General features: G+C 42.1%; 2 protein-coding genes across 6 annotated transcripts; both read right to left on the bottom strand.

Moving 5' to 3' along the window:
• Positions 1 to 6,126: 6,126 nt before the first annotated feature.
• Positions 6,127 to 36,164, bottom strand: slc16a13 (solute carrier family 16 member 13). 4 transcript variants are annotated; one of them, XM_038975997.1, is made up of 11 exons: positions 36,011 to 36,073; positions 35,243 to 35,294; positions 24,206 to 24,399; positions 24,059 to 24,129; positions 22,775 to 23,875; positions 16,615 to 16,842; positions 16,303 to 16,446; positions 15,915 to 16,171; positions 15,330 to 15,524; positions 14,835 to 15,174; positions 6,127 to 8,541 (listed from the first exon to the last, which is right to left on the bottom strand). In XM_038975997.1, the coding sequence occupies exons 6-11, from the start codon at positions 16,838 to 16,840 to the stop codon at positions 8,201 to 8,203; spliced, it is 1,503 nt and encodes a 500-aa protein (XP_038831925.1). In that variant the 5' UTR covers positions 16,841 to 16,842; positions 22,775 to 23,875; positions 24,059 to 24,129; positions 24,206 to 24,399; positions 35,243 to 35,294; positions 36,011 to 36,073; the 3' UTR covers positions 6,127 to 8,200. The 4 variants fall into 4 exon arrangements, with proteins under 4 accessions (XP_038831925.1, XP_038831927.1, XP_038831928.1 ...); XM_038975999.1 differs by having other exon boundaries at positions 24,206 to 24,955; positions 36,011 to 36,045; XM_038976000.1 differs by lacking the exons at positions 35,243 to 35,294; positions 36,011 to 36,073 and adding an exon at positions 24,822 to 26,196.
• A 5,262-nt stretch (positions 36,165 to 41,426) lies between these two features.
• Positions 41,427 to 52,607, bottom strand: bcl6b (BCL6B transcription repressor). 2 transcript variants are annotated; one of them, XM_038975678.1, is made up of 11 exons: positions 52,464 to 52,607; positions 52,053 to 52,139; positions 51,671 to 51,897; positions 51,271 to 51,516; positions 50,743 to 50,934; positions 50,227 to 50,637; positions 49,958 to 50,040; positions 49,606 to 49,743; positions 49,237 to 49,379; positions 48,917 to 49,054; positions 41,427 to 43,543 (listed from the first exon to the last, which is right to left on the bottom strand). In XM_038975678.1, the coding sequence occupies exons 2-11, from the start codon at positions 52,083 to 52,085 to the stop codon at positions 43,403 to 43,405; spliced, it is 1,752 nt and encodes a 583-aa protein (XP_038831606.1). In that variant the 5' UTR covers positions 52,086 to 52,139; positions 52,464 to 52,607; the 3' UTR covers positions 41,427 to 43,402. The 2 variants fall into 2 exon arrangements, with proteins under 2 accessions (XP_038831606.1, XP_038831609.1); XM_038975681.1 differs by having other exon boundaries at positions 50,227 to 50,634.
• Positions 52,608 to 66,839: the final 14,232 nt, after the last annotated feature.

The following is a 66,839-nucleotide window of genomic DNA, read 5'->3' as shown; positions in this document are numbered from 1 at the left end:
TTCTGGGCAGCTTCCATGTGGTGCTCTTATTCTTCTCACTTTGCTTGGTGAGGTAGATTGCTGCTATAACTTGATGACCCTTCACATACCTAACCATTTCCTTGGCTCTCTTGTAGAGTGTATCCATTGTTTTCAGTGCCATGATGTCCTTGAGGAGCAGATTCAATGCATGAATGGTTAGGTAATGTCACAGCCAATGGGTGTGACATGAGGGTAGGACTCCTCCACTTTAGACCAAGCAGCCTTCATGTTCGCAACATTGTCTGTCACCAGTGCAAATAACTTCTGTGATCCAAGGTCATTGATGACTGCCTTCAGCTCATCTGCAGTGCAGAGATCGGTGTGTATGTTGTCCCTTGTGTCTGTGCTCTTGTAGAATACTGGTTGAGGGGTGTCGATGATGTAGTTAATTATTCCTTGCCCACAAACAATCGACCACCCATCAGAGATGATTGCAATACAGCCTGCTTTCTCTATGATTTGTTTGACCTTCACTTGAACTCTGTTGAACTCTGCATCCAGCAAATTAGTAGATAAAGCATGTCTGGTTGGAGGGGTGTATGCTGGGCGAAGAACATTCAGAAATCTCTTCCAATACACATTGCCTGTGAGCATCAGAGGTGCACCAGTTGCATACACAGCTCAAGCAAGACATTCATCAGCATTTCTCTGACTACGTTCCTCCATTGAATCAAAAAAACTTCAGATTCCAGGAGGACTGTGAGCTGCTGCTATCGATAAGGTGTCTGATTCATAATTTTCACCTCAAATAGAAGTAGGGACTTTCGTCAGAGGTTGCTTGTTGTGAGCACTGAGGGAACTTTATGCACTTGGCCAGATGATTCTGCATCTTTGTTGCATTCTTCACATATGATTTGGACACAGTATTTGCAAATGTATGCAGCTTTTCCTTCTACATTAGCTGCAGTGAAATGTATCCACACATCAGATAGTGCCCGTTGCATTTTCCTATAAAGATTAGGAAAACAATTGTAAAAAAATAAAAATAAAATACAATTCCATGTACAGATAAATAGTTAACTTCTACTTGCACACAATCCCGGATCCGGGAGCACCCCCATCAGTAAAAAAGCTGACTAGCATAGCCTAGCATAGCGTCACAAGTAAATACTAGCATCTAAATATCATTAAATCACAAGTCCAAGACACCAGATGAAAGATACACATCTTGTGAATCCAGCCATCATTTCTGATTTTTAAAATGTTTTACAGGGAAGACACAATATGTATTTCTATTAGCTAACCACGATAGCAAAAGACACAACTTTTTTTTCCCACCATTTTTTTCCTGCATAGGTAGCTATCACAATTTCGACCAAATAAAGATATAAATAGTCACTAACCAAGAAACAACTTCATCAGATGACAGTCTGATAACATATTTATTGTATAGCATATGTTTTGTTAGAAAAATGTGCATATTTCAGGTATAAATCATAGTTTTACATTGCAGCCACCATCACAACTCTCACCAAAGCAACTAGAATAATTACAGAGACCAACGTGAATTACCTAAATACTCATCATAAAACATTTATGAAAAATACACAGCGTACAGCAAATGAAAGACAAAGATCTTGTGAATCCAGCCAATATTTCAGATTTTCTAAGTGTTTTACAGCGAAAACACAATATAGCATTATATTAACTTACTACAATAGCCAACCACACAACAGCATTGATTCAAGCCAACAATAGCGATAACGAATAAACCAGCAAAAGATATTAATTTCTTCACTAACCTTCTCAAACTTCTTCAGATGACAGTCCTATAACATCATATTACACAATACATATAGAGTTTGTTCGAAAATGTGCATATTTAGCGGCACAAATCGTGGTTATACAATGAGAATAGTAGCCAAGCTGCCAACAAAATGTCGGGAGAAATCTTGGGAGAGGCACCTAATCTAATCATTAACTAATCATAAACTTGACTAAAAAATACAGGTTGGACAGCAAATGAAAGATACATTAGTTCTTAATGCAACCGCTGTGTTAGATTTTTAAAATTAACGTTACTACGACATACAGCGTGCGTTAAAGCGAGACCGCACCGAAATTAATGGCGGAATAGGAGTTTTACATTTTTCAACAGAACAACGAATTAACATCATAAATAGTTCTTACTTTTTGATGAGCTTTAATCAGAATCTTGGGCAAGTTGTCCTTTGTCCAGAAGAATCGTTGCTCGGTTGTAGATTGTCGCCTTCAACTTTGGAATTAGCAGTAAACATTAGCCATGTGGCGAAGACGTGCCCAACTCACTATAACGTAGCACAAAGAAAATTCAGAAAATCGCAATATACTGATATAAAATGATATAACTCGGTTTAAAATAACTACATTATGACGTTCTTAACACCTATATCGCATAAAATCAGAGCCGGATATATCTAAGGCCTATAACGGGAGCTTTCCAGAACGCCATCCTGAGGTCTGTCTTGCGTTATGGCGAATGTTGAAAAGAGTGCACCCCCGGTTCCAAGAGCCCTTATATGGCCTCAGATCTGCCTAGCAACTCCATTCCAATTCTCACTATTTGCTGACATCTAGGGGAAGGCGTATGCAGTGCATGTCGACCAATAGAAGACATGCAAATTAATAAACTGACCCTAGAACAGCCTGCCTGATTTCAGATTTCTCACTTCCTCACAGGAAGTTTGCTCCAACTTGAGTTCTGTTTTACTCACAGATATAATTCAAACGGTTTTAGAAACTAGAGAGTGTTTTCTATCCAATAGTAATAATAATATGCATATTGTACGAGCAAGAATTGAGTACGAGGCAGTTTAATTTGGGAACGAAATTTTTACAAAGTGAAAACAGCACCCCCTATTGAGAAAAGGTTTTAAGCTGTTAGATTAAACAATTCATTTGGAAGATTTTTTTTATTTTTATGATTTAAACACACTTTGCTGTAGACTACTATTTAGTGCTAGTTTAATGCTAGTTAGTTTTTTTTAATGCTAGTTAGTTTTTGCTACCATGTGGGTTTTAGCTAGTTAACAAAAAATGATGTAGGTCATATAAAATATATATTTGCAACTCTAGTCTCAACTAACCCCACGGCCATTGGCTCAACTTAGCCCAAGGCAAACATTTTGACTATATTTGCCAACACAGCTACAAGGATGCACTTTTATGCTAGGTTTAGGACCTCATATTGAAGCTTATAGAGACCCCCAACTGATGTATAGCACAATCTTAAAATGGTCTACATTGGTTTAGATACAAGCATTATGAAATTCGTTTGACATGGTGAAAATCAGAGAATATATTAGGTGACTTGCAGAATGTCAAGAGGTCTACCTTTGACCTATTGGCAGGTCACCAATGCAACTGTCTGGGAGGTACCCAACTGTCTGTGAAGCATTACTGAGACAGCAGCTGTGGAGCAATACCGTAGAGTACAAACTAACGCTGGGCTCCTTATCCATTTACCAAACATACCTGTCGAACTGTGTCAGAAAATGACACATTTCAACTCAAATTCTGAGACTGTACAGCCCTATAAGCATATTAAATTTATCCAGAGGTATAGGTAGGTTTAGTTTGTGTGTACAATAATTCTGATACAACAGCTCTGAATTATACACACTATATTGTGCATACTTTTTAACCTATTATGTAATTTGGGGTCCTTGCTCTTTGGAGAATGTATATGGAACAAGACATTTGTATGTTGATTTTGTTTTGTTGTGCTTTGTTAGTTCCAGCCTTAGAGATGCATTGGAAGTATATGCCTCTGTCTCTAGGGGAGAGGGCTTGGTTTTAACCTCTCAGACGTGGAGAATTAAGGCACACATGCAAAGGTTTACGTTCATACTGTTTTCTAACCACCATACTACATTTAATACCAAGTTCCCACAAAATATTTAGCAATTTAGGCTCACATGCCAAAGTGTACAGTCTGTCCTGAGGTTGTGGTCAGGGTGATTCCGGTTAGCCTTTCAGCCCTGCTCCAGTACTAACGAGCTAGAAACGTAATGCTAGCCCCGGGAACCATTACCCTTTCGCCCCTGTGAAAGGTCAAGGGAAAGACACTTGTGGTAGTTTAGCTTTAGTTCAATGGCTAACTGGTTTCTTTATGATGTCCTTATTTTGGTGATAGCAGCTCATAAAGTCTTTGTGAAGAAGGTTCAGGATGTTCTGTTTTCTGACTTTGTTAGACCATGTTCTCAGCAAGTTTTTGATTTCTAGAAAGTTCCCACCAGGTGGTTTGGGTTTAACAGAATTTTTCAGACTGGTAAGGCTTCACGCGTGTTCACAATCAGCGGACCCCTGGTTCGAGCCCAGTATGGGGACAGAGACAGTGGAGGAAGCAAAGCAGCTCAGTGACACAGGTTACATATATACACATTTCTCTAGAAAATAAGGAGAGTAATAATTATATGATGATTATGCATCCACCTTTCGTGGAAAGCTGTGGTTACTGATAGGCTACTCCTATTCTAGGTGAAATTAGTTGATCTATCTATCGGTAACTGGCAAAATAAAGAAAACACTTGAGTAAATGAGGGATACAGGGTATATTGAAAGCAGGTGCTTCCACACAGGTGTGGTTCCTGAGTTAATTAATCAATTAACATCCCATCATGCTTAGGGTCATATATACAAATTCCCAGTTGCCCGTTGTTTTGGCTACCATGGCTAGAAGAGATTGCAATGAACTGCTTTGCCAATTTTTTTGCAGTATTACAAACATGATGCATGTTTGTTGCAAACAGGATGTCACGACTTCTGCCGAAGTCGGTTCCTCTCCTTGTTCAGGCGATCGACGTCACCGGTCCATTTTTCATTTTCCATTTGTTTTGTCACACACCTGGTTTTCATTCCCTTATTACGTGTTGTGTATTTAATGACATTTTTTTTTTTTTTTACCTTTATTTAGCAAGTCAGCAAAGAACAAATTCTTATTTTCAATGACTGCCTAGGAACAGGGGCAGAACGACAGATTTGTACCTTGTCAGCTCAGGGATTTGTACTTGCAACCTTTTGGTTACTAGTCCAACACTTTTGGTTACTAGTCCACTAGGCTACGCTGCCACCCCGACCTTCTGGTGTCGAAGGCTTAATTTAGTATTCTAGAGCACCAACACCAAGTAATGACAGAAGATAAGCTGCATGTATCTAGTTATAGACAAGTTGACTAACAAAAAGCCTAGTTAATGTCGGAAATTATAACCCGAAAAATATCAAAATAGTCCCCCTCATCCCGTCAAAAATATTATCCTGCCATCCCTGGTGAAATTAGGAATATTTTGTTTATTCATGGATACAGAAATACTTATAAGCGGGATAGCAAAAGTGCATGTAAACAGCATATCCTGAACAAGACCTTAAATGGAATATGAGCTATTATCCGGAATACTGTGTGCATCAGTGGTGGCTGGTGGAAGGAGCTATAGGAGAACGACTCATTGTAATGGCTGGAATGGTATAAATGGAATGGAGTCAAGCGTGGTTTCCATGTTTGATACCATTCCATTCCAGCCATTACAACGAGCCCATGCTCCTATAGCTCTTCCCACCAGCCTCCTCTGGTGTGCATGTAAACATAGTTACTGACAAAAGTATCAACTGACCAATTAGATTACCTAGAAGTGCTCTGCCAACCAAATCCAGATCATGATTATCTTAGCCTGGTCCCAGATCAATCAAATTGTTCGGCGGGACAATGACCAGAGGAGTTGCAAGACAGCACGAACAGATTTGGGTCAGGGGCAAAATTGTCTAGCCCTCACCTTGCAAAAAAGAATGAAAAAACATGGAAATAAATTATGAACAAGAGAAATTTACATGAGTAACTACATACAATTTAAACAGCACTTGATAATCAGTAAACAGAAGATTGCGTTGATTGACTGAACTGAGAAAGTTCAGGAAACTAGGAGAGCACACTGCCAGTGAGTGACTACATGTCAGTAGGTAGCCTATTCCATACGTGCTTTGGGAAAACACCTTGTCTTTTGATGATCTTTTCAAAAATTTGGAAGTCTAGATATACACTGAGTATATAAAACGTTAAGAACACCTGCTCTTTTCAAGATGTAGACTGAAAGCTATGATCCCTTGTCCACCACCCAAAGGACATCCAGCCAACTTGACACAACTGTGGGAAGCATTGGAGTCAACAATGGCCAGCATCCCTGTGGAATGCTTTCGACACCTTGTAGAGTCCACGCCCCAACGAATTGAGGCTGTGCTTCTATCTACACTAAGCTCAATCTTTTGGAGTTCATTTGGTGTTTAGTCCAAAATATGATATGATTGTTTAATATTATTGTACATGAGGAATAGACAGTCTATATGAAGAGTTTTGTTCCAAAAATGCTATATCCACCCATTTTCCCACGTTTTTTCATCAGAAATGATTTCTTATGGGTATCTTCATGTGTGTAAAATATGACTGTTTTCTGACTTTTAATTAATAGATTTTAGATGTGTTTAATTATTTTATTTATTTGCAAAACTCTATATATCCATTGTTTAGCTGGAATTGTGTATATTTGACTGTGATATGTGATTGTCTCAACTAACTATCTTAAGATGAACGCACGAACTGTAAGTCGCTCTGGATAAGAGCATCTGCTAAATGACTGAAATGTCAAATGTACATATTTTACAGCTTACAGATCTCATATTACTATATTGATTTAAAAAAATTATATTGATGTAACAAATGTATAATTTGTGCAGTTCTTTATGAAAAAATGTCGTTATTTATTACATTTGACCGTGTTAAACCTAGAAGTACTAGTTATTCCTCTGAGAGTGAGGCGGATATATAGCGTTTTGCAACAAAACATGATTATTTATCTCTCTGAAATGAAACCATCAAGTAATAGATTCCAAACAATGACATGTCTGTCATTGAACAACCCCGTGCCATGATTAGACAGTGAAAAAACACACCAATCTCTTTAACAAGTTCCTTAAACTACAAAAGCTAATTTACAAACATTTCTGAAAATTGATATATAGCGTTTTAGAATGAAACTCTTCATATCCTCATAGCAGCCTGACTGTGGGACTGTGGCCTGGAGTTAGTTGAATAATACCAGGGGTCAGACAAGTAAACACATAAAACAATCATCTATTTTTTGACATAGAACACCAAATGACTGTCATGTGAATATATCATTCCAGAGAATGATTCAAAGAAAACAGATTAGTGTTACTTGATCTTACTCACGCATAGCCTACTAGATTAGACAAGTCAGAGAGTTGGGTGGGGGAAACAACTCAAACCAGATTCTCCTCTCCCTATTTAGTATGGGTAGAGATAGAGCCCGACTGATGTGTTTAAAATAACAAATCAGATGGCTTTCTCATTGAAGACATTGTGTGAACGGTCACTTGTTCAGCTTTTAGAAGTTCCTTACAAAATAAACATTCTGCCATCCAGCTGTGGTTGATCTTGTGAGTACACCTACATTGATCCTGCAGTGATATGCTAGCCTACTGTGGGCTACCCCTAGGCCCTGTTTGGATGGAGAGAGAGAAGGGTAAAAAATGTTGGACATATGCCATGAACTAGTCTGTCACATGATATGGTCTGTGATGTATAGCTAGCTGAGTTGCCTGAGGACTTCTTATACTGAATGCCACCCACCATGTTGACCTTTTCTCTGCAGCTAGAAAACTAAATAAGACTTCACATGAGCAAATTCTGAAAGTCATGATGACATATGGAGCAGTGGAGGAGCTATCGGAGGAAGGGCTCGTTGTAATGACTGGAATGGAATCAATGGAACGGAGTTTCCATATGGTTGCTGTGTTTGATACCGTTCCATTGATTCCATTCCAGCCATTACAATGAGCCTGTCCTCCTGTAGGTCCTCCCACCAGCCTCCTCTGGTTAGAAGCTATGCGTGTGAAATGCCATGGTCATAACACTGCCAAGTCATATGTAACACGATATACTGTGTCTGATGAACCCACTGACTGGGTTGGATGTGTACGGTAGACATCCCACACTACCCATTTGTATTTTTGCCTTGCTGTCTGTGTCTTCCTCCTCCACAAATGTACACGACTTCGGAATATAAACCTGTAGCACTTGTGCACCTTAACCATGTAGTCCCCAGACCAATGGGGAAACTCCACTGAGAAACTAGGCATTCAGCCGCCCTATTGGCTAAGTAAGGTTTGGTTGCTAACGTCGCGCAACCAATCAGCATTTAGTAGTGGCATCATCGGTCCTGCTTCGGTTTAAAGGCATGTACAACTCTGGTTCCGGCTGGAGGCTGTTGCGGTCCAGTTGCGGTTGAGAGTACGGTATGGTATCTATGTGGTTGAGTTTCTCTGATATGGAGTTGGTCATGAGGCCAGACTCGGGGCTCTGCTGGTTCTGCTGCTTGTTGTTATGGTTGCGGGCGTGTCTCTGGAGAGGGCGCTGGTCGGTGCAGGAGAAGAAGTGAGGCAAAGTGGTCGTTACCATGGTACCCAGCAGGAGGAAACCACCAGCGACCAGGAAGGAGGCCGTGTAACTGCCTGTCAGGTCCTTCAGCAAACCTGCAGAGCGAGAGAAAATGTATTAGAGAAAACCTGAAGAGTGAGAGAAAATGTATTAGAGAAAACCAGAAGAGTAAGAAAGAGGGGGGGGGGGGGGTGGAGAGGGAGAGAGAGAGAGAGAGAGGCAGGCATTAGACAACCATTGGAAGAGAGAAAAGGAGCGGCATATGGGAAAGGGAAGGAAAGAGGGGGTGAGAGAGTGTTAGGAGACTACAGATGGTCACAGATAGGGAAAAGGAGAAAGGGAATGCGAAAAGTGTGAGAGAAAATACAGAGTCAATGGTAGGCTTTGAGGAGACTCCTACGGTACATACACCTATAGCTCATCTCTTGGCAGTAGTACTGCGGACTACTTTATCACTGACCTCAACCCAGAGTCTCTCAGAGCGTTCACAGTCAGCCCACTGACACCCCTATCAGATCACAACAAAATCAGTCTACTTGAACAGAGGCAATCATGAGGCATCAAAGCCAAAAGAACTGAATAATATTAAGAAATGTAATAGATGGAATGAAAATAGTGTGGAAACCTACCAAAAAACAATTAGGCAACAACAAATTCAATCCCTTTTAGACAACTTCCTAGAAAAAAATGTTTCACTGTAAAAGTGAAGGTGTAAACTTGGCAGTAGAAAACCTAAACAGAGTATTTGACCGCTCAGCTTCCCTATCAAGTATAAACAATTAAAGCAGACAACCTAAGAAAATGAACAACAATGACAAATAGTTTGATGAAGAATGCAAAAACCTAAGAATGAAATTGAGAAACCTATCCAACCAAAAACATAGAGACCCAGAAAACCTGAGCCTACGCCTTCACTATGATGAATCACTAAAACAATACAGAAATACACCACGGAAAAAGAAGAGACAGCACGTCAGATATCAGCTCAATGTAATTGAAGAATCGATAGACTCTAACCATTGGAAAACACTAAACAAACAACAAGAAGAGTTATCTATCCAAAACAGAGATGTATCAATAAACCACTTCTCCAATCTTTTTGGCTCTATAACAAAGAACAGCAAAAAACTATACATGATCAAATGGAAATCTTAGAATCAACTTTTAAAAACTACCAGAACCCACTGGATTCTTAAATGACATTTAATGAACTGTAGGAAAAATTACAAACCCTCCAACCCAAAAAGGCCTGTGGTGTTAAGGGTATCCTCAATGAAATGATCAAATATACAGACCACACATCCAACTGGCTATACTTAAACTCTTTAACATCCTCCTCAGCTCTGGCATCTTCCCCAATATTTGGAACCAAGGACTGTTCACCCCAATCCACAAAAGTGAAGAGAAATTTGACCCCAAAAAGTACCGTGGGATATGCATCAACAGCAACCTTGGGAAAATCCTCTGCATTATCATCAACAGCAGACTCGTACATTTTGCTCAGTACATTGTTTTCACTGAGGAATGTCAAATTGTCTTTTTACCAAGTTACCGTATGACAGACAACGTATTCACCCTGCACACCCCAATTGACAAACAAACAAACCAAAAGAAAGTCAAAATCTTCTCATGCTTTGTTGATTTCAAATAAGCTTTTGACTCAATTTGGCAGAGGGTCTGCTATACAAATTGATATTAGGGGAAAAACATACAATATTATAAAATCTATGTACACAAACAACAAGGGTGTTGTTAAAATTGGCAAAAAACACACACATTTCTTTCCACAGGGCCATGGGGTGAGACAGGGACGCAGCTTGAGCCCCATCCACTTCAACATATATATCAATGGAATTTGTGAGGGCACAAGAACAGTCTGCAGCACCCAGCCTCGCCTTACTAGGATCTGAAGTCAAATGTCTACTGTTTGCTGTCCCCAACCAAGGAGGCCCCACAGCAGCACCTAGATCTTCTGCACAGATATTGTCAGACCTGGGCCCTGACAGTAAATCCCAGTAAGACAAAAATAATGGTGTTCCAAAAAAGGTCCAGTTGCCAGGACCACAAATTCAAATTACATCTAGACACCGTTGCCCTAGCGCACAAAAAAACGGCCTAAACATCAGCGCCACAGGTAACTTTCACAAAGCTGTGACCGATCTGAGAGACAAGGCAAGAAGGGCCTTCTACGCCATCAAAAGGAACATAAAATTCAACATACCAACTAGGATCTGGCTAAAAATACTTGAATCAGTTATAGAACACATTGTCCTTTATGGTTGTGAGGTCTGGGGTCCACTCACCAACCAAGAACTCACAAAATGGGACAAACACCAAATTGAGACTCTGCATGCAAAAATATAATCTGTGTACAACGTAAAACACCAAATAATACATGCAGGGTACCCGCTAATTATCACAATCCAGAAAAGAGCTGTTAAATTCTACAACTACCTAAAAGGAAGCGATTCCCAAACATTCCATAACAAAGCCATCACCTAGAGAAAGATGAACCTGGAGAAGAGTCGGTCCTGGGGCTCTGTTCACAAACACAGGCCCCACAGAGCTCCAGGACAGCAACACAATTAGACCCAGCCAAATCATGAGAAAACAAAAAGATAATTACTGAGCAAACTAGAATGCTATTTGGCCCTAAACAGAGAGTACACAGTGGCAGAATACCTGACCACTGTGACTGACCCAAAATGTTAAAAAGCTTTGACTATGTACAGTCTCAGTGAGCATACCCTTGCTATTGAGAAAGGCCGCCATAGGCAGAACTGACTCAAGAGAAGACAGGCTATATGCACAATGCCCACAAAATGAGGTGGAAACTGAGCTGCACTTTCTAACCTCCTGCCAAATGTATGACCATATTAGAGACACATATTTCCCTCAGATTACACAGACCCACAAAGAATTCGAAAACAATTTGGATAAACTCCCATATCTATTTGGTGAAATAACACAGTGTGCCATCACAGCAGCACGATTTGTGACCAGTTGCCACAAGAAAATGGCAACCAGTGAAGAACAAACACCATTATAAATACAACCAATATTTATGTTTATTTATTTTCCCTTTAGTACTTTAACTATTTTACACATCATTAAAACACTGTATATAGCCATAATATGACATTTGATATGTCTCTATTCCTTTGGAACTAGTTTATTTCACTTTGGTTAATTATCTATTTCACTTGCTTTGGCAACGTAAGTATATGTTTCCCATGCCAATAAAACCCTTTAAATTGAGTTGAGAGAGAGAGAGTGAGAGACCAAGACAGACAGAGAGCATAAGAACATAACCGAACGTAACCTAGAGGGGAGGTGGGGGATGGAGAAAGTGTGTGGGAGGTCAAATGGCCAGAGAGTGAGAGCAATAAAGCACTTGGACTGTATGGATATCCAACAGGTAGGCTAAAGGTTTAACATGGTTAGCTAATCATCAACTGATTTGACCCGCTGTTGACTAGTTGACATTTTTAAGTGTCAAGAGTACACCAAACATTAAGAACACCTTCCTAATATTGAGTTGCGCCCCCTTTTGCCCTCAGAACAGCCTCAATTCGTAAGGCCTGGGACTCTACAAGGTGTCGAAAGCGTTCCACAGGGATGTTGGCCCATGTTGACGCCAATGCTTCCCAAAGTTGTGTCAAGTTGTCTGGTAATGGATCTTAACTCTGAATTAGAGGTCGACCGATTAATCGGAAAGGCCGATTAATTAGGGCCGATTTCAAGTTTTCATAACAATCGGATATCGGTATTTTTGGACACCGATTTTGCAGATTTTTTTTTTTTTACACCTTTATTTAATCTTTATTTAACTAGGAAAGTCAGTTAAGAACACATTCTTATTTTCAATGACGGCCTAGGAACGGTGGGTTAACTGCCTCATTCAGGGGCAGAATGACAGATTTTCACCTTGTCAGCTCGGGGGAATCCAATCTTGCAACCTTACAGTTAACTAGTCCAACGCAATAACGACCTGCACTCCACAAGGAGACTGACTGCCTGTTACGCAAATGCAGTAAGGCAAGGTAAGTTGCTAGCTAGCATTAAACTTATCTTATAAAAAACAATCAATCAATCATAATCACTAGTTAACTACACATGGTTGCGTGTCCTGCGTTGCATATAATCTGACTGAGCATACAAGCATACAAGTATGTAAGTATCTGACTGAGCGGTGGTAGGCAGAAGCAGGCGCGTATCCATTCATTCAACCAGCACTTTCGTGCGTTTTGCCAGCAGCTCTTTGTTGTGCGTCAAGCATTGCGCTGTTTATGACTTCAAGCCTATCAACTCCCGAGATGAGGCTGGTGTAACCGAAGTGAAATGGCTAGCTAGTTAGCGCGCGCTAATAGCGTTTCAAACGTCGCTCGCACTGAGCCTTGGAGTAGTTGTTCTCCTTGCTCTGCATGGGTAACGCTGCTTCGAGGGTGGCTGTTGTCGTTGTGTTCCTGGTTCGAGCCCAGGGAGGAGCGAGGAGAGGGACGGAAGCTATACTGTTACACTGGCAATACTAAAGTGCCTATAAGAACATCCAAGAGTCAAAGGTTAATGAAATACAAATGGTATAGAGGGAAATAGTCCTATAATTCCTATAATAACTACAACCTAAAACGTCTTACCTGGGAATATTGAAGACTCATGTTAAAAGGAACCACCAGCTTTCATAAGTTCTCATGTTCTGAGCAAGGAACTTAAACGTTAGCTTTCTTACATGGCACATATTGCACTTTTACTTTCTTCTCCAGCACTTTGATTTTGCATTATTTAAACCAAATTGAACATGTTTCATTATTTATTTGAGGCTAAATTGATTTTATTGATGTATTATATTAAGTTAAAATAAGTGTTCATTCAGTATTGTTGTAATTGTCATTATTACAAATAAATAAATAAATATATATATATATATAATGTATTTTTTTTATTATTATTTTTATTTATTTATTTAAATTGGCCCGATTAATCGGTATCGGCTTTTTTGGTCCTCCAATAATCGGTATCGGTGTTGAAAAATCATAATCGGTCGACCTCTACTGAATAGCTCGTTCCATCTCATCCAACAGATGCTCAATTAGATTGAGATCTGGTGACTTGGCAGGTCACTGCAGTAAGCTGAACACACTGTCATGTTCGTGGAACCATTCCAGGACAATCCTAGCCTTGCGGCATGGGACATCATCTTACTGACAAAAATCTATTTGCGGACGGATACAGTTGCCATGAAGAGATGCACCTGATTGGCAGTGATGTTCAGATATCCTGTGGCATTGAAACGTTGCTCCACTTTAATCAAGGGGCCAAGTGTGTGCCAGGAAAACACAATCCACACCATCACCACCAGCCTGCAATGTTGACAGGCGGCATGATCGACGCTTGTGCTCATGTGGTTTTCTCCATACCACTGTGGTTTTCTACATACCACTGCAACAGCAGTTTCTTGTTTTTTTGCTGAAAGAAGTGGAACGCTGTATGGTCGTCGGTACCCCATTCGTGTGAAGGTACGACGAGTTGTGCATTCTTTTATAGGTCTTTGGGCACCAATGTTGTATTGCACAATTCGTGTCAGCTTTGTCAGCCTCCTTTGTCTTATTTCATAAATGACCTGGCCTGCCGTTGGCTGGATGTTCTTAGGGTGTCTGACTATTCTTGATGGTGAAAAACCCAGCAGCGTTGCAGTTCTTGACACACCCAAACCAGTGCACCTGGCACCTACTACCATACCCTGTTCAAAGGCACTTAAATATTTTATCTTGCCCATTCACGCTCTGAATGGCACCATACACAATCCATGTCTCAATTGTCTCAAGGTTTAAAAATCCTTCATTAACCTGTCTCCTCCCCTTCATCTACACTGATTGAAGAGGATTTACCAAGTGACATCAATAAGGGATCATAGCTGTCATCTGGATTCACCTGGTCATGTCATGGAAAGAGCAGGTGTTCTTATTGTTTCGTACACTCAATGTATATGGAGCCTCTATTAGGTTACATATGGCCTCTTCTCCCCTTACATGGTACCTCAAGGTCAAGAGAGGTCACCCATAAAGACTTGAAACACATGGGGCTAACCTGGGTAAAAGGGGTCATCTTGCTAAAACGTGTTTCTGTGTGAGGGAGCTACGTAAAACTATACGTAGAGGGATGGATGAGCTAGCATGCAGGTGAGGGGGGGGGGCAGAATGCAGAAAAGTTCCCAATCTTGACCTCAACCATTACAGGGTCAACAGAACAAAAATGTCCTTAGAGCAACACTTAGGGCAAAGGTGGCCAAACTTGGGGAATAGGAGTGCACTCTGCAATCTATCCCCAATTCCTTCAACATCCAACAGCAGTCAACGGCTGCTCCACTCTTCTCCAGTATCTCTCGTACCTGACAGCGGTGCCCCCAGCAGCCCCCCGACGCTCTCGATCATCTGTAGCAGCCCCAGTGCGCCCAGCATCCGCTCCATGCCCACGATCTCCGGCACCACCGCGAACACCAGGGGAGTCATGGCGCCGGCGCAGAACCCGTAGGCTAGGCTGATGATGAGCAGGCCCGGGTAGGACCCCCCCAGGGAGCCCAGGGGCAGCAAGAGGAGGGAGAGGCCCAACAGGCCCGTCCAGAGGACCAGCATGTGGGGCAGACGGAGACGGCCTAGGTCCGAGGCCCAGCCGGACACCACACGGCCCACGATGTCCGTCACACCGGTGGCTGAGATGACAAAGGCAGCCTGGATAAGATTGAAACAGTTGACATGAATCTATGCATCTACCAATCAGAGCAACAAAAACTGAACAAAACAATTGGTAATCGATAATCATTTTGGATACTCTAAAATCCCATTGTTTACACAGTGATGTAATTGTGAAATAGGCTCATTCAAACCTGATACTGGGAGAAGCCCTCGTGGCGGCTGTGGGCCACCAGGTGGACGTAAGGCACAAAGTAGCCACAGTTGAAGAAGGTGATGGCCAGGCTGTACGTGAGGAAGGGCCGGTGGAAGAGGAGGGAAAGCTCCAGGTAGGAGTAGGCCCGGTGGAAGATGGAGGCGCAGGACCAGGCACTCTCACCTGGGGCCAGCTGGAAAGAGCGAGGAGAGGGGTGAAGAAGAGCATGAGAGAAAGAGACTGATACTGAAACAAATTACTTAAAACCTAGAAAGCAGGTCCATCAAACACTGCTGGCACCCAAACAAGACAGCACACGCAAGATTACACAACACAGATACTGTTCCTGTAGTATAAAGGTTGAACCCACATGAGTCCTATTATGAAATGTCAAAACCCAGTTATCAAACATTAGATGTGTTAAGTCAGCCAGAAAGAGAGAGCGAGAGAGAGAGAGCGAGAGAGAGAGAGAGAAGAGGACGTTACAGGAGGTCGATTGTTACTTTGATCAAGGTAATTACCCCAAATTGCTCTGGATAAGAGCATCTGCTAAAATGACAAAAATGTAAATGGATGTTCCTACCGCAGCTACAGCCTTGTGAGTCCCCAGGGGCCTGATGAGGGCCCCGCAGGCCACCATGTTGAGGCTGAGGCCCCCCAGGATGAGAAGGGCCCCCCGCCAGGTGTACATCTCCACCAAGAGCTGGAAGAGGGGTGAGAAGGCGAAGGACGAGAGGCCCACGCCCGTAAAGCCCAGCGCCATGGCCAGGGAGCGCTTCCGGGTGAAGTACTGCATCACTGACGCCACCATAGGAGTGAAGATTAATGCCCAGCCCGAACCTGGAGGGTAGGCCGGAGGGGATAAAGAGGGAGTTATATACTAGATGTTCAGAGTTTTGGACATAAAAGAGAGACAGAAAGTAGCATGTGAGTGTTTTTAGGTCCAAGTGTGTGTGTGTGTGTGTGTGTACCTGAGATGACGCCCAAGGTGAGGTAGAGGTGTGTGACGCATGTGGCCTGTGAGGCCAGGATGAAGCCCAGTGCAGAGAGACAACCTCCTGCCATCACTACAGGTCTGGCACCGTATCCATTACACAACGCTGTGCCAAATGGACCTGGGGAACACACACACACACACACACACACACAGGTTTAACTACCAGTCATTACACTGTGTACAACGGACCAAGGATCATTTATGATCACATGGGGCATTACCCTCCTCTCCTATATATATACACATATATATATTTATATACACACACACACACACACACACTCACTGACACACTGCTGCATGGCCAACCCTATGGATGTGATCCAGGAGACAGCCTGGGCGCTCTCCTCAAAGTACTGCACAAACTCCACAAAGAAGACCCCCATGCTCCGGATTATCCCAAACACCAGGGCAGAGGTCACAAACAGGGCCCCCACCACCACCCAGCCCCACCCACCATCTGGGGCTGCTGGCTGGCTCTGGTGCGACTGGGGGGCCTGCAGCTTGGCCATGACTGGGAGGGAGGGAGAGAGATGGAGAGAGAGGAAAGGAGATGTTATTTGTGATACTTCAGAAATACCCTGTTTAAACCATGTATTAGAAACACTACATTCTACTACAGCCTTTGCTGTTGAGCCTTTGCTGTATTGCATTGCATCGAAAACCTGCGTTACTTTCAGGTGCAGGCTTCAAAGAAACGACATGTCAATCATGCAAGAATGTATCAAACGTGCTTGAATTTGCCTGCTGCTGTGTGGGTTTTCACTGGGTTTCCATAAATGTGCCTTCAAATAAATAGACAATGAATGACATTTAGAGGAAATCGCTTGTGGGTTAAATGGGTAGTCGACCCGAAACAGGTGCTCTGTGATGCTGTGGAGCTAGACTGTTGAATAGCAAGGTATCAAACATATGGAAACCACGTTTGACTCCGTTCCATTAATTCCATTCCAGACATTACAATGAGCCAGTCCTCCAATAGCTCCTCCCACCAGCCTCTGGTAGAACACCAGCATATTTCAGATTCCTAACACTGATTCCCTATTATTCATGCAAAGCCTATTTCAAAGCCTATTGCACTTAAAGCATGTTTCAGAAACAACCTAAGATTTTGGAAATATACATTTTCAGATGTACATTTCTATTTTTATTACGCGATCACCTCATATTTACTAGAGATGCACAATATATCTGTGAAGATACCAGAATCAGACGATATTAGCTAAAAATGTCAAAATCGACATCGGCCCAATGTCTAGTTTAACGCCGATGTGCAAAATCAATGTCAAAGCTGACGTGCAAACCTACAGTTGAAGTAGGAAGTTTACACACACCTTAGCAAAATACATTTAAACTCAGTTTTCCACAATTCCTGACATTTAATCCAAGTAAAAATTCCCTGTTTTAGGTCAGTTAGGATCACCACTTTATTTTAATAATGTGAAATGTCAGAATAATCAGAGAGAATGATTTAGTTCAGCTTTTATTTATTTCATCACATTCCCAGTGGGTCAGAAGTTTACATGCAATTAGTATTTGGTAGCATTGCCTTTAAATTGTTTAACTTGGGTCAATCATTTCGAGTAGCCTTCCATAAGCTTCCCACAATAAGTTGGGTGAATTTTGTCCCATTCCTACAGAAAGAGCTGGTGTAACTGAGTCAGGTTTGTAGGCATCCTTGCTTGCACACACTTTTTCAGTTCTGCCCACAAATTTTCTATAGGATTGAGGTCAGGGCTTTGTGATGGCCACTCCAATACCTTGACTTTGTTGTCCTTAAGCCATTTCGCCACAACTTTGGAAGTATGCTTGGAGTCATTGTCCATCTGGAAGACCCATTTGCGACCAAGCTTTAACTTCCTGACTGATGTCTTGAGATGTTGCTTCAATATATCCACATCATTTTCTTTCCTCATAATGCCATCTATTTTGTGAAGTGCACCAGTCTCTCCTGTAACAAAGCACCCTCACAACATGATGCTGCCGTGCTTCATGTTTGGCATGGTGTTCTTCGGCTTGCAAGCCTCCCCCTTTTTCCTCCAAACATAACGATGGTCATTATGGCCAAACAGTTCTATTTTTATTTTTCATCAGACCAGAGGACATTTCTCCAAAAAGTACAATCTCTGTCCCCATGTGCAGTTGCAAACCGTAGTCTGGCTTTTTTGTGGCGGTTTTGGAGCAGTGGCTTCTTCCTTGCTGAGCGGCCTTTCAGGTTATGTCGATATAGAACTCGTTTTACTGTGGATATAGATACTTTTGTACCTGTTTCCTCCAGCATCTTCACATGGTCCTTTTCTGTTGTTCTGGGATTGACTAGCACTTTTAGCACCAAAGTACGTTAATCTCTAGGAGACAGAACGTGTCTCCTTCCTGAGTGGTATGATGGCTGCGTGGTCCCATGGTGTTTATACTTGCGTACTATTGTTTGTACAGATGAACGTGGTACCTTCAGGCGTTTGGAAATTGCTCCCAAGGATGAACCAGACTTGTGGAGGTCTACAATTATTTTTCTGATTTCTTTTGATTTTCCCATGATGTCAAGCAAAGAGGCACTGAGTTTGAAGGTAGGCCTTGAAATACATCCACAGGTACACCTCCAATTGACTCAAATTATGTCAATTAGCCTATCAGAAGCTTCTAAAGCCATGACATCATTTTCTGGAATTTTCCAAGCTGTTTAAAGGCACAGTCAAATTAGTGTATGTAAACATCTGACCTACTGGAATTGTGATTCAGAAATAATCTGTCTGTAAACAATTGTTGGGAAAATTACTTTTGTCATGCACAAAGTAGATGTCCAAACCGACTTGCCAAAACTATAGTTTGTTAACAAGAAATTTGTGGAGTGGTTGAAAAACAAGTTTTAATGACTCCAACCTAAGTGTATGTAAACTTCCGACTTCAACTGTATATAACGTAATGGCGTAATGACGCCATGTAGAATTTTGCCCTACACGTGCAACACAGCATTCCTAACCTAGCCCACAATGTCTGCTGTGTGGATTGAGCAGTCAACAAGTCGAGACAGTAATTTGAAAGAGTAAGAAAATTTCAGCAAGACAACTCAAAGGCAAAATGCATTAACGCCAAGAGAATGGAATTCATTGACCTTGACAATCAACCGTTCTCTGTCGTGGGTGATGTTGGCTTTCGCTGACTGGTCGGGTATCAGTACACACTAAGTTACCAAGTGCGCTATTTTTCAGGTGTTGCACTACCGGAGTTTCACAGTAACAGCATCACTGCTATTAGCTTCAAGACTGACATTTGGACCAGCGATATCAGCCCCATGAGCATGCTGAGTCTGACAGCACAGTGGGTCGTCGAGGATTTCATACTGAGGAAAGTCGTATTGCATGCTCATGAATGTGCTGGTTGTCATACCGCTGCTGCCATTTCAATGGCATTTGAGAACATGTTTGAAACTTGGAAACATGAACACACGAGCTAGCTCCATTCAAACAACTGACTCGAGAAATAAGCTCATCAACTGCACAGGCAGAGGACGTGATACCCTCTGTCATGGCATTGAAACGCCTGCTCAACAAAACTGGTGGCAGTCTGTGACCCAGCGATTCGGTGGCATTCTCTCTTTACTGTGTCGCCACCATGATCGATGCTAGGTACAAGGACCGCTACTTCAATGCAGACAAGAAACAGGGTTTACGTGAAATGTTACATACACAGCTGGACAAGATGGAAACGGACACAGTGACAGTGCGCACCGAGGAAGAGAGGCCACGGACAGACAGAGCTGAAACTTCACTGCTTGACATGTATAATGAAATCCTGGTTGAGAATGAAACGACTGAACTGAATGGAAGGTGACCAAAAACCGGATGGTCACTCTGACAGAGTTCCAGAGTTCCTCTGTGGAGCTGGGAGAAACTTCCAGAAGGACAACCATCTCTGCAGCACTCCAACAATCAGGCCTTTTTGCTAGAGTAGCGGAAGCCACTCCTCAGTAAAAGGCACATTACAGACCGCTTGGAGTTTGCCAAAGGCCACCTACAGACTCTCAGACCACGAGAAACAAGATTCTCTGGTCTGATGAAACCAAGATGAAACTCTTTGGCCTGAATGCCAAGCGTCACATCAGGAGGAAACCTGACACCATCCCTACGGTGAAGCATGGTGGTGGCAATATCATGCTGGGGGGATGTTTTTTCAGCGGCAGGGACTGGGAGACTAGTCAGGATAGAGGAAAAGATGAACAGAGCAAAGTAGAGAGATCCTAGAAGAAAACCTGCTCCAGAGCGCTCAGGACATCAGACTGGGGCAAAGGTTCACCTTCCAACAGGACAACGACCCTTAGCACACAGCCAAGACAACGCAGGAGTGGCTTCGGGACAAGTCTCTGAATGTACTTGAGTGGACCAGCCAGAGCCCGGACTTGAACCCGATCGAACATCTCTGGAAATAACTGAAATTAGCTGTGCAGCGACGCTCCCCATCCAACCTGACAGATCTTGAGAGAATCTGGAGAGAAGAATGGGAGAAACTCCCCAAATACAGGTGTGCCAAGCTTGTAGCGTCATACCCTAGAAGTCTCAAGACTGTAATTACTGCCAAAGGTACTGAGTAAAAGGCCTGAATACTCATGTAAATGTGATATTTCTGTAGTTTTTAAAATAAATTTGCAAACATTTCTAAAAACCTGTTTTTGATTTGTCATTATGGGGTATTGTGTGTAGATTGATGAGGAAAAAAACCAGTGTAATCAATTTTAGAATAAGGCTGTAACGTAACAAAATGTGGAAAAAGTCAAGGGGTCTGAATACTTTCCGAATGCACTGTACATAACTTTAACACACTGTAAAAGAGATTCTCCAAAATTAAAATATTATATAATATTTCAAATATTATTTAAATATACATTCTTGTCATACTTTATCAAAAGCCTTTTCAAAGTCAGCTATGAATACCAGGCCTGGTTTCCCAGATGTTTCGTGGTGTTCTATTGCTTCCAGTTCTTGTCTTATATTATCTGTACTGTATCGTCCATATGTCCGATTAGGATGAATAATACCTTTTAATTCTATGCGCTATGCATTTTGCTATAATCTTTGCATCACAACACTTAAAGTGTAAGGGGCCTCCAATTTTTTTATGGACTGGATCTTTATATTTACCACTTGGGTCCTGTTTCAGTAATAATGAAATCAGACCTTCCTGTTGAGTATCTGATAATCTACCATTTTTATAGGAGTGGGTAAAACATGCTAATAACGGTCTTTGGAGTACATCAAAAAAGGTTCGCTATACCTCAACTGGTATGCCATCCAGCACTGGAGTTTTCCCGGACTAAAAGGCTTTAATAGGCTCTATGCATTATACCGCCTCCCACATTCTATTTTACTTCCTACGGGTGCGCTGACTTTCGGAGCGATTTTCGCTATTGTTTTTATCATTAGCTTACTAGCTAGCTAACTGTCGTCGATGCATTTCTGACTGAAATTGTTCGCAATGACTACGTTTAAATTACAGCCCCGTGAAGGAGGTGCTAATGAACATTGTTCAGTGCCGCTGTGTTCATTTTCTTCAAAGTGTAATGGTATTGTGAGCTTTCCGTAGCTTCCCGGGTCGATGTAGAGAAAAAGGTGGTTGGTGGCAGTACGTTGTGACAACAGCTACAATAGCAGCTAGGTCATGTCTAGTGCTACTTGATGCTTAGAGAAGATGGGCAATAATAGTAATGAGTTTATTTGGTATTCAAATACTCTGGGTCCATCTTTAGATTTACAAGCTACACCCACCTGATGGCCTTCTGGCACTTAATTGAGTGGGCAGCAGAGACTACGTTTATAAGAGTCACAAGCACCAATCCATCTGAAACAAGTGTTACTTGAAGAAAACCAGTAAGGGTCAACTTCATTAAATACAGTACTTAATAGAGAATATTATTTGATCTTACTGTAATTGTTAAACATTATTTACTTGTGTTATGGACCTAATGTAAGGACAATATATTGTACTAAAAGGGTTTTCTTTATGTTCAGACACTGCCATCAATCGACGGGTTCTTCTTGTTTATGACTCATCTGTCGCTGGGTCTGAAAGCAGAAGGATTTGGCCCATCGGTTCAGCATCCACCAATCGACAGTGAGACGGATTATTATCTCTTGGGCCAACTTCCTCTACTGTCTGCATGGATCAGCACGGATATGGATCCCCAAGGAAACCATCAAAGCCCACCTGCCACCTGAGTTCAAGGACTATCCAGACACCCAGGTAGTGATCGACTGCACTGAACTCCACTGCCAGACACCATCTTCACTACTACTGCAGAGTGAGGTGTTTTCTTCCTACAAGACACACTGTACCTTTAAGGGCATGTTGGGAATGTCACCACATGGAGCTGTCACTTTTGTGTCATCGTTCTACGCTGGATCTGTGAGTGACAAGGAGATCTTCAAGCAGTCTGGAAACATTTCCTTACTCACCCCTGACATGGCCATTATGCTGGATAAGGGCTTTCTCATAGATGACATTGTTCCGTGCAAGGTCTACCGGCCAGCCTTTCTGTCAAGACGCACACAGATGCCAGCGCATGAGGTTAGGGAGACCCAATCCATTGCCAGGCTGAGAGTGCATGTTGAAAGAATGATCCGCAGAGTAAAGGAACACAAGCTGTTTGACAGTCATCCCCCTGACCATCTCAGGCAGCATCAACCAATTATTTGCAGTGGTGTGCCTGTTGGTCAACTATCAAAACGGACCTTTGGTCAGAGCATGGGCCAAGCCAGTGTAAATGTACATGTGTTTATTTGCTAGCAGCAAAATTATAATTTGTTTTTCTATGACATGTATCAATAAATTGTGTTGCAGTGAATATCAGTTTGTGTGGAGCTTGTATTGGCTTTAATTAGGCAATGTGTTTAGGGGTGGGGGAAAGAAATCAAGTAAACACAGAATAGCCAGAATGCAAGATTGAATACAATGTTAGAGATGTGTAATTGATTAACTGAACTGTTGAACATTTGCTGAAATATATATATTTTTTAAACAAATCTACTTGGCACCCATGCAGGGGATCCATTCAGGTGCGAGATAGACACTTCTGCAAGTAGTGGTAAAAATAAAAGTGGTCAACCTTCTCTCTTATAGTTTTTGAAACCTGTAGATCTTTATATATCCTTTCAACTAGGATGTCCTCCTGTGCACAGATGACAAAGTCACACCAGCTACAACCTGTGAGAAGGATTTGACCTTGCACCTGCCAGTAGTAAGCATGAGATCTCTTCAACTTCAGCTCTCCATTCTGTATCTTCAGGTAAGGGCAGTCAACATAACTTGGTACATTTGGGCACTTGACCTCTGAGAGTCCAAAGTGTAGTCTCACACTGGGATCAAATATGATGCCGTCTGGAGAGGATCCTAACCACGGAGCATCTGGGTGCACTACGAAGCCACACGGAAAGAAGTTAACATTCTTCAGTGTGCAGTACTTCTGTACAGCCACTGGCTCCATGGGTAGCCCCCTCTTCATCTCCATGGTCTGCATACCAGGCATGTATCCATTGAGTGCTTTGTAGAGAGAACTTCTGCAAAATATTTAAAAACCTTAACATCAGGTTGGAGAGATTACTATGACAAAGACTCATGTAACTTTCCCACCAGTCTTTGTCCCAAACATTTGTCATTACATCGTAAATACGCCACCGTTTACAAAAAATCACAATACATTTTTTTCCAAAATGTTTCCATTCTAAGAACCTCCAACTTACCTTATTTCATCAGCACACGAGTTAGTAGGTTTACAGAACTCTATCCCATCAACCGGACCTGGCTTCACACCCTAATTAACAAGGATTTACTGTTACAAAGGCTGAATACTTTTCAAGTGCATTTTTTATGGATATTGGCAGACTCACAAGTGTTCTTGGCTTGTGCCAACGCTGTTCTGTGTCTGTGCAGCTGTGAACTGGTGGTGCAGCAGGAATGTTTAGTTGAGAGTAGTGCGCTGTCTGGTAAAAAAGGCCACCAGATGATTGCACAGAGCACTTCCTGCAACACAGGAGCAGTGGCTTTGGACCACTATCACTGGTACGGAGTGCTTTAACACCATCTGTGAAGATAAGTGTGATGAAAGACTGAAGTGAGAAACAAGAATGATGCGGCCCATACATAACAGCAAACATAGTAGTGTTTAACAAGGGCACTAGTCGCTACTCTCATGCTGTGTGGCTTTTCATCCTCCCTCGTGGACCTGTGACAGGCAGCCCACAGTGATCTCCCCTGTCAATGTTATCAATGTATCTTTGTTAAATACTGTTTAGAAGACATGAATAACAATTATTTTTAGCTAGCAAATATAGGTAGCAAGCATAAGTTTTAAGCAAGCTAACGAAAATATACACATTCTCAGGTAGATTCTGTCAACGTTACATACTTTTACGAAGTAACTAGCTAGCTACAGTTACTAGTTAAATTAGCTAGCGAGCTAATATGATTGTAGCTAGCTTTATCTGTCACTGACTTGGTACTCACCTTCATAGTTGTCTATGTAGCTTCCTATATATATCTTGAAGCCATTTTCGTTCTTGCTAGCTGGAGTCTCGGAGGCCGATGTAACAATTTGATGTACATTAATAATATTAATTTGAGGAAAGTCCTGAAGACACCTAGTAAAAAACGGTGACAGTGGTAGCACTGTTATATTGTCGATAACAACTAGACTGACTTTCGTTCTATAGTATGCGCCACCAGAGATTGCCACATCAGTAGGAAGTGTGCTTAGAAACGTTCAGTCATGGAATGTGCATAAGGGCTATTGCTTCAAGAAATTCCTCTTCTGTAATTTGGCCTTCACATGAGTCTTTATGTACAGCTGTTAATTTGATAATTAATAGGAAAAAAACTCCTTCAAATTTACTTGGGTTAGTGGAGATGGAGGAGACTGAAACAAAAACATATGTTTAAAGTACTTTGCTTTCTCTTTCAAAATATCATTTTTATTGTTGTTCTCTATCTGTACAGTTAGTCCCTCTATTTCCTTTGGTAATATGAACTATTTTGACCTGTATTGCTTTTGTTTGAAGATGGATATTGAATTGCATGGGCTCCTGGCTTTGTTCAGCCTGCCTCATGCCAACTTCTAATGGGAAGCGTATGAGCTATAGACTGTTGGGTTTTCACCATTTATCCCCTGGGTTTATGAGGTGTACTATAATATGAAGAATCCAAAATGGAGCAGACCAAAGGAAATGTAACCACGTAATCTGTGAAATCACATTCCTAGACTAGAGAACACCTTTTACGAATCCAAGTCTATGCATCTCTACGTGATTCTCTTCACAAACACGCAAAGCTTTTCGAATAAGACCCTGGGGGCTATGGCGGTGTCAATACACCTCTTCATCGGCTCTATGCACAGGGGAAATGAGAACAATGGATAGCGGGTGGAGAGATGGAGATGGAGAGAGCCTCCAGCTTCCCATCTCATCCCATCTCATTTCCTTCACGGTTGCAGACAAGTGAAAGGACTACAAGATTGATGACGACGACGGCTGAAGCGTCCGGCCAGGTGCCTTTGGAAAGCTGCCAACGGGAGCCACCTGTATAGACTGAGGGGATCTCAGGTGTGTTTGACTGCACTGTGATGACAGTTAGCCAGAGGAGAACAGCTGGTAGCATCAACCAACAACACTCTGTAAAGGTGCAAGAGGAGGTGCAGGTCAGGACTGTCTCTCTAATTAGTGGGATGATTGTGATCTAATCATTCGCTAAGGAGCACTCTACACTGAGTATACAGTAGGAACACCCCACCCACCCTTTGCCCAAAGAACAGCTTCTATTCGTCGGGACATGGACTCTACAAGGTGTCGAAAGCATTCCACAGGGATGCTGGTCCATGTTGACTCCAATGCTTCCCACAGTTGTGTCAAGTTGGCTGGATGTCTTTTGGGTGGTGGACCATTCTTGAAACACACGGGAAACTGTTGAGCGTGAAAAACCCAGCAGCGCTGCAGTTCTTGATACAAACCGGTGCACCTGGCACCTACTACCATACCCCGTTCAAAGGCACTTAAATCTTTTGTCTTGCCCATTCACCCTCTGAATGGAACACATACACAATCCATGCCTCAATTGTTTAAAAATCCTTCTTTAACCTGTTTCCTCCCATTCCTCTACACTGATTGAATCGGATTTAACAAATGACATCAATAAGAGATCATAGATTTCACCTGGATTCACCTGTCATGGAAAGAGCAGGTGTTCTTAATGTTTTGTATACTCAGTGTATGCGTCCCTTCAGAGAAGAGCTACAGGGAGGATCCTTCTCTGGCTGTGGGCTCTGTCTTGTCTAACACAGATGAGGAAAGCCGTCTGCAGAGTCTACAGCCAGACAGACAGCCAGAGAGATGCATTCTCAGAGGACAGGTAGTACCTGTTTAAAGACCCAAAGAAGAGGCTTCTTTAACTCTTTGATGGTCGAGTTCATAGTAATCAAGCACTTTTTTCCGGATAAAGCACTTTAGCTTTTCAAATAATGACGCAAAACAGTCCAGAATTTATCTTGGGTCTTTGTATTAAAGTCGCTCTGAGCACTTTCTGTAGTGGAACTCTAAGAAGCTGCAAAGAGAAGCTACCAACGAGAGCCACCTGTGTAGACCGAGGCAATTTTAGATCTGTTTCACTAAACTATTATGCCAGTTTGAGGAGTGAAACTGGGCGTCTGTGCCCAGTGGTGGTTTGAATTGTTCGTCTTTTATTACTGGCAGTCTCTCTAGTCTAGCTGCAAGGTTGCATTCTCTAAAAACAGGTAGTACACGTTTAACGCAATCCTCAAGTTGTTACAGAAACCTTGTCCTTGAGCTTCTCAAAGCTTTAAAGGGGGCACTCTCCCACAACTCACCAATAACATGCGGGAAGACTCTTTCCCTGTCCCCAATAATGTTTACCACCAGATAACCTAGTGCCAGGGTGAGTTTGTAACGGTCAGAAGTGATGGTTCTGTGCTGAAAAACAATCTATTGAAAGCCGTCAAATGCTTCTGCCACTTAGTGTCTAACACACTAGACTTGAGAAGACTTCACTCTGCCTGTCTTACTGGCTGTGTTCCAAATTGCTTACTACCCATGCCTCATTTCACCCAGGACTGCAGACAAGGAAGGCACAAGAGACTCAACATGTTTTGATAGAATGCCATTCGCTTCACTTTATCAACGTTGTTCGGATCAGTGGTCCCAGAGACAAGGAATTCAAGTGCAGTTAAGATTACAGTGACTTGCAAAAGTATTCAGACCCCTTGGATTTCTTCACATTATTATTGTGTTATAAAGTGGGATTAAAATGGATTTAATTGACAAGGAAGACATACAAACTCTTGCAGAGAGCATATTTAACTGACGATCTCTTAAAAAGAACTGATGTTGGCACAAGATGGGAGGGAAAATTGGAGCATAACTAATGAAATTACAGTTAACGAAAATGTATGCTTAATGCAGTATAAATTAATGTAAAGAATTTATTATACAAAATTCACAAATTCTACAGCACAATGGCAGTCATGTCTTAAATGTAAAACTAACAATGACTCAATAATCCATGCTTTCTGGGAATGCTATGAAGTCTAAAAGTTATGGGTAGAGCTATAAAGTTGGCTGTTAGACGATTCTCTTCTCATTACTCATCTTGAAAAACGTATACTAAAAACATGGAAATCAATCAATCCGCCATAATTAACACAATGGAAAAAATATAATATATCTATTATTTAAAATATTGAAAGTGCGTGGGCTATGGAGAGAAACATAATGGTGCAGTTTTGGACCATGTGGTGGAAAGTGATGTGGGAGCTGGAGATGTGTGTGTATGCTAGTGGGTCTGGGCAGGCGTGATGTAGTTGATGTTTGTATAATGTTGTCGTTTGTATGCGTATGCGTCGTATTGTTTTTAAAATGTCTTTTTTCAAGATAAAAAGATTTAATTGTCATTTTTTGTCAACAATCTACACAAAATACTCGAATGTCAAAGTGGAAGAAAAAAGATTTATAAAATTAAATAACTAAAATATAGTAGTTGCATAAGTATTCAGCCCCTTTATTTAGGCAAGCCTAAATTAGTTCAGGTGTACAATTTGGCTTAACAAATCAAATCAAAAGTGACATGGACTCTGTGCGCAATATCAGGGGTTGTCATGATTAGTAAATGACTAACCCTTCCTCTGTCCATCATACATAACACATATGTAAGGTCCCTCGGTCAAGTATTGAATATCAAGCACAGATTCAGCTACTAAGACCAGGGGGGTTTTGAAACTGCTCAGGGATGTTACCATGAGGCCATTGGTGATTTTAAAACAGCTACATAGTTCAATGGCTGTGATGGGAGACAACATTGTCGTGACTCCACAATAATGACCTAAATGACAGAGTGAAAAGAACACAAATATTCCAAAACATGCATATTGTATGCAACAAGGCACTGAAGTAATACTGAAAACAAAAAACTTGCAAAGGAATACACGTTTTGGCCTAAATGCAAAGCCTTATGTTTGAGGAAAATCCAACAAAATACTTCACTGAGTAACTGCCTCCTTATTTTCAATCAAGGTGGTGGCTGCATCATGGTATGTGTATGCATGACATTGGCAAATACTGGGGAGTTTTTCAGGGTGAAAAGAAATGGGATAGGGCTAAGCATAGGCAAAATCCTATAGAGAAACCTGCTTCAGACTGCTTTACACCAGACACTGGGAGAGGAATTCACCGTCCAGCAGGACAATAACCTACAACACAAGGTCAACTCAACACTGGAGGTGTTTACCAAGAAAACAGTTCATGTTCTTAAGTGGACAAGTTACAGTTTTGACTTAAATCTGATTGAAATACTAGGTACACCAAGACCTGAAAAGTGCTGTCTAGCCATGATCCCCAACATCTTTAGATAGCTTGAAGAATTTAGAAAAGAATAGGCCTAGAAGGCAAAAATTGCGCAATCAGGTGTGCAAAGTAGAGGGCTGCATTCAGTATGCGGGTCCCAACAGATATCATTGCGGCTTGGTCGCCATTTTTCATTCTGCGGGCGATAAGAGACGACTTTGGGATGAAAATATTTTTGTTGTCATGCCGATTATTTGGAAACGGTCATCTTTTTGCTTTGCATGGGTTAGCCAACCTATTGTATTAAAAGCACATATTTTTTGCATTACTCACACACCGAATTCGCTGCTTCAACTTCAGTTAACTATCTCTCCTAGTTGGGCGTGCGAGTTCAAGTGCTCCTAGTATGTGTGGTCTCATTGAAATAGAGTAGGCTGCCTACATGGGCGGAGAATCACGTGGCAGTACATTTTAAATATGAAATTAACGTAAATATTAGTAGAGTGTAGTTTACCACAGTGTCAGTAAATAAATATTGATAACGGAAAGAATTGGAGGGCGCTTAACCAACGTGAGTCGAGGTGCAATCAAACATTTGTATCATCATTGAAAAGGAAAAGGCACACGCATAGGTTAGGCTACTATGGTGAGCGAGCGTTGCGCCTTTTCATTTTCAATGAGTATTGATAACCCATTTATTTGTCTCTGCCTGAAAATTGTCCTCCTAAAAGGTAGGCTATGTCCTATAGGCCTATGCAAAACGTAGCAAGTGTCACTGTCGTCATTCAAGCTCCTTCCAGTTCAGTAGCCATACCTGCGGGATCATGTGCGCGTGTGGCCTCAATTAATTAGTAGGCTATAGCCTGCATGGGCGGAGAAGCACGGGGCAATTATCTTTCCAAGGAAATGTACTTCCTAAATATGATTAGGCTATAGTTTACTACATTGTCTAGAAATAAATATTGACCACCCCTATTTCTCTGTCTGAAAATCTTCCCACTCCTAAAAGGTAGGCTATAAAAATAACTCAAGAGAAAGGGCAAGTCTCTCCAACTGCTCTCTTCGAACTACATCTACCATATTGGCTGATATAGACCAGTAATACAGATAGCCTAATATAATGGGCCACGCGAGAATCTCTGGTAATTTAACCTATTTCTTAAGTTATTTTTGCCTATAGGGCGCAAAATTCCTGGGACCTTGGCTGGCAAGTGAGCTGCGTCACATACGCCTAAAATAACATTGTGGGAGTTGGGTAGAAAGCCATGCAGCGGGTGTGGTATGAAAAGCTGGGATAAATAAATCAGTCCCGCGCACACCTCTATTGCAAAGCTCTTAGAGACTTTCCCAATTAGTCTCACCTTTGTAATTGCTGCTAAATGTGTTTCCAACATCTATGGACTCAGGGAGCTGAACGACAATGTAGGCCGTCATTGTAAATACGATTTTGTTCTTAATTAACTGACTTGCCTAGTTAAATAAATGTAAAAAAATAAAAATTCATAAACGACTATTTTATTTATCACATTTTTATGAATCATTTTTTTATACATTTTTCTCCCACTTTGACAGAGTATTTTGTGTAGATTTTTGACAAAAAAATAACAATTAAATCATTTTTAATTCTGCTTTGTAAACCAATAAAATGTAAAGAAATCCAAGGGGTCTGTTCAGCGTCAAACTGTGTTAGGACGTGGCCAGCAACCCCGTTTAGATCCAGGCAATCTCAGAACAGTTTCACTGCACTGGTGCAGCTGGTAAAACACACACAGAGAAGGAGGTTGCCCACCATCGCAGGTGCAGGATTCAGAAGCACTTGGAATGGGTGTGATTGAATCATCTGCCGAGATGCACCCAGTGAAAGATGATTTTGGGGCTTCTATGGAGGTGGGCTTCTTTCTGGTCCACATCACATCCATTCCGTACCAACTTGGCACTAACAAGACTGCATCTACATCTCTCTCACTGTTGGTTTGACTACAAATCGGGGTGAACCCTGCTCGCAGCGCCATCTGTTAGGTTCTTATTTTTCAGAGTAAATAACTCCCGGACACTAGAGAAGCTAAACCAAGTTTAATTCTTCCCAAAGGGTCGACACAGCTGTATTCAGACAAAAAACATGGCTCCCCCCGTGGTGGTATTCATACCCCACTTTGGGTGGCGTCTCCTCCTTATCTCTAAACATTGCATCCTTCTTGCTAAGCAGGGAACTAAGTGATATGAGCCTTCAACGGTTTCTCCCCTTATCAGTACTGTCACATGCAATTGTTTTCCCTGCACCCTGCACCAAAGAGTACATTCCCCAGGTGCTCTCATTTGTTGACTTCTGTAACCGTAAAAGCATTGGTTTCATGCATGTTAACATTAGAAGCCTCCGCCCTAAGTTTGTTTTATTCACTGCTTCATTTATGTCCAAATAGCTATTTTTGTTAGCGTGTTTGGTAAACAAATCCAAAGTCAGGAATGATGTCAAACGATGTATTGAATCAATCTTTAGGATGTTTTGAACATAAATCTTCAATAACGTTCCAACCGGAGAATTCCATTGACTTCAGATGTGCGATGGAACAGAGCTCCCGCTCATGTGAACGCGCATGGTCAGAGCATGGTCAGCTCATGGCAGACCTGACTCATTCCTGTCTCCTTCGGCCCCACTTCCCAGTAGAGGCACCAGACAAGGTTCTACAGACTGTTGACATCTAGTGGAAGCCGTAGGAAGTGCAAACTGATCCATATCCCACTGTGTATTCAATAGGCGATGAGTTGAAAATTGACCAACCTCAGATTTCCCACTTCCTGGTTGGATTTTTTCTCAGGTTTTTGCCTGCCATATGAGTTCTGTTATACTCATAGACATCATTCAAACAGTTTTAGAAACTTCAGAGTGTTTTCTATCCAAATGTACTAATTATATGCATATTCTAGCTTTTAGGACTGGGTAACAGGCAGTTTACTCTGGGCACCTTTTTATCCAAGCTACTCAATACTGCCCCCCTGTCCCAAAGAAGTTAAGGATAACAAAGTCAAGGTATTGGGAGTGGCCATCACAAAGCCCTGACCTCAATCCCACAGACAATTTGTGGGCAGAACTGAAAAAGAATGTGTGAGCAAGGAGGCCTACAAACCTGACTCAGTTACACCAGCTCTGTCAGGAGGAATTGGACAAAATTCACCCAACTTATTGTGGGAAGCTTGTGGAAGGCTAGCCGAAATGTTTGACCCATGTTAAACAATTTAAAGGCAATGCTACCAAATACTAATTGAGTGTATGTAAACTTCTCACCAACTTGGAATGTGATGAAAGAAATAAAAGCTGAAATAAATTATTCTCTCTACTATTATTCTGACATTTCACATTCTTAAAATAAAGTGGTGATCCTAACTGACCTAAAACAGGGATTTTTTTACTCGGATTAAATGTCAGGAATTGTGAAAAACGGAGTTTAAATGTATTTGGCTAAGGTGTATGCAAACTTCAGACTTCAACTGTATGTCAACAAACATGGCCACACGCAGCTGGAATTAGCTTAGCTCATTATAATCAGTACAACCTTCAAAAAAGTATTTTACACACTTAATATGTGCCCATTACAATCTATGCAATAACCGGAATGCATGCAAACAATTGGGAAGTGCTTGGGGAATTCTGTCCGGGTCAGAAATGTCCCAAAAATGAATTGTCCGCAAAAGTAAAAAGGACTATTTCTATGTGAATGAATGAGGAGGCGGAAAACACCTCAATTCAAACTGTTCTTAGAAAATAAAAACTTGTTAGAAAATCATTTGAAATTGAAGTTGAAACAGCCTATAAATACAACAGGTTTGGTTTGTTGGCAGTGCGGATTAAAAGTACTGTTGCGTAACAACCCCATTCTGGAATGGAGAGAAAGTTCTAACATCACGTGCATAAAAAAAACTCCCGCTGGGGTTGACCGTTAGAGATATTTGGAACTCACGCATGAATTAAGCATCAGCTGTCTGAGCAGCTTACCGATCACTATACCTGTACACAGCCAATCTGTAAATAGCACACCGACTACCTCATCCCCATAGTATTACTTACCCTCTTGCTCTTTTGCACCCCAGTATCTCTACTTGCACATCATCATCTGTACATCTATCACTCCAGTATTAATGCTAAATTGTAATTATTTTGCCTCTAGGGCCTATTTATAGCCTACCTCCCTACTCTTCTACATTTGCACACACTGTACATATATTTTTCAATTTTTATTTTGTGTAATTGACTGTATGTTTATTTATGTGTAACTCTGTGTTGTTGTTTTTGTCGCACTGCTTTGCTTTATCTTGGCCAGGTCGCAGTTGTAAATGAGAACTTGTTCTCAACTGGCCTACCTGGTTAAATAAAGGTGAAATAAAATAGAAAATACATTTAAAAAACATTCCAAGCTTAGTTGTCTTACTACAGAGAACCATTGACTTCTCACTCCTTTATATACTATGCGTCTGATCTATCATGTCTTTAATATCTCAATGTTCAAAGTTTACCCCGAATCCAACACCTGCTTCTGCATTAATGTTCATATGTCCTTGAATACCTGTGTGCTGAGGCTGTTTCTGTCCTGTTACCTGTCTGTTCCTATTAAATGTTTGACTCCCCGTATCTGCTTCTCATCTCCGGCGTCGGACTTTTCACATATCTGTATTCCCAGCCATAGATTAGGGTCTAATTTATTTATTTCAATTGACTGATTTCCTTATATGAACTGTAAAATCTTTATATTTTGTTCAGTGTAATTTAGTGTACAGATGTACAAAAAGGAAACCAGTTTCTTGCTGACACAGCAAAACATATCCATGTAGTAACAAGCTAAATGCCTGTGTATCAAGGCTATTTGCCAAGACACGAAGGCAGTTCCAACTTCATTAAGTTTCAGTTCATTTGCCAAAGAATTTATTGGAATGTTCCCCTTTTTAATGGTCTCATCTTTTTGCAACTAAAATGGATGAATGGGTAAGAGACTTGTTAGCTAGTGGTTTACAGGTTGGTCTGTCAGAGCCTGGGGTGTGTGTGTCGTCTCACTGAATGACTATCATAATAAGAGTGAAGTGAACAAACTTTTACTACTAAGTCATTTGGCAAACTACTGAGTTGCTATGGCAAACTTTTTTTAAACTTTCACAGAGATTCTATTTCTAGGTCCCAAGAAACAAAGAGATCTGCTGTTTGATCTGACAATTAATCTCGTTGGTTGCACAGTCTTCTAAAATAAAACTGAAGGACATCGGCGTTACTCTGGACCCTGATCTCTCTTTTGACGAACATAAAATATATTAAGGAGCAGCTTTTTTCCATCTTTTTAACATTGCACAAATCTGAAACATTTTGTCTAAAAATTATGCAGAAAAACTAATCCATGTTTTTGTCACTTCAAGATTAGACTACTGAGCTGTTCCCCGGACCTGCTGTTTTCGGCACTCTCTCTCTCTCTCTCTACCGCACCCGCTGTCTCAACCTATGAATGCGACGAAAAGCTAACTGACATTTACTCCTGAGGTGCTGACCTGTTGCACCCTCTATAACCACTGTCATTATTATTTGACCCTGCTGGTCATCTATGAACGTTTGAATATCTTGAAGAACGATCTAGCCTTTATGGCCATGTACTCTTATAATCTCCACCCAGCACAGCCAGAAGAGGACTGGTCATCCCTCAGAGCCTGGTTCCTCTCTAGGTTTCTTCCTAGGTTCCTGCATCTGCATTGCTTGCTGTTTGAGGTTTTAGGTTAGGTTTCTGTAGAAGCACTTTGTGACATCTGCTGATGTGAAAAGGGTTTATAAATACATTTGATTGATTTATAAAGTGGCATAGGAAAAACTGTTTGGTGTAGGAAGACTGCATAACTTCTTGTGACATCATGGGATTGATAAATAATGAGATTACGTGCTGCATAAAATGACTGCTAGCTTTGTTTGAAATGTTGGCTCATTTTCAATGGAAAACAGTATTGGCAAATGCACCTCATTACCTTTAATACTGAGCCAGGTCTGGTGGGGTGAGAGTGAGTGAGGGAATAAAAAGTTTGCTGAAATTAAGTTGTGTCTGAGTACGGATTTCCTACCTGAGAGGTGTGAGAGGGGCAGGATGGTCACCAGACTCCAGTGACCTGGACGCTGCAGAAGACACAGGGGTGGTTAGGTCTATTTTAGACTAGTAAACCTCTCGTTAACACTTAACATTAGTAAAGTGTTGCAATAACTCATTGTTACACTGTACTTACACTGTTCTAGGGGTTGGATAAGGTTAGGACTTGGGTTAATGCTCACAGCGTACAGTGTAACAATTAGCAATTACAATAATTGTTACACTGTAGTTACGGCAATAATTACACAGTAAGCCCAATAAGGGCACAGGAATGTAAATAGTCAAAAGTCCATATAGAAAGAAATAAAACTTTCTGCCAAAAAATACCGTTAGTTCTATTAGTCGTATTAAATAAACCTCAATAGTTTTATCACATTTAAAATACCCAAATGCGGAACAAAGGGATGATTTTGCGGAACGTTCGCGGGACAGTGTAGCCGAAATTAACATATGTTTTGGTCAGCAAGAGCATGGAGAGACACACAAGTTTGACAAAATCACCTTATATATGTTCAGTTTAATACGGCTATTTATTGACGTTTGTAGCTCTTGGTCAGAAGCATGCTTTTTTAACGGTCCTCTCCAAGTCTAGCTGGAATTTAGACCGAAAGGATTTGACAAATGTGATTGTTTCGCATCGCCTATCGCTGCTCAGAATATCAGATCTAAACAATTGGACAAGTGCTTAACATCACCAGTACCACATCCTCTGATTCAGAAATAATCACATATTAATAATACATACCAAATGTAGGCTTGTTGTCTTCGGCTCTCTGTAAAGTTTTACTTTCACTGCTACGCAGTGAAGGTAACTCATGGACTATGTGACAGACTATTTATTGTTGAAGTCTGTCCTCTGTGGTTTTGTTAAATCGGTTTGTACAGCTCACAACTCCCACTTGGCAGCTCCCAATGAAAATATTAAGAGGGTTTCGCCAAATAGACAACACACGCGCATGCGCAGCAGCAGCTCAGATGATTGACATGAATAAATCTAAGAAACACCATAGGCTACACATATCACACTTAGGCTATATTATGTCAAATTCTATCGTTGCAAAATGACACATTTAATTGCCTACTATTCATTCCAGACATTATTTTACTGTCCAACATTGTCCGTGATAAGACAAGTCTCAGAAATCCCATACCTAAGGCAACAGCATGTGTATGCTGGAACATTGGTAAGATTCTGGTAGGTAACCCATCTGTCTAAACTATGATAAAACGGTGTGATCTCAATTTAAATGATTTTGGAATTATTTAAACACTTTCTGATGATGCACTCTTGTGGCGGTGTATATAGCCCACTAGCCTACAAATGGGACTCGTTAGGAATATTTTAGTTGGTTAGCATATGCTCAAAGCTCACTGCCGCCTTCTCCACTTCTGTATCATAGGCTATACGCTACGCGTATCCTGTATATACTTATTCACTTTCAAGCATTTCTAATGAAAATACAATAGACATAAGCAATGCAATTTAAAACAAGAAACGTGCATAAATAGAAACCTTTTCGTGCGTGCAGCAGATCAGAACAGGCGGCGAAATAGCTTAAATTTCAATAATATAAAAATCAATGAAGCCAGCATGCTTAGCTTGAATGAGTTCGAGACACTTGCACTGTCTTTAAAAAATATACTTTTACCTGTAGCCTAGTTTTCCACCTGTTTTCAGTTACTTTTCCGGCAACATGTTCGGCTATAGCCTAACACATTCGTCTCTTGGTAGCCTATAGGCTATAACCACGAATGCAACTGTAGCCAGCATGCACATCGTGTATACGCTAATGTATGCTGATGAGCTCTTAACCTATGGGCTTCCCATATAGGCCTACTACAGACATGCAATTTATGCAGTAGCAGCTGACATGTTTGCAAAGGGCGTCTGCATAACTATTGCTACTCACCCCGCAGCTAGCTGGGTCATTCCTATATTGCGGTGCCTTTTCTGTCCTCAGGAAATCACACTTATTGTGTGTAAAATGTGGATTCCAAAAGGCTTTACATATACATTATGGTGTCCTTTACCTTAAAAACACAAAAATATGGATATTGAAAGGGAACTTAATGCATTTTGGATGTAGCCGTTTGTTCCCGGGTGTTACTCATCAACTTCCACGAGAAATATAAGCCTTAAAATAATAACATCATAAAAAATATTTCTTCATTATTTTATAGTCCTAGTTAAAAATGTTCATGATTATTGTATTCATTATTATTTAGTTTAAGATTTTCTGTGTCCCTAATATCACTTTGACCCAACTATTGCTACTCACCCCGGTATGGGTTGATTCATTAATTTATTTGATTCATGGGGCGGAAGATAGTGGTTAGAGCGTTGGGCCTGTAACCGAAAGTTTGCTAGATCGAATCCCCAAACTGACAAGGTAAAAATCTGTCGTTCTGCCCCTGAACAAGGCAGTTAACCAACTGTTCCTAGGCCGTCATGTCATTGTGAATAATAATTTGTTCTTAGCTGACTTGCCTAGTTAAATAAAGGATACATAAAAAATTCCAGTCATCTCTTCAACACGTTTATCATAGGATATGTGTTTTAAAATTGCCAGGGTATCGTATTACGAACAACAATGCCATAAATGAGCCGACTGTGTTATGACTGTCTAGGCTCGTATGGTATTATGAATGGAAGAAAAGCGCGCGACGGCGTTTCTCAAGAGCGCGCCTTTGTAGGGGGCCTTGCGTGAATGTAGGTTTTATGGTCCAAACACTTAAAAGACACACCCTATCCACTCAGCCCTCAAATTAAGTGGACACTTCTGATGACGTATCATGACGTCTGACGAGTATACACTTGCAGGGCAAGGAATGAATGATTTTTAAATCGACCACCCATGTCTGGAAATTCGTCACTCGTTCATCCCGCGATGATTGTGTTTTCAGCCATTGTTCGTGGATGCTTTATATGCGCTATAGTCAATTATGAGTGCATTATATTAAATATATAATTGTTAATGTACGCCTTGAACGCTAGCAAATTAATTAGATAACAAACGTTAGCCTGCCTAGCTGTAACTTCTGAAGAAGGAAAATGTTTTATTTATACAATTTCCAAAAGATTACCAAACAAAAACATATTTACATTTTACGTATGAGCAAAATGTCTAACTTATTTGTATTCGTTTTTACTTACACTTGTATGTTGACTCCTCCTTTGATGTTGTTTTTAACTTTTCTCTGACTTTTCTTAGTGGATGTACAATCATCGCGAATTGAATTATGGGGAGTTTCAGGCTCCTGAGTGAACATAATTGTACACTAGCAAAGCCGACTAAAAACGAGGGCTGAGGGGCTTACGTTGCAAACTTCCCTTGTTTGGCTAATCATTTGCACCACCAGCCAAGATGGCGACGGGGATTCCCCCAATGGCATAAGGCGAGGGTAAGTGGACGAGGGTGTGTCTTTTAAGTGTTTGGACCGCAATTTAGGTCTACAATTATACAGTGCGTTATTAAAGTCATGGGTAAAAAAGCTTAGTTAACTTTATGGATTATGTGATAGAATTCTGAAATGTACAAAGTATTGAGATGTTTTCATGATTGAAAATGATTTCCTATAGTAATGATAAACATTTGTTGGGACTTGAAGTTTCATCAACCAACAAACAAACCAATGCAAACCAATTGTGGCGGTTAACGGTTTTGCTTAGAGGGAGTAGACAGCTATGACCGGAAGTTACTTTTTGTAGTAGGTTAGGAGAACATTTTAGCAAAGCCTAACCCTTTTCCTAAGTCTCATAACCTGCCATGTTAATTATCCTGACCTGCTGCATAAATTCTCCTAACCTGCTATGAAAAAGTCACTTCCGGTTGTAGCTGTACTCCCTCTAGTCAGAACCGCGGTTAACTCGGCCCATTATGTCCTGTGCTATTGGGAAAAATACACACACACACACACACACACACACACACACACACACTTCTCCCAACATCACAACCAACATGTTGATTTGCCTCCCAGAAATATAATTTACATTTTCACCTGTGCCAATTAGGCCTCAACTCTGCCAATACAATGAGCAATGCAATTAACAGAACAGAGATGACAATCAGCCCTGGTTATGGAGCATAGAATGAATGATGAATTTATACATAGCCTGCTGGGGCACAACTTTCACTGGGGACAGAGGGGACACATTTGAAATCGCATTTTTGTCCCCCCCCAGTTTTATCATTGGAATGTGATACAAAACAAGGCAACGGTGTGCTTTAGGACCATGAGGACGCCTCCGAGCGGTCGGGTAGGCTATTTAGAGTGTTTATCCGACTGGATAAAAAAAATATCAAAACAATTATGTCCCTCCCACTTCTAAAACCAAAGTTTCTCCCCTGATAGCCTGTAACTTGTGGGCAAAAGCATTGAGGTATGAGGATGCTGCCAGTGTCAAGCACTAATAGGGGCCAGCAGATGAAATGCCTGTTGATTTACAGATAGTAGGCCATGACATGTCAGTGATTATCATAGAGATCCTATGACATGACTAATTCCTAATTCAATGGTGATGCTCTCGTTGGTGGAAAGGCTGGGGGGAGTGGTTGGAAAGTCCCCTCTCATTTCCAACGTTTGTCTAAGTAACTGCCTCTTGTCCTCTCTGCCATTCCCTCGCAGACAATGGCTGTCTGTAAACATAACGCATCCTCCTTCCTCAAAGGAGAGCATTGGAGGAGTGGATCCAAGGTCCCTCCCTCGGACCACATCCTCCAATGAGCTTTGATAGGAATTGAGGAAACAAGGACGGCGGCAGTTGTCAACAACATTTGCTGAGTCAAGATCACTTTCGCAGTCAGGAAGCAAGACAAGATCACTCAGATTAAAAAAAATTAAAACATGACTTACATTTTTTTTTTTACATGAACCTAATAGAATGAGGTTAGTGCAGTAGGCCTAATACATTATCACAACGTATTGGCTCAATGCCTGGCCTGCCAATATTGTTCTTCTCAGACCATATTATATTTCAAAACTCAAGCTTTGATAACTAAATAGATCAGTTGGTGTAGCACTTGCGAGGCACAGCTGAACATAAATTGAAATAATTTGTAAATAATTTGCTTTTTGATTTTACTGGACTGATGGTACCTGCATCTGACGGTCATGGTGCTTTCAAGACAACTGGGAACTCTGGAAAAAAATGAAGTCAAATCATGACGTCAGTGATCTTCAAGTCGGAAACATTAACTCATTTATAAAACAGCAGCTCTTTGCTGTATTATTTGACAGTCTCTCTGTGGTCATGGTTTTAAAGTTATTCAATCTTAAGCAGACTAGTATCAAACTTTGCTGTGGCCGGCGTCGTGGAAGCTCTGTAGGGATTGGTGATTTGAGCTATCCGATTGCCAGCACAGTAGGCACACTGGATTTAGCCACAGATCTCCCGGTCTTCTGGGTAGGCAGTTAGTCTTTCAGACATATCAAACGGTTCAAAATGGGAACACTTTGCGCAGGGCTTCTACCACCAACAGCGCAATACAAATTAAATAAAAAATGAAGCTCAAGCCTTTTATCGTTGGATTTTCTACAGAAATGTTTGGTGATCGAATAGGAATGTCTTGAAGATCGACCAGTCGATCGGCTGGTTGGTGACCACTGCTATAGTGGATAGTTCGAGTGCCACAGACGATGAGCTGATCAGGTCCTTCTGCCTGCCACAAGCCCATCACAGAGCAGGAAGTGGGGATGACAGAGGGTGGGAGAGTTTAGCAGGGCCCGCTGCCCCTTTGCCACAGGAAGTAGTATGCTGACACACATAGTGGACGGCAGTGTGCGCTCCGCATTAGAGCCGTGCCGGAAACAGGTGCCCGGGACTCCATTGTTCCTTCCTTCACCAACACCCAGATTCAGAGAACGGTTTGAGGAACCGTCGGCTCCTCTGAGTCTTGCAGGTCTGAAGGGTAAGTTAATGAGAGGAAGGAAGTCTAGGGAGGAGGTGTGTTTTGTGTGTGTGTGTTAGTGTGTTATTGTTAATATCAGTATGATAGGTAGAATACTGATTTCAGAATTCTATTGAATAATATCTGATTCTTTTCAGTTAAATATTATTTTCCTAACTGTGGTACAGGTACTTATGCTTACACAAGCCATCTCCAGGGGGTATATTATTTAGGACTTTAACACATACAACAGAAAACATATACAACTCATTTGTAGTTAAGGGCAATCAATTTAATTTAATTAGTATAAAACAGTCCTTGTCTTTGTCCAGCAAAAGAACACCATACAATTTCAAATATCAATATCATCTCTCATCCATTTTTACAGTCGCATTATCTAGCTTTTATGCTCTGAGAGAAGATATTCCTTCATACACAAGAGACGGAAGTCCTTTGCCTGCTCGGACTCTGCTCCGATGACAAGTTATAAACTGCCATTTTAAATAAAAACCTTTAGAAAAATACAGAACGGATGTAACGGGCAAAACATCTTATCTTATATGACACCTGTCATATACATTAGACAAAGGCCCCAGGCCTTTGGTTTTAGTGTGTAAAAAATAAACATTAGTTAAAAATATATTTAAAGCTGACACAATTGGGGTAGTCTATTCACACGCTAGTGCTTGGGGCATTATTACCTATCTCTATATTGTTATGCAATGATATCTTTGTGGCATTGCCATTTCAAATACTCAACGGGTCCCCAATGTGTCCCGGTCCCTAAAAATAGCTGTGGCACTTGAAAATAAACAAACCATTGGCACAGAACTTTCTTTCACTTGCTCTATTCAACTCTACAACATTCTCTCCGTCACTCTAATAAATTCAATTCCTCATCTGATGATTTCAACCAATCATGTCAAATCTATTTTCTCTTCTAGCCACACTCCTTAGTCCTTCCTCCTCCTTTTCTCCCTTTTCTTCTAGCTCTGTCTTTGTCTCACTCACTCTCTACTCATAACCTCAAAACTCTCAACTTTTCAAAACACCTCCTGGGATACAAAAACATATCATACTACTCCCAGTAACTTTCGACAGCTCTCTTGACATGTTATCCACCTAACGCTTAAAGCGGCCTGAGACAGCCTCCAGCTCAATACCTCAGAGGAGAGGCATTGTCATCCTATCTACATATCAGCTCCGATCTCTGGCGCCGGCCGCCTTTCCACAAATCCTTTACAACATCATGGTTTGATTGGCTTACAACTAGTCATGTATATGTGTTTATAATGGCCCCTCTAGCCAGTGAGTGAAACATACTTGAGCTCAGGTTTTTGAGGGGCGAGACTGAGCTCTCAATCAGGCAGGTTTGAATGGCATCCTATTCCTGTAGGCTCCATGAGCCCTTGTCAAAAGTAGTGCACTATATAATGTACAGGGTTCGTTTGCATAAAACATTTTAAGTGTTTCCCTTAAGGCTTTACATTAAGAAATAATTGTCCTTTGCTTAAGGGAATTGTTTAAGGGCGTTGCATAGACAAATATTTCCTTTTTACGGTAGTTTGAAGGCATGTATGGCAAACAGAGTATCTGGTTACCATGGGCATGGCCTGATTCACTGACTTAACCTCTCGTCAAAGAGGTCACTTTCATTTTGTGAGATATCCAAATGGAACTTAATTGCTTCAGAAGATAATAAACCTAGTTTCTTGTTACTTTTTTCTCAACTTGTTTATATTACTTCCTAGTATGTCAAGCTAGTTTACAGAGTAGCTATAGCTAACTAGCCAGCTAGCTTTGTAGCCATGGATTGTGCACCTTCCATTGCTTAGCTAAGTAGCTAGCTGGTTGATGTTTTCCTTTTGTAACCAGAGCAGATGAAAGTAACATTCACATCCACAAAATCTGTTTACATTGATATCCAAACTGAATGAAGGCGTTAAGGGACCTCATGGGCACCATTAACTTTTTCACTTAATTTAAGGGAGAAATTCACCTTTTAAAATGTTTTGTTCAACTGATTTAAAGTTAAGGAAACTGTAAGGGAACAGATAAGGGGAAAATTAACTTAAGGTGTTTTATGCAACCAGGCCCAGGGTGCCATTTGGGACACAGCCATGGACCATAACAACACAGGAGAACTAGGGTGGAAACAGATAAACAATCGTGATTTGATTGACATAAATGTTGGGGTTATTCTTGGTATCTGTGGGGTTAAAGGTCAGGGGTCAAAGGGAGGACCTTCAACAGGCCTGCAGGATGGGCTGGTAGGGGTCGGTCAGGACCTTGTAGCGGATCTTGGTGTTGGTGACGGCGCCATGCTTCTGCCTCAGGTGGAGACGCAGCTGGCTCTTGTGGCGGAAGTGCAGGTCACACTTCTCACACTGGGAGAGATAGAGAGACAGAGAGAAATCAAAACTCCAAACCTACAACCTGATTATTAGACAAAATTACCTAGAAGGATTCCTACTACCAAATGTTCTTATTTCCAAGCTACACAGCAAATGCTCTAGCAAACAAACAACAGAAACCTGAAATCACCATCTAACCTGGAACTGAGTGAGTAATGTTTAGTCTGAAGCTACTTTTTAAAGCCAAGCAGAAAAATACATTACAATGATATATTTAACTTTATAAGGACTGAATGCTACGTTAAGGCTACCAAGCTTGATAGGACAGAACAGATCTGACTGCAACTTCAATTAGCACTGAGATGTGAAGTGAGAGGTGTCAAAGCCCATGAGCCCAACAATGGCAGGAGAGTCTCACAGCCTCCCCCTCCCAAATGCAGAGGCCTTTGAAGCCCCCTCCCGCTGTTCAGAGGTCATTACAATACAGTACCCTGTGGATGTAAAAAATGATAAGGCACGGAAATAGTATAAAAAGAAGCTCCTATCGCTCTTGAGAAAGATACCCCAAGCGTGTCAGACCAAACCTCTTCATTATACAACACCACAGACGAGCAACCCAATACGGAAAGTCAATCTCCCAGCACAGAGTACTACTCCCTTGTTGAAACGAAGTATACATTCACCCAGCTGGAGGTAAGACAGGTGGAGCTGGAACAGCAGGTGAACACACTCCAGTAAGCACAAAAAATAGTCCAGCTCAACAACACCCCCTCAACCAGACCCGGAGAGCTGGAGGTGGAGAGAGACATATCTGTACTCTGGACTGTGGTGAGACAACATCAACAGGAGAGGATCAGAGTGCACTAGAGGAAAGGATCAGAGTTCTGGATGTGAGGGGGATGGTGTGTGACAGAGAACAACCCATTAGAGAGCTGGCCACCCCTGCAGAGAAGCTAGCTGAACAGCCCACCTCAGCCCCTGACCAAAGTCTTGACACCACAGCAGAACAGTCCACCCCAGACACTGAGCATGGCCTCGACATCACAGCAAGACAGACAAATTAAGAACCCCAAGCACAGGGGATCCCACACCCTCTATCAGCCACCCTGATAGCCCTCCTGATAACCCCCCCCCCCCCCCCCAACACCCACTGAGGACACACACAAGCCACATATTGTACTCCTTATGGACTCAAACGGGAAATATACACAAGAAAATAAACTTTTCCCAAACACAGTGTCTAAACTCTGATGTCCAAACACCAAGTACGCCCTAGACCTTCTGTCTGAGGACCAACTAGGGTCACCCAGCCACATAATAATACACTCAGGCACAAACGACCTGAGAACACAGCAGGAAAGGGTGGCCCCAGCATTCAAGGGAGTGATTAAAAAAGCTTCTTCTACAAGTGGTTATCTCCACCCTGCTATCACAAAAATACTTCCACCCTGCTACGATACAGCGGGTAAACGCAAGTATTTCCTGTGACTGTGCCTCAAAACCAACTGTCTACCTGGCCCACCACTCCACTCTGGACTTGAACAGCCTTTACGACCAGGTCCACCTATAGAAGGCAGTAGTGCCCACCTTTGTCTGGACTCTAAAGGACATTGCCCTCAACCGCAGCCCCAACACCTCACACAGGAGCAACACATTAATAGACACCCCACCCAGACCAGCGAGACACTCTCGCAGACCTGCGGGACCCCCCCCCCCCAGACCTACACATAGAGGACCAACGCTGAGAGGACCTACATCCAGACCACAGCACCACCCACCCCAACCAATCAACACCCCCCCCCAGTCAACCATGCACACACCCCATTTAGGCCTCCTCAGATCAGACCTATGCCCCTCCTTCCCACCCCTTTGCCCCCCACTCAACATGAAAGTCACACATACGCCCAGGCCGTGAGCAGGCAAACAGGCCCAACCCCCACTCTTACACCAGCCCAAGCCAATGGCATGTACCAGATGCTCAGCAGGCTCTGCTCACACTTACTATTAGTTGTGTGGCCAAACAACATTGGACACTTTATGGAACACAAAGCCTTCACTATCTGATCCTGGAATATCCAAGGCCTGACGTCATCTGCCTTTGGCCTAAAGAGCAGGAACCTGGACTTCATCAAAGAAATACAGACATTGTCATCCTACGAGAAACATGGTATAGAGGAGACAGACCCACTGGTTGCCCTCAAGATTACAGAGAGCTGGTAGTCCCATCCACCAAACCACCAGATGTGAAAAAGGTAAGGGACTCTATGCTAATTTGGTAGAGAGCAGACCTCCCTCACTCTATTAAATTAATCAAAACAGGAACATTTTACATTTGGCTAGAAATTCAAAAGGAAACTATCTCAACATAAAAAAATGTCCTCCTGTGTGCTACCTATATCCCCCCACTAGTATTTTCATGTCCGGATGAAAAACGTGCCCAAAGTAAACTGCCTGTTACTCAGGCCCAGAAGCTAGGATATGCATATAATTTGTAGATTTGGATAGAAAACACTCTAAAGTTTCTAAAACTGTTAAAATAATGTCTGTGAGTATAAAAGTACTGATATGGCAGGCGAAACCGCGAGGACAACCCCCCCCCCCCCCCCAAATTTTTTTTTTGGCCTACCACTATTTTCAATGGCTGTCACTTTTATTATAAGGCGAAGTCCTCCCAGATTGCAGTTCCTAGGGCTTCCACTAGATGTCAACAGTCTTTAGAAAGAGTTTCAGGCTGGTTTTTGGAAAAATGAGCCGGAAATTGTAGTTTTTCTAGGTGGCTCCCAATTTGGCTGTAGTGTTTCCAAGCACATGAATGAGAGCACGTTCTTTGGTATTTTCCTCCGGTAAAGACAACAACGATTCTCCGTCTTAAATTTTATCGTTTATTTACATATTAGGGTACCTAAGGTTCGATTATAAGCGTTGTTTGACTTGTTTGGAAAAGTTTATTAGTAACGTTTGGGATTCATTTTGTATGCATTTTGATGGAGGGAAACTGGGTGGATTGTTGACTGAAGCGCGCCAGCTAAACTGACCTTTTCTGGATATAAAGAAGGAAATTATCGAACAAAAGGACCATTTGTGATGTAACAGGGACCTTTTGGAGTGCCAACAGAAGAAGATCATCAAAGGTAAGGCATTTATTATATCGCTATTTCTGACTTTTGTGTCGCACCTGCCTGGTTGAAATATGTTTTTCATGGTTTTGTTTGCCGGGTGCTGTCCTCAGATAATCGCATGGTGTGCTTTCGCCGTAAAGCCTTTTGGAAATCTGACACAGCGGCTGGATTAACAACACGTTAAGCTTTATTTTGATGTATTACACTTGTGATTTTATGAAAGTTAAATATTTCTAATTCTGTAGTTTGAATTTCACGCTCTGCAATTTCACTGGATGTTGGCCAGGTGGGACGCTACCGCCCAATGGCAAATGGTTTGATGAAGCATTTAGAAACCTATTCAACCAAAAACAGAGACCCAGAAAACCTGCGCCTATGCCTTCACTATGGTGAATCACAAACAATACATTAATACACTACGGAAAAAGAAGGAACATCACGTCAGAAATCAGCTCAATGTAATTGAAGAATCAATAGACTAACCACTTCTGGGAAAATTGGAAAACACTAAACAAACAACAACATGAGTTATCTGTCCAAAACGGAGATGTATGGGTAAACCACTTCTCCAATCTTTTTGGCCCTATAACAAAGAACAAACAGCAAAAACATTTACATGATCAAATACAAATCTTAGTATCCAAACCAATTGGTTTGTCAAATGTTATGTTCCTTTTGATGGCGTAGAAGCCAAACCAATTGGTTTGTCAAATTTTATGTTCCTTTTGATGGCGTAGAAGGCCATTCTTGCCTTGTCTCTCAGATCGTTCACCGCTAGGTGCTAAAAATACTTGAATCAGTTATAGAACCCATTGTCCTTTATGGTTGTGAGGTCTGGAGTCCACTCACCAACCAAGAATTCACAAAGTAGGGCAAACACCAAATTGAGACTACATGCAGAATTCTTCAAAAATATCCTCTGTGTACAATGTAAAACACCAAATAATGCATGAGGAGCAGAATTAGGCCAATATGTGCACACTGCCCACAAAATGAGGTGGAAAATTGGCTGCACTTCCTAACCTGCTAAATGTAAGGTAGCCTAGTGGTTAGAGCATTGGACTAGTAACCGGAAAGTTGCAAGATCGAATCCCAGAGCTGACAAGGTAAAAATTTGTCGTTCTACCCCTGAACAAGGCAGTTAACCCACTGTTCCTAGGCCGTCATTGAAAATAAGAATTTGTTCTTTAACTGGCTTGCCTAGTTAAATAAAGGTCAAATAAAAAATTTGAGACGTAAAACACCAAATAATGCATGCAGAGCAGAATTAGACCGATGCCCACTAATTATCAAAATCCAGAAAAGAGACGTTAAAGGAAGTGATTTCCATAACAAAGCCATCACCTACAGAGAGATGAGAAGAAAATATTTCCCTAAGCTGGACTTGGGGCTCTGTTCACAAACAGACCCCACAGAGCAACACAATTAGACCCAACCAAATAATGAGAGAACTAAAAGATAATTACTTGACACATTGGGGAAAAAAATAAAAAAAACAGCAAACTAGAATTCTATTTGCCCCTAAACAGAGAGTACATAGTGGCAGTATACCTGACCACTGTGACTGACCCAAACTTAAGGAAAGCTTTAACTATGTACAGACTCAGTGAGCATAGCCTTGCTATTGAGAAAGGCCACCGTAGGCAGACCTGGCTCTCAAGAGAAGACAGGCTATGTGGACACTGCCCACAAAATAAGGTGAAAACTGAGGTACACTTCCTAACCTCCTGCCCAATGTATGACCACATTAGAGACACATATTTCCCTCAGATTACACAGATCCACAAAGAATTTGAAAACAAAGCCAATTTTTATAAACTCCCATTTCTACTGGGTGAAATACCAGTGTGCCATCACAGCAGCAATATCTGTGACCTGTTGCCACAAGGGCAACCAATGAAGAACAATTACCATTGTAAATACAACCCATATTTATGTTTATTTATTTTCCCTTTTGTACTTCAACTATTTGCACATCGTTACAACACTGTACATAGCCATAATGTGACATGAAATGTCTTTATTCTTTTGGAACTTCTGTGAGTGTATTGTTTACTGTTCATTTTTATTGATTATTATATACTTCACTTGCTTTGGCAATGTTAACATATATGAGAGAGAGAGCGGAATCTATTTCATCATTGAATAACGGCGTGTATACTGTAGCAAGAGGTCAAACACAAGAGGTGTGTGCACGCGTGCATGCTTGCCTACCTGCATGCATTATGTGTGTGTCTGTGTCTGCACACGTATGTGTGTGTTTGTCATGTGTGGGTAGTATACTCACAGTGTAAGGCTTCTCTCCAGTGTGAATGCGCAGGTGACTCTTCAGGGTCTGCAGGTGACGGAAGCGAGTGCCGCAGGTGTGACAGGGATAAGGTTTCTCCCCTGTGTGAATCAGAACATGGGCTCGCAGGTGGGCCACCTGTAAGACCACAGACACACAAGTCAACCAAATGAACGTTGCTAAATAACGTATAACATAGCTATAACATCAACCGAGGACTTTAGTTTGATCTTACACTTTGGTCCTCCACACACACTCCTTTCCCGCCACACACACATCCTCTGTCCAACCCCTGTCCCACGTCAGTGGTGGGTCCTCACCTGAACGAATCGGGCCCCGCAGGTATCACAGTGGTAGGGCTTCTCTCCGGAGTGGATGCGGGAGTGAGTCTTCAGGTTGGCGGGCCGGTTGAACTGGGCACCACACACGTTGCAGCGGTACGGCTTGTCTCCTGCAGCGGGGGCTGGAAAAGAAGGGAAAGGGAAGGTCAGCAAATGAAACATACACACACCAACTACCTGTGGCGATAATCAACTGCAATAAGGAGCCATTATCATAATACTTAACTGTCCAAACTGCTGCAAACCATCCGTTTGATACTATGATGATAAATGGCACCTAAACATCATGTATTGGAGGTGTGTGTGTGTTAACCCATCACATCTGATGATGTCATTTATCTGCCTCACCTGTGCAGGCAGTCTTTATCACACTCAGGTTGCCGGAGTAACAGAATGGCAAGCCGTAATTCTCACGCTTAATTGGGTGTTGGCAGTGATGGGCGGCCTCTGGCTCCAATGGGCGGGGTGCCAGACAGCAAGGCGAGACTGAGAGGGAGGTGCAGAGAAATATTATACATCAATACATATCTCATATATTAACATATGACTGTATGTATATTATAAACACACACACATATATATACATACACATATATATATATATACACACATTTATGATCTGTCACTCCTTAGTTGGAGAAAATATGTTTTCTACATGTTATCTCTGCTGCTGCTGAGTGAGATAGTAAGGTTGCAGTACCTGTTCCTTCCTTGTGGGTGTGGGGCTCCATAGGGGGTTCCACAGGGTGGGCTGGCAGCCCTGGGTGGGGAACCAGGGGAGGGCTACAGCCAGGGACATCATAGCAGGAGGAAAGAATATAGTCATGTTGTCAACATCAGTGCCAACTTAAACTATCTCCTTGGACAGACAAGGTCCCTTAGAACGTTTATTGTCAATATAACTTAGAGGTTGAGATAAGGCTTTTAAAATAGCACTATTTCATCATATGCATAATATTGACAACACACCTTTCATTTTTTCCGGATCCTTCCCTTGGCCACGCCTCCATAGGTGGCTTCAATGTCACTTCCATCCTATCAGAGGTGGGGATGTGGTCGAGCTGCTGCCGGCCCTCCTCAGGCTCCTCCTCCTTCACCGTGTTTACGGCACAGAGGGGGTTGAGGACAATGTACTTGTATTTCTTCCAGTTGCAGGCTTTGGGGTCAGGGTTGCGCTTGGGTTCACCTAGATTACATGTGTTGGACTCTGCAGGAGAGTTGGGCTGACAGCTGGAGCGAGACGGGCTGTCTGGAGAAGGGGTGGAGGTGGGGGAGGCCAGGATGGGTGATTCAGGCTCCTGCTTTAGTTCCTTTGACCTGGGCTCGCGGGTCAGGAAAGTCCCTGGCTGCAGACAGGCCCGGAAGTTTCCAGGGTTCCTGCTGGACAAACAAATGAACTCATGCAATGATCTAGCTGAACTCAGACAATGGGACATTGGCCCACACTTTACAGAGACACACACACACACACTCCTTCTCTCTCACCTGGCCGAGTCATGGCACATACGACCCTCAGCCTCCGCTGCGGACTGGGAGGGGGTGGAGACAACGAGGACAGATGGGCGGGGTCTTCCATTGACAGGGGGATTAAGAGGAGCTCCCCCTGAGAGTGCTGCAGACATTACAGACACCATGGAGTCCAGCTTCATTTGAGGGGGCGTCCCTCTCATCCTCTCACTGTAAACAAAAGGAGCTGTCAGGTAACGCCTGTCAATCATATTTTATCATATCAGCCAGGGCGCCCATAGGAGAGACTTAGAAGCCTATTTAAAGTTTGTAATAGTCAGTTGTACTGTACATTTAATGCTTCACATAATTGAAAACACAATTTAGAGCTTAAAAAGCATGCAACTAACTGAAATGCTTATCTACGTTTACCCTAATTTAAAGTCTCTCTGTCCCCGTTCTTTCAGTAAATGCACTTTTTACTCTAATCCTGTAAACTACCATTATCACTCCCACCCCTCCAGCCTCCCAACGCTCACCCATTGACTTCTATAGAAAGGGGTTCACCTGTGTAACATGAAAGCTCTGCAGGTGTCAGCCACGTGGTCCATCTGCAGGTAGGTGGCGACGGAGAGCACTCCGGGGACTGTGCGTGGCGTGAGGGGCAGCTGGGAGGTGTACATGAAGTCCAGGAGCAGGGAGACGCTGGAGGGGTCCAGGGAGTCAGGGAGAGACAGGGTCAGGGCCTGGCCTCCAGCACCACTCCATCCAGGAGAGGACACACGACGGGAGTACAGGGAGTAGAAGAACCCACTAAGAGAGACACAGAGAAAGGAGTGAGTAAGTATTTTAAGAGTAAAATAATCCCACAGCACACCACCCCCCCCTCGCAAAGTAGAACAAAAACAAGAAGAACAATAACAAAAAGACCAGGAAAATGACAATGAATATTATTCTCTGAGCTAACCTGCATGCAATGAGCACAGCACAGTGTGCCTGCAGTCGGGCAGTGCCCACCACCAGGGTGGCATCGGTCAGAATGTTCTGGTGCCTCAGCTCGTTCAGATTCAGCAGGACGTCGTTGGAGTGGCGCGTAAACTCCTTTACGTATCCCTGTGCAGCAGCCGCTTCAGACCCCACCACCTCATGCCTCCCTCCAACCCTATATCCCTCCACCACCTGGATCTTGCTCATCTTTTGTTTGGGAGAGAAAGGAAAAGACAGACTTGTTTTCACAGAATATAATTTCATTATAGTAGAATTACAATGGCACTATGTATATTATGGAAGTCTCTGAAATGTAGCATATACTGTGCCAGTCAAAGTGCAGCTGCCTCACATTGACCTACCCTGTTGCAGAAGACACCAGCTAGAGAAAACATGGAGGGCAGTCTCCTGGACGCCTCTGTTAGGTGAGACCAGCTCCCTACTCGTACCTGCACGAAGCAAAACAAGACGACACTTAGTGCAACTTTACGAAACACTGTGTAATTAATGTACCTGATGTACTGACACATCCCCATTTTATATAATTACATATCTGTCATGTTGTAAGAAATGTAATATAGCCACAAAAAGAGATTATTATTCACACATAATTCACCCTCCAGGTGCCACGATGTTGAAAAAATGTAGACAGAAAAGTTACAAGATGATACATGAACATCCAATCACACCAATCCAGGCAACACGTAAATATTATGAACAATTTTATATATATATATATATATCGTTTACAAAACGTCTAGGTTACCACTTACCCCGACCAGCAGGGACGAGAACCAATGCGCACGATGCTGTCCTCACAACCCTCAGTTCAACTCTCAGGTTCCTCAATCTGTAACTAACTGTCTTCAGGCTAGGCTGGGCAATAACCTACTCCCTCCACAGTTGTCTGAGCAAGACTATCCAGGGTAGACAGAGGGAGGGGAGTCTTTATAATGTTGCGCAGGAAGCCTGATTCCGACCAGGGCCGCTCATGTCCTCTTTCCTCAACAGCCCACGCCTACCCTGGAAGCTGTGCTGCCTACAGCAGGAAAAGGCTCAAGTCAAGCCCAAACCCAGTGCTCCAACTCGGCAGGCGGGGTATTTTTAGTGGACTATTAGTTTTCTAACGCCTCTACAAAGTGATGGCAGGAAAGTGGCGTGTGTTTTTGCACTGAGTAGAAAAAAAAATGTATATGAGGATCCTAAGGGAAGAGGGATGATGATGGTGAGGGTGAGGCTATCCAGGAGTTGACCCTCAGGGTTAGAGAAGACCATCCTCCACCATGGACTAGCAATGCCTTCCTCCCTCTGAGGAAACTGTCGGGGAGGAAGTTTGAAGAACACCTACATGTTAGATAAACAAACCTCGTTCCAACCTCAAAGCCTGCCCCATGGGAGAGAGGCTCTTCAGATATTAGATAAGGGCTAACTCTTCAAATGTAACACGGTATAGAACAAGCAGAAGCCAGTGACTTGAAGGACTTAACCTTGCACTTCCACATACATCAGGCTGAACAATTGGAACATGTTGCATTGTCTGTCACACCAGACGCATATAGTATCTTTCCTCAACTTACTGCAACTTAGGGTGAGCAAGCGGCAAAATCAGAGCTACTTTACAGACGCTCTAAATAACATCAAATAGTTTACACCCCTTAGTCATGCAGTCATATAAACAAAATGTGAAAAATAATGTTATCTAAATATTGAGTATATTTCTGAGGTGACAGATCCAGGTGAACGTGGAGTTATGAGGGCTCCATAAAGGCTTCCGGAAGTTTCTGGCCTGCTGCCAGAGGGGAGGAAGGAAACGGGAGAGTGGGGTGAGGAGGGTGGCGGGGGAGATGGGAGATACCCTCTCCCTGGCTTGCAAAACAACAACCCCCAAGATTGATAGAAATGTAGAGGACAGATGTGCAGGAACTGCCGAACACACACACATAATGCTACACACACACACACACACACACACACACACAAAGCACTACAGAAACAAAGCACTACACACACATACCGCCACACACACACCATCTCTGAATACATCCTGCAAGGCGCACTGAGACGAGGATGAAAACGGCCGCGCAGGACATCCGTCAATAAGAAGATTATATTTTTTTTGGGGGGGGGGGGGTAGCTATCAAAGGTCACCAATAAAAAATTTAAAAACAAGCGGAAAAGTTAGCTAATCTTAAGCACATCCTAGGTTCACAAAGAGTTGCAGCACATTACAACACACAGGCCTAACAGAGGGCCTGCTTCAGCGCACCATGAACTTCAGATCAAAGAATTCTGACCGAACAGGAGGACCTTGAGCGAGCTTCAAGGCGTCTGCCAGTCGGTCAAGGCCAGAAGTAGATAAGTGTGTAGAGAGAGAGGCCACGCCCTTGCAGAAACAGCACATATTTCACAGGGATGATGCAAGCTGCAAACCTGAGGTTTCCCACCATATCAAAGCTCTGAATCTATCATGTCGATACAGATAATACTCACCGGACTGTATCACTGTCAAATTGAATTGGGGCGTTAAAGCTATTATCATGAAACAACAAATCCTACTTACTTCAAGGACTGTTAAAGCCAATCCAAATCAAATAGGTGAAAAATACTTGACTTTAAAAGGAGACAACTATTCATACAAATGTTCTGTCAGTGAATATCGCAGAAGAATGTTGTAGGAATTGAAATATACAGTATGTGTACAAGCTGCATACAACGACAAATCAACCAATATGGCCATGTTTGGGTATAAACCCTGTGTTTAAATGCGAGTCGGAAGCAGAGTCTTTTATGAGGGGTGTTGAGTGCGTGTGTGTGTGTGTCCTTGTGCTTTTATTTGTTTTGATGGAGGCCGGATCAATTGTGTCTTATAAAAAAAAAAGAAATGAAAAAAGAAAAACAACATTTATGAAAACAGAGAATTAGATGTAGCTTAAGTCTAGGATACTTCCAGGCATTGTGAGAGGAACGGAAGAGGGGGGCGGTTGAGGAAAAGTGAGAACATTACTAATCAGGTTCGCCAATGGGCGGAAGCCATTCAGTCTGTCCAGTTGGCAAGGCTGTGCTAACATTTGTTAACAGTGTTGTAGTTATTGTCGTGTGCTATGGTTATCATTTTGACACTGTACAGGACTAAACACTGGCTGGGCGAAACATCACATCTGTACAGTAACATTGTGGTTCTATAACCGAGGACAAAGGTCAAGAAACTTTTGAAAATAAAAGAAAACAAGACATAGTTAAAGAGCGCAATGTAAAGTTAAAGAACACTATAATACTTTGCTTCTTTGCTTATGCACATTTTTCATAATGCATTTGACAATTCATTCTTCCAGGTTTTACTATATTTCCTATTTGGCTTCTGATTCATAAGCACAAATCATGCAATTCAGGGGAAACTCTTGATTGGGCTGTCGCTGTGATGCTTGGGGAAATACCTTATTTACTGCATACCTTAAAAGGCAAGTGCTGATACAAAAGCTCCGACAGTCTAATTCAATAGCTGGTGCAAAAGTGTTGACACAATAACACAGATTCACATAAATTGTGTCTTCCTGTTCTTGCAGAGAATTCTGGACATATAAGGGCAAGCTGTAAGCACTTTCCGGACAGAGGAGAATAGAGGATGGGGAGGGAGGAAGGTGTGTGGGAGTCTGGGGAGGGGTCTACTTGTTTGTCCCCTTTGGACGGTGGTAGGGGGGCAGGAATGAGGGGGGGAAAGAACAGAGAAGCGTTGCAATGAAAAACAATAAAGCTAAACATTTCAAAAGAGCTTCCTTTGAAGCGGTGTCTGGGGAGATAAGTGAGTCTTCTAGCATGCTTATTGGTGGGACCTGAGAGAGAATGTCTACTGTTTGTTGAGGATCTAGTGCTTCTGTCCCCAACCAAGGAGGGCCTACAGCAGCACCTAGATCTTCTGCACAGAGTCTGTCAGACCTGGGCCCTGACAGTAAATCTCAGTAAGACAAAAAGAATGGTGTTCTATAAAAGGTCCAGTCGCCAGGACCACAAATACAAATTCCATCTAGCCCTAGAGCACACAAAAAACTATATATACCTTGGCCTAAACATCAGTGCCACAGGTAACTTCCACAAAGCTGTGAACGATCTGAGAGAGAAGGCAAGAAGGGTCTTCTACGCCATCAAAAGGAACATAAAATTCGACATACCAATTAGGATCTGGCTAAAAATACTTGAATCAGTTATAGAACACATTGTCCTTTACGGTTGTGAGGTCTGGGGTCCACTCACCAACCAAGAATTCACAAAGTGGGACAAACACCAAATTGAGACTCTGCATGCAGAATTCTGCAAAAATATCCTCTGTGTACAATGTAAAACACCAAATAATGCATGAGGAGCAGAATTAGGCCGATATGTGCACACTGCCCACAAAATGAGGTGGAAACTGAGCTGCACTTCCTAACCTCCTGCCAAATGTATGACCATATTAGAGACACATATTTCCCTCAGATTACACAGACCCACAAAGAATTCGAAAACATAACCCAATTTTGATAAACTCGTGTATCTATTGGGTGAAATACCAGTATGTCATCACAGCAACATGATTTGTGACCTGTTGCCACAAGAAAAGGGCAACCAGTGAAGAACAAACACCATTGTAAATACAACCCATATTTATGTTTATTTATTTCCCCCTTTGTACTTTAACTATTTACACATCCTTACAACACCGTATATAGACATAATATGATATTTGAAAGGTCTCTATTCCTTTGGAACTTTTGTGAGTATAATGTTTACTGTTCAGTTTATATTGTTGTTTATTTCACTTTTTATGATCTATTTCACTTGCATTGGCAATGTAAACATATGTTTCCCATGGCAATAAAGCCCCTTAAATTGAAATAGAATTGAATTGAGTGAGGGGGGGGGGGTTCCTATCCAGAGCGTTCGGAAAGTCTGCAAGGGTGGAAAACTCTTTCCCGGCATGGGAGCAGTAGACTTGACACTCATTTGGGAAAAGTGGAAAACATTAATAAATCAACATTAATTGGTTCATATTTGAAACTACTGTCATATTACAAATTGTGAAATGCAAGAGCCATGAATTTACATTGTCAATAAATGACTATTTGGTCTGCGAAAGCAGGTGTTAAACGGTGTGTGTGCGATCAAGTACATAACACAGTAGTAAGGCAGCCTATATGCTTTTAATGATAATTCAATGATGATTTGAGTGCTTCAATTTCAGCCCGACCCAAATTTCTGCAGGCCCACCCACCAACGAATTGAATGACATGAACAAATGCTAAGCTGCGGTATGACGCTTTAGCTACTCAATGACCTTATATGACCCAACTTTGCACTAATCAGGTTAAAAGGTTTTGGAATCATCTGTTGCTACAAGAGGGTGACGTGGCAAAAATGTAGTGAGGTAAGAGGTTAAAGTCCTCTTTCAGAAGAGAAACACAAGTTCAGAATGTGAGTGACAAGGTTCTGTATAATGTTTGGGTATCAGGATGAACCCACTTGACTTGACAGTTTGTTTATATAGGTAGGCCTCCAAGTTAAATACATGTTTTATAGATTTTTCATAGCAGAATGTCACATTTAACATTTATAATCATTAAGTACTTGAAAATGCTGTTCTTACTGGTGCAAGTAGTCCTTGGCAAAGCAACAAAAAAAAACAGATGTCACAAGTCAATAAACAAAATGACCAGGACATAAATTGAATATGGCAATAACCTCTGAGATAAAAACCCAATGGCCAAACACTTCCCTGGCAACTACACATCTTTGTCTATTTATCGAGGCTACAGGACAGCCCTTTTCATTATTTTGTCTTCAACATACTTTATTAGCCTATGTAATTGTAAAATATGGATCTTGTAGCAGTGGTAAGGGCATGAAAACAGCACAAGGCAAGGCAGGTTGACGTGCTCAGAGTGTAGATTTATTTACAGGTCTTTGGTGATCCAATGGTGAAAGCGCCATATCAGTACACGTAGATTTACCAAATATACACGGGTAATAGCCCAAAAGAAATAGCCTCTGTATCAGGCTTGACCTGTCCTATCTGATAAACCAAATCGATACAGTACAATACAGTACATAATAAGCACTTGGCCCCCATCCCGCAGGAGCATACATTTACCCAATTGGCAATTACAACCAATAAACTGGTTCTACAATGTGAAACGCAATTTCCACATCCATTGTTACATTCGTCTTAATCAGATTGAATGATTATTAAGGATATTTCAACACCATGCATACATGGAACAATCATTTGATCCTATTCAACTTTATGACTCCAAAGCGTGGAGCTTATTACGCACAACACAAATGACAGAGACATATGACACACGGAACTCAGACATAACCCGGGAAATATGAACAAAGGAAACTATACATTGAATTAAATAAGCATAACTTCTACCTGAAATGTTTTGCGAATGTTCATGTGCACTACACATCGCGCTCACTCTGAGCAGGGTAAGAAATGGTTCGCTATGAAAGTAAAATGTATTGCAGGTCTACCAAACATGAAACAGACATGTCTACGTGTTTCAATAAACAGTAAGGTAATGGAACGATGAAACGCTAGCAATTATTGTAGTATTAGTCTCTCCAAAACTCTTGAACGTGCCGTCCTTGGCCAGCTCTCCTGCTATATCTCTCAGAATGACCTTCTTGATCCAAATCAGTCAGGTTTCAAGACTAGTCATTCAACTGAGACTGCTCTTCTCTGTGTCATGGAGGCGCTCCGCACTGCTAAAGCTAACTCTCTCTCCTCTGCTCTCATCCTTCTAGACCTATCGGCTGCCTTTGATACAGTGAACCATCAGATCCTCCTCTCCACCCTCTCCGAGTTGGGCATCTCCGGCGCGGCCCACGCTTGGATTGCGTCCTACCTGACAGGTCGCTCCTACCAGGTGGCGTGGCGAGAATCTGTCTCCGCACCACGTGCTCTCACCACTGGTGTCCCCCAGGGCTCTGTTCTAGGCCCTCTCCTATTCTCGCTATACACCAAGTCACTTGGCTCTGTCATATCCTCACATGGTCTCTCCTATCATTGCTATGCAGACGACACACAATTAATCTTCTCCTTTCCCCCTTCTGATAACCAGGTGGCGAATCGCATCTCTGCATGTCTGGCAGACATATCAGTGTGGATGACGGATCACCACCTCAAGCTGAACCTCGGCAAGACGGAGCTGCTCTTCCTCCCGGGGAAGGACTGCCCGTTCCATGATCTCGCCATCACGGTTGACAACTCCATTGTGTCCTCCTCCCAGAGTGCTAAGAACCTTGGCGTGATCCTGGACAACACGCTGTCGTTCTCAACTAACATCAAGGCGGTGACCCGTTCCTGTAGGTTCATGCTCTACAACATTCGCAGAGTACGACCCTGCCTCACACAGGAAGCGGCGCAGGTCCTAATCCAGGCACTTGTCATCTCCCGTCTGGACTACTGCAACTCGCTGTTGGCTGGGCTCCCTGCCTGTGCCATTAAACCCCTACAACTCATCCAGAACGCCGCAGCCCGTCTGGTGTTCAACCTTCCCAAGTTCTCTCACGTCACCCCGCTCCTCCGCTCTCTCCACTGGCTTCCAGTTGAAGCTCACATCCGCTACAAGACCATGGTGCTTGCCTACGGAGCTGTGAGGGGAACGGCACCTCCGTACCTTCAGGCTCTGATCAGGCCCTACACCCAAACAAGGGCACTGCGTTCATCCACCTCTGGCCTGCTCGCCTCCCTACCTCTGAGGAAGTACAGCTCCCGCTCAGCCCAGTCAAAACTGTTCGCTGCTCTGGCACCCCAATGGTGGAACAAACTCCCCCACGACGCCAGGTCAGCGGAGTCAATCACCACCTTCCGGAAACACCTGAAACACCACCTCTTTAAGGAATACCTAGGATAGGATAAAGTAATCCTTCTAACCCCCCCCCCCTTAAAAGAGTTAGATGCACTATTGTAAAGTGGTTGTTCCACTGGATATCATAAGGTGAATGCACCAACTTGTAAGTCGCTCTGGATAAGAGCGTCTGCTAAATGACTTAAATGTAAATGTAAATGTAAAATAGATTTACCACATAGTGCCTATGCATTTAAACATGTGAAAGCAACAGCAAATAGTTCAACAAGAAAAGCACTCTCCAATGGCGGGAATTTGGAGAGTGCAAGTTAAGAACAGCGCTTATGGTGCTTCCTTGCCACATTAGATTTGAACAATAAATTCCAAATGCAAACTTCATAAGTAAATGATCAATATCAAGCAATCGTTACATACCAAAAGACCAGTAGAACTATGCTAGTAATTGTTGCCCCATTACTGGTTAGCTTGCAAAGTAAACAGTTCATATTCTTGATCAGCAAACAATTTTTGGAGTTGCATATTTATTTTTATGGCAAACCTCTCACTACAATTTGACGTTTGCGCTGCACTGGATCCTGTAGCTGTCCAGCAAATCATCAATCTGTTCACTAGCTCACTAGACATGTGTTGATTGACAGTTTTCTGGTCCAATCGGAGTGCCAATCTGTTGCATTTTTTTTTTTACAAGGGCGATGATGAGGCTACTGTCTCTGGCTGCGTGTAGATTAATCCATGTAGACTGTGCCACAAAATGAGTGACAAAACATTACAAAACCTGGCCAGATAATTTCAAGTCATCAGTCTCAAGCCAAAATCTAGTCTGGAGTCTTGAGGCTCCAAGTCCAAGTCAAGTCTCAAGTTATTTTATTTTCTATCAAGTCCAGTCTCAAGTCATCAAATGTGTGACTTGAGTCAGACTCAAATCCAAGTCATGTGACTCCAGTCCACAACTCTGGTTCAGAGCGTTGGACCAGTAACCGAAACATTGCTGGTTCGAATCTCTGAGCCGACTAGGTGAAGAATCTGTCGATGTGCCCTTGAGCATGGCATTACCCTAATTGCTCCTGTAAATCAGTCTGGGTAAGTGCTAAACGACTAAAATGTAAATGTAAAATGTAGCTCTATATCCATTCATCCATTTCCATCTAGACTGCATCATGTCTGTCTGTCTACTGTAACTAACCTACTTGACCTGGTATAGCTGATATCAAGGCCACTTATTGTAGAATCCCTAGTAGGTGGTAGGTAAATGAATGAGTGATGTCTCAGTGTTCTTCTTGGTAGAAGTCCTCCAAGAAACATTAGAGAGGGCCAAGAACCCCAGGGAGGACCTCCAGGGTGGAGTAGATTCTAGACTCAAGACATTTCAGTCTAGCAACTCTAGAGCTCTCAGTCCAAATCAGGTTAGAATGTGGATAATCCAATGGATTATGCTTTTGGTCGAATGGTCAAAATTGTCAACAAATATGGTCAATATTACTTTTTTTTGCATTTTCATAGGCTTCTACCAACATAAAGACCCTCTTAAATGTTGTTTAAAAGAAGTTCCCAGCAGCCTATGTCCATAGGTGCAGCTGCGGTACTAAAAATGTGTTCCTGTACCCAAGAAAATGAAGCTAACTGAACTAAATGACTATCGCCCCTGGCACTCACTTCTGTCATCATGAAGTGCTTTGGGAGGCTAGTTAAGGATCATATCAGCTCCACCTTACTCGACACCCTAGACCAGGGATGGGCAACTCCAGTCCTGGAGGGCCTGATTGGTGTCACACTTCTTCTCCATCCCTAGCAAACACAGCTGATTAATCAAATTGCATTCTAAACTGAAGATCATGATTAGGGGATTATTGTGCAACTGCGTCCTGGACCTCCTATCAGGACGACCTCAGGTGGTGAAGGTAGGCAACAACACCTCTGCCACGCTGATCCTCAACACGGGGGCCCCACAAGGGTGCATGCTCAGCCCCCTCCTGTACTCCCTGTTCACCCATGACTGCGTGGCCACAGACGTCTCCAACTCAATCATCAAGTTTGCTGATGACACAACAGTGGTAGGCCTGTTTACCAACAACGACGAGACAGCCTATAGGGAGGAGGTGAGGGCCCTGGTGGATTGGTGCCAGGAAAATAACCTCTCCCTAAACATCAACAAAATGAAGGAGCTGATCGTGAACTTCAGGAAACAGCAGCGAGAGCGCATCCCCATCGACATCGACGGTGCTGCAGTGGAGAGGGTAAAAAGCTTCAAGTTCCTCGGTATGCACTTACAAACTGAATTGGTCCATCCACACAGACAGTGTGGTGAAGAAGGCGCAAAAGTGTCTCTTCAACTTCAGAAGGCTGGAGAAATTCGTCTGAATTTAGTCACTGTTACTAGATGGCTACCATCCGATACTCTACCCTGCACCTAAGAGACTGCTGCCCTATGTACATAGTCATTGAAAACTCGTCAATGTAATAAGGTTTTCATAATGTGTTACCCACTTCAAATGTACCCTTGACTTTCACATACTGTTGCGTTATAGCCTTATTCTAAAAAAGATTAAATAAAAAATGTTCCTCATCAATTTACACACAATACGCCATAATGACAAAGCAAAAACAGGTTTTTAGAAATGTATTGAAAATAAAAAACAGAAATACCTTATTTACGTAAGTATTCAAACTTGAAATTGAATTCAGGTGCATCCTGTTTCCATCGATCATCTTTGAGATGTTTCTACAACTTGATTGGAGTCCACCTGTGGTAAATTCAATTGATTGGACATGATTTGGAAAGGCACACACCGTTCTATATAAGGTCCCACAGTTGACAGTGCATGTCAGAGCAAAAACCAATCCATGAGGTCTAAGGAATTGTCCATAGAGCTCCGAGACAGGATTGTGTTGAGGCTCAGACTTGGGGAAGGGTACCAAAACATTTCAGCAGCATTGAAGTTCCCCAAGAACACATTGGCCTCCATTCTTAAATGGAAGAAGTTTGGAACAACCAAGACTCTTCCTTGAGCTGGCCACCTGGCCAAACTGAGCAATCAGGGGAGAAGGGCTTGGTCAGGGAGGTGACCAAGAACCCGATGGTCACTCTGACAGAGCTCCAGAGTTCCTCTGTGGAGATGGGAGAACCTTCCAGAAGGACAACCATCTCTGCAGCACTCCACCAATCAGGCCTTTATTGTAGAGTGACCAGACAGAAGCCACTTCTCAGTAAAAGGCACATGACAGCCTGCTTTGAGTTTGCCAAAAGGCACCAAAAGGACTCTCAGACCATGAGAAACAAGATTCTCTGGTCTGATGAAACCAAGATTGAACTCTCTTGCCTGAATGCCAAGCGTCATGTCTGGAGGAAACCTGGCACCATCCCTACGGCGAAGCATGTTGGTGGCAGCATCATGCTGTGGGGATGTTTTTCAGTGGCAGGGACTGGGAGACTAGTCAGGATCGAGGGAAAGATGAACGGAGCAAAGTACAGAGAGATCCTTGATGAAAACCTGCTCCAGAGCGCTCAGGACCTCAGACTGGGGCAAAGGTTCACCTTCTAACAGGACAACGACACTAAGCACACAGCCAAGACAACACAGGAGTGGCTTCGGGACAAGTCTCTGAATGAGTGGACCAGCCAGAGCCCAGACTTGAACCTGATCGAACATCTCTGGAGAGACCTGAAAATAGCTGTGCAGCGACGCTTCCCATCCAACCTGACAGAGCTTGAGAAGATCTGCAGAGAAGAATGGGAGAAGCTCCCCAAATACAGGTGGGCCAAGCTTGTAGCGTCATACCCAAGAAGACTCGATGCTGTAATTGCTGCAAAATGTGCTACAACAAAGTACTGAGTAGTACTGAGTAGAGGGTCTGAATACTTTTGATATGTTATTTTTATTTGTAATATATTTGCTAAAATTTCTAAAAACCTATTTCTGCTTTGTCATTATGGGGTATTGTGTGTAGATTGATGAGGGGGAAAAACGATTTAATACAATTTTTGGCTGTAACGTAACAAAATGTGGACAAAGTCAAGGGGTCTGAATTCTTTCCGAATATATTGTATACTGTATTCTAGTCAAGGCTCATCCTATAAAATAGCCTGGTCTCATAAACTAGATGTAACATAGTAAATGTAAACCCAAGACACTCAAATGAGTGTGATATGTTACATTTGCTATAGTTAATTAAGTAGGGTGGATGGTTGGGGTGGATGGGTAGATGTATAACACGATCGTCTAGCAACCCTAAGGTTACGAGTTCGAAACTCATCACGGACAACTTTAGCTAATTATCTAATGACTTTTCAACTACTTACAACTTTGCAACTACTTAGTATGTTAGCTAACCCTTCCCCCAACCCTAAACTTAACCCTTTAACCTAACTCCTAAACTTAACCCCTAGCCCTTAGCCTAGCTAACATTAGCCATCTAGCTAACATTAGCCACTTACCCACCTAGCTAGAATTCATAATGTATCACAAGTTTTGCAAATTCGTAACATATAATACAAAATGGGTTATGGACATCAGCAAATAAATACATACAATACAAAAAGTTACATATCATACTAAAAGGATCATCAAGGATTTACATACAGAAAAATACAAAATGCTCTGAGACGAGGTTGGATATAACTACTGCTGTACACACCCTTCCTATTCATTTACTGTCCATACTGTCTATACACACGATTATATACAGTTGAAGTTGGAAGATTACATACACCTTAGCCAAATACATTTAAACTCAGTTTTTCACAATTCCTGACATTTAATCCTAGTAAAAATCCCTGTCTTAGGTCAGTTAGGATCACCACTTTATTTTAAGAATGTGAAATGTCAGAATAATAGTATAAAGCTGAAAAATAAAAGATTTTTCAGCTTTTATTTATTTCATCACATTCCCAGTGGGTCAGAAGTTTACATACACTCAATTAGTATTTGGTAGCATTGCCTTTAAATTGTTTAACTTGGGTCAAACGTTTCGGGTAGCCTTCCACAAGCTTCCCACAAAAAGTTGGGTGAATTTTGTACCATTCCTCCTAACAGAGCTGGTGTAACTGCGTCAGGTTTGTAGGCCTCCTTGCCCGCACACGCTTTTTCAGTTCTGCCCACACATTTTCTATGGGATTGAGGTCAGGGCTTTGTGATGGCCACTCCAATACCTTGACTTTGTTGTCCTTAAGCCATTTTGCCACAACTTTGGAAGTATGCTTGGAGTCATTGTCCATTTGGAAGACCCATTTGCGACCAAGCTTTAACTTCCTGACTGATGTCTTGAGATGTTGCTTCAATATATCCACAGCATTTTCTTTCCTCATGATGCCATCTATTTTGTGAAGTGCACCAGTCCCTCCTGCAACAAAGCACCCCCACAACATGATGCTGCCAACCCCGTGCTTCACAGTTGGGATGGTGTTCTTCGGCTTGCAAGCGTCCCCCTTTTTCCTCCAAACATAACGATGGTCATTATGGCCAAACAGTTCTATTTTTGTTTCATCAGACCAGAGGACATTTCTCCAAAAAGCACGATCTTTGTCCCCATGTGCAGTTGCAAAACGTAGTCTGGCTTTTTATGGCGGTTTTGGAGCAGTGACTTCTTCCTTGCTGAGCGGCCTTTCAGGTTATTTCGATTATAGGACTAGTTTTACTATGGATATAGATACTTTTGTAACTGTTTCCTCCAGCATCTTCACATGGTCCTTTGTTGTTTTTCTGGGATTGATTTGCACTTTTCACACCAAAGTACGTTCATCTCTATGAGACAGAACACGTCTCCTTCCTGAGCGGTATGACGGCTGTGTGGTCCCATGGTGTTTAGACTTGCGTACTATTGTTTGTACAGATGAATGTGGTACCTTCAGGCGTTTGGAAATTGCTCCAAAGGATGAACCAGACTTGTGGAGGTATACACATTTTTTGAGGTCTTGGCTGATTTCTTTTGATTTTCCCATGATGTCAAGCAAAGATGCACTGAGTTTGAAGGTAGGCCTTGAAATACATCCACAGGTACACCTCCAATTGACTCAAATTATGTCAATTAGCCTATCAGAAGCTTCTAAAGCCATGACATAATTTCTGGAATTTTCCAAGCTGTTTAAAGGCACAGTCAAATTAGTGTATGTAAACTTCTTGACCCACTGGAATTGTGACACAGTGATTTATAAGTGAAATAATCTGTCTGTAAACAATTGTTGGAAAAATTACTTGTGTCATGCACAAAGTAGAGGTCCTAACCGACTTGCCAAAACTATAGTTTGTTAACAAGAAATTTGTGGAGTGGTTGAAAACTAGTTTTAATGACTCCAACCTAAGTGTATGTAAACTTCCCACTTCAACTGTACCTACTGTACAGTACATATATATTTATATTCCGAACGCTGACATTAGTCTTTCTGATATTTCTTAATTTCTTGATTTTTATTTGGGGGATTTGTGTGTATTGTTAGGTACACTGACTGCAGTGTTGGAGCTAGAAACATAAGCATTTTGCTGCACCTACGATAGCATCTGCAAAATACATTATGTGTACCTGATCAATACATTTTTATTTGATTTTAATTCCGATTCTAAGAATCTGAATCAAGATATATTTTCTGAGTCTGAAGTTCCAAGAGAGGGATGTTCCATTTTGGATGTTCTAAAGCTGGCTCAACAAAATGAAAGGAGCATTCCCAAATCTATTTTGACAAATTGGGCCATAGGTGATCACAGACTGTGTTTGTGAGATTACAGAGTTGGTGACGTATAGAGAGATACATTTTGCCCAAAAATAAATGTAGGCCCTATTGTCCTTTCCATTTTAATTGGCTATCAAATTAAAATGAATGTGTTATTTGGTTTATTTTTCTTTGTGAAATGTGAGGTGACCATGCGTAGAATTTTTTTAATTAGCCCATCTTACATTTTAAAAAACATATAGGCCTATTGACCTTTTGTCTGACAAACACTTGTAATGCATGATGTGCTCATGATCCTCCACGCTTTCCCCCCTTTTTTTTATTGCAGAAAAACCAGTATACATGCAAGAAGTATACAAACAGACAATGATAACATATGCTAGGGGGCACAACACATTTCAGATTATACAAAAACATTCAAAGAAACACATATATTGATTGTTTTAACAGCTTTTTTATTAGAATAATGTTGAATGGTCTTAATGTACTGCTCAAATTCCTTATAGAAAACACGGAAAAGTGTTTTTTTATTTGTGAATTTACATTTATGAATATGACATTTTGCCATTAGCACAATTAGTTCGATGAGGTAAAATAGTTTCTCTTTATCCTTATTATGGTTAAGGAAACCGAGCAGCACA

This window comes from Salvelinus namaycush, chromosome 36 (genome assembly GCF_016432855.1).
Source record: "Salvelinus namaycush isolate Seneca chromosome 36, SaNama_1.0, whole genome shotgun sequence".
Classification (NCBI taxonomy): domain Eukaryota; kingdom Metazoa; phylum Chordata; class Actinopteri; order Salmoniformes; family Salmonidae; genus Salvelinus; species Salvelinus namaycush.
This window is presented reverse-complemented; position numbering and strand designations above follow the sequence as displayed.

What these genes read in the sequence shown, in the direction of transcription:
- bcl6b (XM_038975678.1), bottom strand. Translation starts at nt 52,085, where the DNA reads ATGTTTTCTCTAGCTGGTGTCTTCTGCAACAGG. An exon ending in ATGTGCCATGACTCGGCCAG is followed by an intron (nt 50,638 to 50,742) that starts GTGAGAGAGAAG and finishes TTGTTTGTCCAG; the next exon opens with CAGGAACCCTGGAAACTTCC. An exon ending in GGATCCGGAAAAAATGAAAG is followed by an intron (nt 50,041 to 50,226) that starts GTGTGTTGTCAA and finishes CCCTGGCTGTAG; the next exon opens with CCCTCCCCTGGTTCCCCACC.
- slc16a13 (XM_038975996.1), bottom strand. Translation starts at nt 36,082, where the DNA reads ATGAGTTACCTTCACTGCGTAGCAGTGAAAGTAAAACTTTACAGAGAG. An exon ending in AGACAACAAGCCTACATTTG is followed by an intron (nt 35,295 to 36,010) that starts GTATGTATTATT and finishes TGTCTTCTGCAG; the next exon opens with CGTCCAGGTCACTGGAGTCT. An exon ending in AGGGCTTCTCCCAGTATCAG is followed by an intron (nt 15,175 to 15,329) that starts GTTTGAATGAGC and finishes AATCTTATCCAG; the next exon opens with GCTGCCTTTGTCATCTCAGC.